We start from the raw sequence: 72,089 nt of genomic DNA on the forward strand, positions 1-72,089 counted from the left end.
AATACTTCAATTAGCCCAATCAGGTCTATTGATATTAACAAACTTATTTGGAAGCATTGGCTAATTATGCCCTTGTGGATTGTAATGCTGCCAAAGTGACTGGGATTACTTTGTATTTAATATTTGCATTGTGCACTCTTATGGCAATTGGAATCCAAAACAGACGCACAACTAGCTCACCCTAGGTTACCACCAGACAGGCTCACAGAGATGCTGGGTGTCACTGCAAGAGTGACAGGAAACAAGAGAACTCCAGAGCTTGTTGTAAACAAAATAATTTGCAGCTTTTTTAGTTAGAATGGCAGTGGGTGATGGACATAGGGGCCCGAAATGCATCAGTGTCAGCTATACTGTGTTTTTGATTGCACCGTTGTTCTAAATAAAGAAGCCTTCATGAATTTTTATACCAAAAGCTCTGGAGTTCTCTTGTTTTCTCTCAGCCTTAGGTTATCTTCACACTATGAAATATTTACGTTAAACTTTCACATGGAAATTCAGCACAGATTTTGCTTGCAGCAGCCTCCCATTGGTCTCAAATAGAGGCTGCAGCTCTGTGCACAGTGTGGAGGTTCCACTTATAGGCCTTCCTACTTGGACTTGATCAGCAATGTAGTATGGGACAGCGTTTAATGTCCGCACAGACAATAAAGTGTACCCGTCGTTAACAAAAACTTTTTATATAATGTAGATAATAGCTTTAAATGTATATTTATAATATATAATGCTTAAAAAATGTGTATATTTTGGTTCCTACAGCTATTGTCTGTGTGTCTCTGTGAGGAGACCAAATACAGTGGTGGACAAGCAGGGTTATGTGCACTAAGAACAAGCAGGACTCTGTACACTGAGGACAAGCAGGGCTCTGTGCAGTGAGGACAAGCAGGGCTCTGTACACTGAGGACAAGCAGGACTCTGTACACTGAGGACAAGCAGGGCTCTATACACTGAGGACAAGCAGGGCTCTGTACACTGAGGACAAGCAGGGCTCTGTACACTGAGGACAAGCAGGGCTCTGTTCACTGAGGACAAGCAGGGCTCTTTACACTGAGGACAAGCAGGGCTCTGTGCACTGAGGACAAGCAGGGCTCTGTCTACTGAAGACATGTTGGGCTCTGTGCACTGAGGACAAGCAGGGCTCTGTGCACTGAGGACAAGCAGGGCTCTGTACACTGAGGACAAGCAGGACTCTGTGCACTGAGGACAAGCAGGGCTCTGTGCAGTGAGGACAAGCAGGGCTCTGTGCACTGAGGACAAGCAGGGCTCTGTGCACTAAGGACAAGCACGGCTCTGTACACTGAGGACAAGCAGGGCTCTGTGCATTGAGAACAAGCATGGCTCTGTACAGTGAGGACAAGCAGGGCTCTGTGCAATGAGGCTCTATGACAAGCTCACACATCTGGATAATTGACAAGCCAGTAGCCTGCACAGAGCCCTGCTTGTCCCACCCTCACTTCCTGTATTTGGACTCCTTATAGAGACACACAGGCAACAGCTGCAGGGACAGCATTTTTTCACCCAAAAATGTACACATTTTAACCAATGTATATTACAAATAAACAAATATTGGTATTACCTATATTATATCAAATTTTTTTGTTAATGACAGGTACACTTTAAGCACAGATTCCAAAGGAGACTGCAGTACATGGAATCCACACTGAATTTTCTGATGGAAATTCCCTAGTAGTAAGAACCCCTTATAGCAGTTAGGCCCTTTGCACATGCCGGAATTTCTGCCCAGTTCAACAACAGAATTAAGAAAATTCCACTGCCACAGCCTCTAGTTGTCTTTAATTAATTTTGCTACATTGTGAACACTGCTGAATTTCTGCGGTCGAATTTCCGCAATTAGATTTCAAATTCCAGACACCGCTAAAAGAATGAACATTTTCATTCTTTTGGTAGTATTCCGCCCTCAATGTGGATGGCACATGTCTGTGGGGTCAAAGTGCCGATTCACCGAGTGCCGAATGCAGAATCTCCACCCTGAATTTCTTGGAGTGGAAATTCCATAGTGTGCAAGGAACCTTACGGTATGTGCAGGTTTGGTTGCATTAATTTAATGAAAACCCATAGCACTTTGGGGCACATGAGTATTACAGAAGAATGAAGGATGCAATAGGGTAGCAGCCTGCACTATTCCATATACTGGGTCCTGTAAAATAAAAAATATAAAAAAAATGATCTGCTGAATGGATGCCATAAAAGTTTGAGGGTGCGAGATACCACTGTTTGGCATCTGTCACAGGCACATTGAATCAACATATACATTTCAATTCAACATAAATATGGTTTGGGTAGGGGATGCTTCACAGTTTTTACCTTCCCAACAAACCTCTGTAGACCCATGAAATCAGAGATATACATCGGCCCTATAAAAGCCTTTAGATACATTATAACAACCCAGGACAGATTATATGGATCAAGTGGTGTCTTTTTCTGCCGACAATCTTCTATGTTTTGAGTATTGTAAACGTGCTGCCGGTTGTACACTAAGTACACATGCTCAAGGCCATATTATGGCTCAGTACAACCTCTGAGTTCTATGGAATCGTACTATGCCTTGAACTATGAGGCCTTTATATGTGTGGCACCCTTCTTTGTGATCCCTTCTTTCTCTTTTGACTATACGATGATAAAAAGCGGAATATCATGCAGCACAGGTCCAAACTATTTTTAAAAAGGGAGCTGAATCTGTATGGTGAAGAGGCTTTGTATGCTTTAAGTAAACAGAGCCTAACTATAACACTAAATGTAATGCGGAGGACAATTTATAACATGTCCCATAATCTGGATGATCTCACTACATTACCGGAGATTACAGGATCTACTATATTTGCTAAACATGTAAAATGAATTTTCGGGTGGCTAATTACTAAACACCTGCCGCTCCTTTAATGAGATCTTTCTTTCTTTTTAATCGTCTGTTCATTTCTTGCTCTTCACTTCTATATTTCTGATTGCTTTTGATTCCTTTGAGTGCTTTCTAAACAATCTTACAGCCTAATGTGACGGTCTCCTTAACAAACACGCTTCCATCTGCATTTCAAATATAAAAACAAACCTCGCAATCTGTTTGCAAATGTTGAGATTTCTGAAGGGATCTTTTTGATTGGTATTTTAGAAAATGTCTTGTTTACACACACGCCGCTGTTTTCCCAGCAATTTCTGCATCTATTTACTGAATATTTTAATGGACATGAATTCCAAATTGACCTGAAAATATAGTTTTGTAATCAGAACCGTGTCTATAGTAATATGGAAATGTAAGATATTAGGATTAGAATGATGGCTGATGGAGCTGTGCAGAATGTTTTAACTAATAGATGGTTTGTGGCTTACGCCTAGGAAAGGGAAGACACCTTAAAAAGTCACACTCTTAGGTGGAGATTTATCAAAACCTGTGCAGAGGCAAAATTAAAAAAGTGATCTGATTGGTTGCTATGGGCAACTGGGCAACTTTGCCTCTGCACAGGTTTTGATAAATCCCCCCCTTAGTGCTTAAGGTGTGCTTATCTGTGATTCACCCCTGACAGGAAGTTGTACAGTTCTTCCATTTTCCCTCCCAAGGCAACACATCATCCTCTTCTGTCTCTTATCTCTAGCCCCCAGGCCCCTGAGTAATGTCCTCACCTCTGACCAACCCCTAGCTTGTATATGACCATCATTGTCATACACACACACACACACACACATATATATATATATATATATATATATATATATATATATATATATCTTTATTGGGTAAGAATAAAGTAAGAATAAAGTGGGAGAGATTTATCAAAACCTGTGTAAATGAAAAGCTGACCAGTTGCCCAGAGCAATCAACTCGCTTTTTTCATTTTTTAAAAGGCCTCTGAAAAATAAAGTAAGCGATCTGATTGGTTACTATTGACAACTGGTCAACTTTTCCTCTGGACAAGTTTTAATAAATCTCCCCCAGTGGGCTTACAGCATGCTGCCTTGTGCATAACAATAATGCCACAGGCAGGGAATGAATGGCAGGTGCGGCAATGGCTTTGCGCTGCTTACTAACAGGAGTGTTATGGGGAGATGGGAGGACTGTGATGAAGAGCTTAGGTAAAACAGTGCATTATGGGAATTGTACTACTGAGCAACTTCTAAGCCAGAAAGTTTAACAAGGAGGAACAGGGCTAAGACCCCCAAAACAAATGGATATTGGTGGTTTAGAACTGGGGCTGGCAGGTAAGCCATGCTATATGCTTTTGCAGCATTTTCATTTTTATACCTGATGCTCGAGTACCCCTTTAAATGGGCACTGTCACCAACTTTATTTTTTGATATGTTGTAGTACTTATGTACTACAACATATCTCTAATATACTTTTATTTTATTTTTTTTCATTAAAAAGGTTTAATTTACATTTAAAAACCGGCCACTGAAAAAGGACTGATTTTGGATTGGCAATTAGTCCTTTTTCAGTTAGGCTTCACTCGCTCTCTGCCTGTCAATCAGATAGGCGGGAGCGAGCGCATTGGCTCCCCGGCCACTGGCTGGGAGGCCACTCCTCCCGCACATCGCCGCCGCCGCCTCGTTGCCACCGCTGTCCCTGCACGCCCGCTGCCGGACTCTGCAGTAACTGCAAGTGTAATGAGGGAACAGGGTATGCGGAGTGGGGGGGGGGGGGTTCGGGAGGAGGGAACGGGCTAGTGCCGTAGCGGGGGGGGGGGGGGGGAACGGGGTAGCAAAAAAAAAATATTTGGATGGTGGGAGCTACCCTTTAAAGACTTAAGGACAATGGATGTAAACCTATGTCCTAATGCGCTGGTACTTCGCATACCAGGACATACATTTATGCCCTGTACATGACCTGAGCACCGGAGCAGTGCTCGCATCATGCACGGCCGGTAACCCCTCAGATGCTGTGATCTATACCCCCTTAAGGACTCAGGGCGTACATGTACCTCCTGAATCTGCTCCCGTTCTATAACGTGGGGCCAGAGCAGGTCGGGCCCGGCCTCTAAAAACGGCCAGGACCCGTGGCTAATAGAGCACAGCACTGATCGCGGTGCCGCACGCTGTTAACTCTTTAACCGGCATTCAAAGTTGACCGCTGCATCTAAAGTGAAACTAAAGTGCTGCCGGTTAGATCAGGGGGCTGTTCGGGACTGCTGGGATGAAATCCTGGCATCCCGAACAGCTGTAGGACATGAGTAGGGTCCCCTTTCCTGCCTACTGGTGTCCGATTGCCGAATGACTGCTCAGTGCCTGAGATCCAGGCATGAGCAGTCAAACGGCAGAATCATTGATCAATGTAAAAGATCAGTGTGTGCAGTGTTATAGCCCCCTATGGGAGCTACAGTATAACATTGTAGCTTAATAAAAAGCTAATAAAGATCATTTAACCCCTTTCCTAATAAAAGTTTGAATCACCCCCCTCTTTTCCCATAAAAAAAAAACTGTGTAAAAAAACTGTGTAAAAAATAAACATATGTGGTATTGCTGCGTGTGGAAATGTCCGGATTATAAAAATATATAATTAATTAAACCGCACGGTCAATGACGTATGCGCAAAAAAAGTCCAAAATAGCGTAATTTTGGTCACTTTTTATACCATGAAAAAATTTATATTTACAGCACCATTCACACAGTCCAGTAAAGATACCCCAGTCTTCACTAATTCCGGAACTCTTGCGTGCAGATCCTCTGGTGCACTCTCGGCATCCCACAACTGCCAGAAATACGGAAAGTCTCTTCCCAGTACAATTTCCACTGTAAGTTCGGCACACCTCCATCATATGGTTCACTGTCCCAAAACATGTGTCAAAGTTAATTTGAACAATCTTACCGGATTTCGGTTGGGACTTCACAAATGGAATTACATCAGGCATAATTCAAGACACAGTCTGATAACAATCCAAGTCCACCTGCAGTGGGATTCCGCCCACCAATGACTCATGGGTCCTCTGCTCCTTCCTGGCGACCACCGGTTGTGGCCCACGACGGTTGCTCCCAGCAATGGCCTGCCGATGTTGACCCATTTCCAAAACGCGATCCGTTGCCCCTAGCAACTTTCCACCACAAGCTCAGTCCTGTGCTTGTACTCCTCTGCTGGGCTCATCCAACTTGCAACAGGCAGGGGGTTTCTCCTAGCAACGGCTCAACTGCAGCTCATCCGTTGGTTGCACTTGGCAATGTGCTGCCCGCACCCTTCACCAAATGTAAGGTTTCCACCTTAGGGATAGCTCTGGGATTGTCCTGGACACTGCCACAGGACACGTTTCCTCCATGATGCAAGTCTGGCACCTCGCCAGCTTTATTTATACAGGTTGCAGGAAAAAACAAACAAGACGCAGGAACCAAAATAAAATCCTAGACCGTCTGGTCACTGACTACACATAACAGTAGAGATGAGCGAACTTACAGTAAATTCAATTCGTCACGAACTTCTCGGCTCGGCAGTTGATGACTTTTCCTGCATAAATTAGTTCAGCTTTCAGGTGCTCCGGTGGGCTGGAAAAGGTGGATACAGTCCTAGGAGACTCTTTCCTAGGAATGTATCCACCTTTTCCAGCCCACCGGAGCACCTGAAGGCTGAACTAATTTGCGCAGGATAAGTCATCAACTGCCGAGCCGAGAAGTTCGTGACGAATCGAATTTACTGTAAGTTCGCTCATCTCTACATAACAGCATGGCCTGACTACTAACTGGTGAGCTACCTTCAGCCAGTAAAACATGTGCCTCCTGCAACCTGTTACTCACAATTCACACCAGTTCTTGGACCACTCACAGCTCCGGGTGTGTGTTTCCTCAACAGGGCCCGAGTCTCCCCCTTACAGCCAGCCTGCTGTTTCCTAGGCAGAGCCCAGATCACAATGAGTCTCTTCCTTATGAAGACCTCCCCTCTCTGATGACTCATTAAAGGGGTACTCTGGCGCTAAGACATCTTATCCCCTATGCAAAGGATAGGGGATAAGATGGCCTGATAGCGGGGGTCCCACGATGACTGCCTGTCACGCCCCCTCCCATAGGCTTGCATTGAGGGGGCGGAGTGTGACGTCACACAGGGGCAGAGCCGTGACGTCACAATACTCTGGCCCCGTGATTGACAGTGATCAGACCCGGAGCGAACATGCTCCGGGGGCTGATATTAACGGGGGTCCCCACCTTTGGATAGGGGATAAGATGTCTTAGCGCTGGAGTACTCCTTTAATTTGGCCCCAGGTGAAGGTTTCTCCAAAGTGAGCCAAGGAAATACACCCTTTCCTTGCCACTTTATCACAAAAAAGGTGTGCAAAAAACACCATGTGCCACCTACACCACCAAGTATTGATGCCATGCAAAGACCTCTAAAAGGTGGAAGGAAACAACGTATGGTTCATTGTAACCGGTGGGGGTAAAAACTTCCCCTGTAAGGCCCTACTCTCGCATTGTTAATTCCCTTCTTAGCAAGTGTTACTTGCCCTACAAAAGGCATACATAGGCAAGCCGCGAGCGCTCCGGGGAAGCAGCGGGACCCAGAGCGCTCGGCGTGACAGTACCCCCCCCTTGGGTCTCCCCCTATTTTTGGAAGCCCAGGAACCTATGGATGAGTTCTTTGTTGAGGATATTGTCCTCGGGCTCCCAAGACCTCTCTTCGTGGCCACAATTTTCCCAGTCAACAAGAATTTTTTTTTTTTTTACCTTTGACGACCTTGGAGGCGAGGATTTCTTTTACCGAGAAGACATCAGAGAACCTAGTGACAGGAGCAGGAACGGTGACCTTGGGGGAAAAGCGGTTAAGAATGAGAGGTTTGAGAAGGGATACATGAAAGGAATTAGGAATACAAAGAGAAGGAGGAAGATGGAGCTTGTAGGAGACAGGGTTGATTTGACTTTTGACTCTGAATGGCCCGAGGTAACGAGGACCCAGCTTGTAGCTAGGGACACAAAACCGAATATATTTGGCAGAGAGCCACACTTTGGCACCAGGGGCAAACACAGGAGGAGTTCTTCTCTTCTTATCCGCATGTTTCTTCATGCGAGAAGAGGCCAGTGAGAGAGACTTTTGAGTCTCCTTCCAGATAATGGAGAAGTCCCGGGTCAATTCATCTATGGCAGGAACTCCAGATGAAGTGGGGATGGGGAGGGGGGAAGTGGGTGACTGCCGTACACCACAAAGAACGGAGACTTGGCGGATGACTCAGAGTTTTTGAAATTGTACGAATTCAGCCCAGGGTAACAGGTCGACCCAATCATCTTGGCGGGAGGAGACAAAATGTCGCAGGTAGTCACCACGGATCTGATTCACTCTCTCCTCTTGTCCATTGGACTGTTGGTGGTAGGAGGACGAGAAATTTAATTTGATCTTTAATTGATTACAGAGAGCTCTCCAAAATTTAGACACAAATTAAATGCCTCCATCCAAGACGATATGCGTGGGAAGCCCGTGAAGACGAAAAATCTGCAGAAAAAATTGCTTCGCCAACTGTGGCGCAGAAGGAAGGCCTGGAAGTGGAATAAAGTGAGCCATTTTGGAAAAACGATCAACGACCTCCCAGATGACAGTGTTGCCATGGGATACAGGAAGATCAGTGATGAAGTCCATGGCTATGTGGGACCAAGGCTGTTCAGGCACCGGCAGCGGGTGGAGAAGACCTGAAGGCTTCTGACGAGGGGTCTTGTCACGTGCACATACTGTACAGGCTCGTACGAAATCGGTCACATCCTTTTCCAAGGAGGACCACCAATAGTGTCTGACAATCAACTGAAAAGTCTTTTTGATTCCAGCGTGACCAGCCAGAAGGGAGGAATGGCCCCATTTGAGGATCCGGAGGCGAAGACGGGGAGGAACATAAGTCTTTCCTGGAGGGGTAGGCACCAGAGAAGCAGGAGCAGAAGAGATCAGACACTCAGGGGGAATGATGTGCTGAGGAAGGGTCTCGGCTTCAGAGGCATCGGTGATACGAGATAGAGCATCAGCTCTGACATTCTTGTCTGCGGGACGAAAATGGATCTGAAAGTTAAAACGGGCAAAAAACAACGACCACCTAGCCTGGCGAGATAAGACAGATTTTTGTGATCTGTATAAATGGTGATGGGGTGAAGGGATCCTTCCAGAAGATGTCTCAACTCCTCAAGGGCCAAATTAATCGCCAATAGTTCACGGTCTCCAATGGAATAGTTTTTTTCTGGAGGAGAAAAAGTTTTGGAGAAAAATCCGCAAGTGACATTTTTTCCTTTAGCAGATTTTTGAAGGAGAACAGCTCCGGCTACAACTGAGAAGGCGTCTACCTCGAGGAAGAATGGCTTCTGAGGATCTGGTCTGGACAAGATTGGAGCAGAGGAGAAGGAAGCTTTGAGGTGGTTAAAGGCTTTCTCCGCCTGTGGCGGCCAGGATTTTGGATTAGCATTTTTCTTAGTCAGTGCTACAATAGGAGCAACGATGGTGGAGAAGTGGGGAATGAATTGACGATAATAATTTGCAAATCTGAGAAATCTTTGAATTGCTCGCAGACCAGTGGGACGAGGCCAATCCATTACCGCAGAAAGTTTATCAGGGTCCATTTGAAGACCTTTTCCGGACACAATGTATCACAGGAAGGGAAGACTGCTGCGTTCGAATAGATACTTCTCAATTTTAGCGTAAAGTTGATTTTGACGTAATCGTTGGAGCACTTGACGAATATGAAGGCGATTTTCCTCTAGGTTGGAGGAAAAAATGAGGATGTCATCCAGGTAGACTACCACACAGGAGTACAGCATGTCCCGAAAAATCTCATTAACAAAGTCCTGAAAGACTGCTGGGGCGTTGCATAGACCAAAGGGCATGACTAGGTATTCAAAGTGACCATCTCTGGTATTGAAGGCGGTTTTCAATTCTTCGCCTGCTCGAATACGGATGAGGTTATATGCGCCCCTTAAATCAAGTTTGGTGAAAATCTTGGCACCTTGCAGTCGGTCAAAGAGTTTGGAGATGAGAGGCAGAGGATAGCGATTTTTTACGGTAATTTTATTGAGGCCGCGGTAATCAATACAAGGGTGAAGAGATCTATCTTTTTTAGCGACAAAGAAAAATCCAGCTCCAGCTGGAGAAGAAGATTTCCGGATAAAACGTCTTTTGAGGTTTTCTTGTATGTACTCAGACATAGCTTGTGATTCCGGGGCAGAAAGTGGGTAAATCCTACCACGGGGCGGTGTGGTACCAGGGAGCAGGTCGATAGGGCAGTCATAGCGTCTATGCGGAGGTAAGACCTCTGCTTGTTTTTTTTTACAAAAGACGTCCGAAAAGTCCAGATAGGCCTTAGCAATGGAGTAGCCATGGAGACTTGGCAGGAAGAAACTGGGTGGAGACATCGCTTGTGGCAAGAAGATCCCCAGCTCTTAATGTCCCCGGTGACCCAGTCGAGGCTAGGCGAATGACATTGGAGCCAGGGCAAGCCCAGAAGAATTTCAGAAGTGCAGTTGGGTAGCACAAAAAATTCAATATGTTCATGATGGAGAACTCCAACACTCATGAGTAGCGGTTGGGTGCGATAATGCACAGTGCAAACCAGTCTCTCTCCATTGATGTAAGAAATGAAAAGAGGTTTGACAAAACGGGTAACTGGAATGTTGATTCTGTTGACTAGGGAGGCTTCAATGAAACTTCCTGCTGAACCTGAGTCCAAGAAGGCCACAGCGGAGAAGGAAGTAGCATTAGCGGGTATAGCAATCCGCACAGATAAAGTCAATCGTGGAGAGGTAGAATTCACTCCTAGCAACGACTCTCCTACATTGACTACGTGAGAGGGTGCGTTTCTCAGACGCGGAGGACGAATAGGACAGTCCTTAAGGAAATGTTCGGTGCTTGCACAGTATAGGCACAGGTTTTCATTCCTACAGCGAGTCCTCTCTTGTTGGGTCAGGCGAGACCGATCCACTTGCATAGCCTCCTCGGCAGGAGGCACAGGAACAGATTGCAAAGGACGTTGAAAGAGAGAAGCCTGGGAGGAAAACCGCCTGGTGTGAACAAGATCCTTTTCCTGACGAAGCTCCTGGCGCCTTTCCGAAAAACGCATGTCAATGTGGGTGGCCAAATGGATGAGTTCAGACAGGTTAGCAGGAATTTCTCGTGCGGCCAGGACATCTTTGATGTGACTGGATAAGCCTTTCTTGAAGGTCGCGCAGAGGCCCTCATTATTCCAGGATAGCTCTGAGGCGAGGGTGCGGAACTGGATGGCGTATTCGCCCACTGAAGAACTCCATTGGACAAGATTAAGCAAAGCAGTCTCGGCTGAGGAAGCCCGGGCTGGCTCCTCAAAGACACTACGTACTTCAGAGAAGAAGAACTGGATTGTAGCAGTGGCAGGATCGTTGCGGTCCCAAAGCGGTGTGGCCCATAACAAGGCCTTTCCAGACAGCAGTCTAACCACGAACGCCACCTTAGACCGTTCTGTAGGAAATTGGTCAGACATCATCTCCAGGTGTAGGGAACACTGGGACAGGAATCCACGGCACTGTTTAGAGTCCCCATCAAACTTGTCAGGTAGAGACAGGCAGAATCTGGGAGCAGCCACTCGCTGCGGAGGAGATGCAGGAGCTGGCAGAGGAGATGGTTGCTACTGTTGCGGCAGAAGCTGTTGCATCATAGCGGTCAACTGAGTCAACTGCTGTCCTTGTAGCTCGATCTGCTGTGATTGCTGGGCAACCATGGAGGTTAGGTCAGCGACACTGGACCTCAGCGGGATCCATGGCCGGATCTACTGTCAGGATCCGGACTGGTATGCGGAGAGGACACAGGTGGTGGATCCTCTGTGTCAGTGTGGTGATGGCGTGGGCCGTACCAGGGGAACGGAATCTAAGGGGTTACTGATTTTCACCAGAGCCCGCTGCAAAGCGGGATGGACTTGCAGCGGCAGGTAACCCCCAGGTCGTTCCACCTGATAGCGACTCAACCTCACTTACAGCTGAGACAGGTGCGGTACACCAGGACAAGGCAAGAGCAAGGTCGGATGTAGCAGAAGGTCAGGGCAGGCAGCAACTGTTCGTAGTCAGGGGCAATGGCAAGGGTCTGGATACACAGGCAAATGAACACACAGAAACGCTTTCTCAGGGCACAAGGCAACAAGATCCGGCAGGGACAGGAAGGGGAAGTGGGTTTATATAGCGTAGGGAGTGTAAGGAACCAATTGGGCCAGGCACCAATTAATGGTGCACTGGCCCTTGAAATCTGAGAGACCCGGCGCGCGCGCGCCCTAGAGAGCGGGGCCGCGCGCACCGGGACTGAGCAGGAGGACGGGGCAGGTGAGAGACACGGGGCGCGATCCGAGAGCAGGCACGTCCCGCACCTCGGATCGCGTCCCCTTCGGGAACATGGAAGCAGCGCTCGCGGTCAGCGGTGCCGACCAGAGCGCTGCATACAGAGGCACGCCGCGAGCGCTCCAGGGAAGCAGCTGGACCCGGAGCGCTCGGCGTGACACTGCTGCTGTGCAAAAATACGCTTTTTCAGCAGTACATTTGTCTGCCCTTATACGTGCATACCACATACCTACATCAAAGCAGTCTACTATTTTGTATCTGTAAATCTATAACAAGTCTAGATACTGGGAAAGTCCTGGAAAAAGTAATCATCGGCTGGTGTTTTACAAAAATACAATTTCCAAGTGTACTGTAGTGCATTTTTTTGCCCTCATACGTGCATACCACATACCTACATCTAAGTAGTGTACCCTTTTGTACCTGTTAATCTGTCAAGGGCCTACATGTTGTGAAAGTCCAAGCACTAGTACTCACCATCTGGTGTTTTACAAAAATACAGAGTTTTTAATGCGTATTGTAGTGCATTTTTCAGCCCTCCTAAGTGCATACCGCATGCGTACATCTAAGTAGTGTACTGTTTTGTACCTGTTAATCTGTCAAAGTCCTACATGCTGTGAAAGGACAGCCAAAAGTAATCACTGGCTGGTGTTTTACAAAAATTACACCGTTTTTAGGCTCATTGTAGCGCATTTTTCTGCCCTCATAAGTGGATACCACATACCTACATCAAAGCAGTCTACTATTTTGTATCTGTAAATCTGTAACAAGTCTTGATACTGGGAAAGTCCAGGCAAAAGAAATCACAGGCTGGTGTTTTACGAAAATATGTTTTCTAAGTGTACTGTAGCACATTTTTTTTGCCCTCATACGTGCATACCACATAACTTAATCTAAGTATTGTCCCATTTTGTATCTGTTAATCTGTCAAGGGCCTACATACTGTGAAAGTCAAAGCACTAGTACTCACCCGCTGATGTTTTACAAAAATACAGAGTTTCAAATGCGTATTGTAGCGCATTTTTCTGTCCTCATCAGTGCATACCGCATACGTACATCTAAGTAGTGTACCATTTTGTACCTGTTAATCTGTCAAGGGCCTACATACTGTGAAAGGACAGCCAAAAGTAATCAACTGCTGCTGTTCTAGACAAATATTGTTTTAAGAGTAGTGAAGCATAGGCAGAGGTCGCAGCAGACTAGGGGCGAGTGGCAGCAGGAGTTGCAGCGAGAGGCCTGAGCTCCCATTATCAGCTAGCGGTCGTGTCTCGACCAGCAACCCATCTGCCATCATCGATTGGTTAACACGGTCATCCACTTTATCACAAGTGACATCTGACACCCGCAGTCAACAGTCGGTGGGTTCCTCAGACAAAACCCTCAGTTAGCATGACCCATTGCCTGTGTCCTATGCTGTTCCGTCTCCTACAGATGTATCTTATGCTGTGGGTTCAGATCCAATATTCACTGAGGACGATCTAATAGAGGACAGTCAGCAGCTACTGCCCAGCCAAGAAGGGGAGGAGACATGCGCCACTTCCTCTGCTAGGCAGCCAAGTAGTGATGAGGGAGTGACGTGGGAGGCGGTGTTGCCAGGGTTCAGGGTCCTGAAGCAGACACTGTTAAGGAACCTGAGGAGGACATCAGTGACGTGCAGACACTTGTTGATGATGATGAAGCTGATCGCAATTGGGAGCTGGGTGCAGAAGGGACTTCATCATCTTTAGGGGAAGAGAGTTGAAGGTTGCTCTTGAGGCAGCAGTTGAGCAAGCAAGGTGGTAGCATGGTTGGCAGTCAGCGTGGTGGCAGAAGTGGAAATTCTGGAGCCAAACGTGCCCGGGGGAAACCACCTGCTTCGTGGCAGCCTACCTTTTCGGGAGTTGGTGGAACAGGGGTTCCTGGAGACGGCGGCAGTAGCAGTCAATTAGTTCGGACTTTAGGTGGGAAAATCAGCTACTCGGCAGTGTTGCAGTTTTTCATCAAGCATCCGGAGGAGGTTCACTTAGCCACATGCAAGATATATTGGCAGAAAGTGAAGCGTGGCCAGGGTCCCAATGTTGGCACCACGACCCTGCGTCAACACATGCTTCACCACCATAAAGCGGCCTGGGAGAACCGTGGCTCCGATGTAGTGGTCCAGCCTGCTGCATCACCCAGTGGCCAGCTGCTCCCTCTTTTGGCCAGCCAAGGCTCCACCACCTCAGCCGAAGGGAGCTGTGTGTCATACCCTCCTCCTGTCGCTCCAGATGCTCCTGCTTCTCCCACTTTTAGTCAGCCATTCCATGCCACCAACAATCCTTCTGCGAAGCCATGTCCAAGAGACAACAGTATGTGCCCACTCATCAGCGCTGAAGTTGGATGTGCTCCTGTCTAAGTTGCTGGTGCTGCAGTCCCTCCCTTTTCAAGTGGTGGACTCTGCACCTTTCAGAGAACTGATGGCTTGTGCTGAGCCGAGGTGGACAGTACCAATCCATCATTTCTTTGCGAAGAAGGCAGTACCAGCCCTGCACAATTTTGTGGAAGAGAAGGTGGGCCAGTCCTTGAGCCTGTCAGTGTGTACCACAGTGCACGGCAGTGCCGACGTCTGGAGCTGTAACTACAGGCAGGGACAAGACATGTCCTTATGGCTCACTGGGTGAATGTGGTTCCTGCACAGCCACAACCTCAACTTGGACAGGTCACGCCGCTTCCTCCTCCACGCTTACAGCCTGTTGGTCCTGTGACAGTGTGCGACTCCGCCTCCTCATCCTCCACCGTGTCCTCAGCCTCCACTGCCCGTGCAAGTCTCAGTGGCCCTTCAGCATACCATGTGTGCAGGGCACTGCGGTGTCACACTGTTCTTCTCATGGTTTACCTTGGCAAAAAGTGTTGGAAACAATGGCTGGTCAGGGCAATATAGACTTTGCGCCTACATCTCACGGCCACACGAGCCCTGTGGGGGCTTGTTAGATTTGGCCCTTTGCACCCACACGCCGGGGTCTGGGACACTAAAACTTGGGAGTTAAAAGTTCAATTTCAAAATCATTAATTTAAATTTCAAAATCTTAAATTTAAATAAAAAATCATACATTTCAATGGTCTCCTCATGCTTCAGCCAACTCCAGGCTGTGTCATTCGGGCAATATATGGTTTACTGATACCGCTACTGGGCCTGGGTCTGGGAATAAAAATGTTGTTATGGTAGGTAGCACTAGCTATCCAAAATCTTCATTTTAAATTTCAAAAATTCTTGTGTTTTTTCTTGGGGATTGTGAAGCCCTGGGGTCTCCTCATGCTTCAGCCAACTCCAGGCTGCATCACAATATATGGTTTACTGATACTGCTGCTGGGCCTGGGTCTGGGAATACAAATTTTGTTATGGTAGGTAGCACTAGCTATGCAAAATCTTCGGTTTAAATTTCTGAATTCATCTTTTGATCTTAGGGATTTTGAAGGCCTAGTGTTTACTCATGCTGCTTCCAACTCCTGGCTGTGCCATTCAGCCACTATATGGTCTCTTCATGCTGCCAACAATTCCACGCTGTGTCATTTAATTTAATTTTCACATCAAATTACATTAAATATGACATAAATGATCTCTTTATCCTCTTCAATTTTGACATCTTATGGTCTCCCTGCTGCCACATAGATGCTCTGCAGCCGTGATTCTAATGGCAATGCCTGTAATCTGCATGCCAAAGTGAATAACAGTATGATTTCACTAACCTAGCACACTCCCTATGCGTGTTACAGCAAGGCAAAGTGTTGTACACCCCCATTGGGGCTCTCTGTAGGCCAGAAATAGATGTCTTTAATACAGTTTTGCCGCAAATTTATTCAGTCCGAAACAAACTTTTTGAAAAAATGTGCCGAATCGCCCCAACCAAATTTTTGAAAAGCTTACTCATCTCTAGCCACCACCTGCTGGTTCAGGTCCTGCTCCAGGTCTACCTGCTGCTGATGAGTTGCTTCACTATGTGGATAAAGAAAGCTACTCATCAGCGACTGTAGACTCAGGCTGCTGATGGAGCTCGTACTGCTCCTGTCACCCCTCCAAAGCAGCCATGGCAGTGTAAGGTGAGTGCAGAGTGCCCGCTGAGTCAGACCTGCGAGAGGATGGACGATGGCGCAGATAGGCATCAGACAACTGACTACATAGGATGTCTCTGTAGTAGGTCAGTTTGTCCTCCCTCTCAGTGGGTGTAAAAAAGGCCCCCATTTTGTGCCAGTAGCGAGGGTACAATAAGGTGGAGAGCCAGAAGTCCACCGAATGGTGACAATTCGGCAGTCACTATGCAAGCAAATAAGCATGCATTGTGCCATTTGTGCAAGTGACTCAGAGGGACTCCCTGCCTCCATCTCCACTGCATACTGCCACGGTGTGTCTGGGTCCTCTGTCTTGCCTTTCTCATAACCCTCTAGCACCTCTAGCTGCTCCTGCTCCTCCTCTCCTGTCAGATGACTAGAAAAAAAACGCCCATCTCGTGAAACCTAAACTATGTTCCACTGGGCCCCTCCCCCTCCTCCAGTTCAGACCTCACAGGGCTCATGTGGAAGTGATATGTAGGCACCGCGTCACCAGTGCCCTGATCAGCCATCATTTCCAACACGTGTTGTAGTAAATGAAGCAGTGAATGACATTGTTCATCCCGTAATCCTAGAGACTGATTGATAAGGTGGCTCCACAAAGGGCCGGAGAAAATGGCAGGTGTCACGTATGAGCTGCCACTGGTTGACATTGAAGTTACACAAGGGAGTCCCCCTATCTGCTTGGATCATCAAGAAATCAGTGATGGCTTTTCTCTGTTCGTATAATCAGTCCAACATATGGAGGGTGGAATTACAATGTGTGGAAACGTCACAAATCAGACTACGTTGGGGATACTGTTCTGATGCTGTAGCTCAAGGAGGGTGTGCTTTGTGGTGTACGAGTGGCTGAAGTGCATGCAAAGTTTGCTTCTCATTGTTAGGATGTCTTGCCGATGGAGGAACACTTCAGCAACCGCTTGACAACCAGATTGAACACGTGTTCCATGCAGGGCACATAGCTCAGGCTTCTTTGTCGCAGCATAGACAATAGGTTCTTCCCGTTCTTCCATGGTTCCCATTTCCAGTTTTTGTGGAGTAAACCATGATTCGATTTTTTGATGAATGACTGTTAGCAGTTCCTCCCCTGTGTGACTCAGTTCGCCAAGGCAAACCACATGAAGAACAGTGTGACACCGCTGTGCCTTGCAAACATGGTATACTGGAGGGGCACTGAGACTTGTCCGTGCAGCGGAGGCTGAGGGTGAGGAGGGGGAGTCGCACACTGTCACAGGACCAACGGCCTGAGAGCATGGAGGCGGAAGCGGCGTGACCTGTCCAAGTTGCTTTTGAAAAGGAGGGACTGCAGCACCAGCAACTTGGACAGGAGCACATTCAGCTTCTGCGCCGTTGGATGAGTGGACGCATACTGTTGTTTCCTGGACATGGCTTCGCTGATGGATTTCTAGCGGAATGGTTGACTCGACGTAGGACAAGCAGGAGCATATGGAGCGACAGAAAATGGGTATGACACACAGCTCCCTTCGGCTGAGGTGGTGGAGCTTTGGCTGGCTGAAACAGGGAGCGGCTGGCCACTGGGTGATGCAGCAGGCTGGACCACCACATCGGGCCACTGTTCTTTCAGGCCGCTTTATGCATATGTTGATGCCGTGGTGCCAACATTGGGACCCTGGCCACGCTTTATCTTCTGCTGACACATTTTATATGTGGCCAGGTTAACATCCCCTGGATGATTGATGAAAAACTGCCGCACATAGACCATGTGACCTCCACTTCCGGCCGGAGTAACTCCACTTCCGGTTTCGCGAGCTCAGCGTACTGCTGCATTCCCCTGCGTGATTATACACCATAAACATGTGGCGGTCGCATTGAATAACCATCAGCAAGGTAGTAGACACCAATTGAATGAAGTACAGTATGAGTACCACATGAGTGATAATTAAACTGGGAGAATTTCCGCCTATGATTGGCTGTTATCCCTTATATATACTAATGCCAGAATATGATAGACACGCCCCCTGACGAAGCTGACTAAGCAAAAATGCATTAATTGAGAGACATTCGTTCTACAGGGTGCATGATCATTTATCCCATTGTGTTGTTTCTTTTTAGTACTCCACTGCTGTATTTGATTTGCTACTAGCATTACTTATATGACTGTATATTTAGTGTGGCAGTGTCGTCCAGCACTTTAATTACCTGAGGATTTTTTGCTATTTTGCAAATTTCCTGTATAGTCCTGGATTCCACTATATGTTATATATATGTGCTGTACATGCATTCCTATTCATCTGATATGACTACATGACTTATACCTGTGCTCTCATTCTCCACTCTTCTGCCTGAGTATTCTGCTGTGCCTCTATATTTGTATTTTTATATACAGTATTTATCGGCGTATAACACGCACTTTTTCGGCTAAACTTTTTAGCCTAAAGTCTGTGTGCGTGTTATACACCGATACACCCCCAGGAAAGGCAGGGGGGGAGAGGCCGTCGCTGTACACTTCTCTCCCCCTGCCTTTCCTGCGGTCTAGAGCGCTGCTGTCGGCCCTTTTCACCCCCTGGTTATCGGCGCCGCTGCCCGTTCTGTCCCCCTGACTATCGTGCCGGCGCCGATAGCCAGGGGGAGAGAAGCGGCGCCGACAGCCAGGGGGAGAGAAGGGGCAGCGGCACCCATTGCCAGCGCCGCTGCCCCGTTGCCTCCCCCCATCCCCGGTGGCATAATTACCTGAGTCGGGTCCGCGCTGCTCCGCTGCTCCAGGCCTCCGTCGGTGCTATGCTCTGAACGGCGCGGCGTATGACGTCAGAGTGCCGCGCTGTGCATAGCAACGACGCTGGGGACGGTGCCGCTTCTCTCCCCCTGGCTATCGGCGCCAGCACCGATAGTCAGGGGGACAGAACGGGCAGCGGCGCCGATAACCAGGGGGTGAAAAGGGCCGACAGCAGCGCTATAGACCCCAGGAAAGGCAGGGGGAGAGAAGCGGGCAGCGACGGCCTCTCTCCCCCTGCCTTTCCTGGGGGTATATCGGGGTATACACGCGCACACACGCACCCTCATTTTATCATGGATATTTGGGTAAAAAACTTTTTTTACCCAAATATCCTTGGTAAAATGAGGGTGCGTGTTATAGGCCGGTGCGTGGTATACCCCGATAAATACGGTATATTTTTGTAACTAAATTATTACTAATTTTATGTGTACTTGTCTATCATGGTCTCTATTCTTTGGTGTGGATAGTTGTGAGGACCATGTGTACTTGTCTATCATGGTCTCTATTCTTTGGTGTGGATAGTTGTGAGGACCATACTGCGTGAAAGATCACGGGGGTGCCCAGCGGCGGGACCCCCGCGATCAGACATCTTATCCCCTATCCTTTGGATAGGGGATAAGATGTCTTAGTGCCGGAGTACCCCTTTAATTAGGCCCCAGGTGAAGGTTTCTCCAAAGTGAGCCAAGGAAATGCACATTTTCCTTGCCACTTTATTATAGTCCCCAAAATTTTTTAGAAATCAAGCAAAAAGAAAGGTGTGCAAAAAACACCATGTGCCACCTAAACCATCAAGTATTGATGCCATGCAAAGACGTCTAAAAGGTGGAAGGAAACAACGTATGGTTCATTGTAACTGGTGGGAGTAAAAACTTCCCTTGTAAGGCCCTACTCTCGCATAATTTATTCCCTTCTTGGCAAGTGTTACTCGCCCTAAAAAGGGCGGCCCCACAAAGGAACCTCTCCCTATTTTTACCTGCAAACACTGCCATTTCCCAGGGTTTTTAGGTGGAAATAGGGAGAGGTTCCTGTGTTGAGCCACCCTTTTTAAGGGCAGCTCCACACAGGAAACTCTCCCTATTTCCACCTAAAAACCCTGGAAGTGGCAGTGTTTGTAGTTTGAAATAGGGAGAGTATCCTGTGTGGAGCCTACCTTTTTAGGGCAAGTAACCCTTGCCAAGAAGGGAATTAATAGTGCGAGAGTAGGGCATTACAGGGGAAGTTTTTACCTCCACCGGTTACAATGGACCATACGTTGTTCCCTTCCACCTTTTAGAGGTCTTTGCATGGCATCAATACTTGGTGGTGTAGGTGGCACATGGTGTTTTTTTGCACACCTTTCCTTTTGTTAGATTTCAAAAAATGTTTGGGTACATATATTTTATCCTAAGAAAAGTTACGTTTTAGCTAATGCATATCCTCAATACTTACTTGTGGTCTGATGCAGAGAAATGTCTGTAGCTGAGGAGCAGCACCTTATATATGTTTTGCACTATCCATATTTGTGAAGTGTTGGTGTGGCACCATGGTCAATCTGATGCATCAGACATTGGTGGGAGTAAATCCTGGCTGATCCACGCCTGATTCATCTTCACAAAGGTCAGTCTCTCCACATTTTTCGTGGACAGACGAGTTCTCCTTGGGGTGACCATGGTGCCCACCGCACTAAACACCCACTCTGATAGCAAACTACTCCCCGGGCAGGACAGCTTTTCCAGGGCAATCTGCTAGTTGCGGCCACAAATCAAGTTTGGCTGCCCAGAAGTCCAGCAGATCTTCAAAGTGTGTTGGCAAGTGTGTGTCATGTCAAGGTATGCCACCACCTGCTGGTTCAGGTCCTGCTCCAGGTCTACCTGCTGCTGATGAGTTTCTTCACTATGTGTGTAAATAAAGCAACTCATCAGTGACTGTAGACTCAGGCTGCTTCTGATGGAGCTCGTACTGCTCCTGCCACCCCTCCCCAGCAGCCATGGCAGTGGAAGGTAAGTGCAGAGTGCCCCCCAAGTCAGACCTGCGAGAGGATGGACGATGGCGTAGATAGGCATCGGACAACTGACTACGTAGGATGTCTCTGTAGTAGGTCAGTTTGTCCTCCCTCTAACAAAGGCCCCCATTTGGGTGTAACAAAGGCCCCCATTTTGTGCCAGTAGCGAGGGTACAAAAAGGTGGAGAGCCAGAAGTCCTCCCGCTGCCGAAGGGTGACAATTCGGCGGTCACTACGCCAGCAAATGAGCATGCATTGTGCTGTTTGTGCAAGTGACTCGGAGGGACTCCCTTCCTCCATCTCCACTGCATACTGCAATGGTGTGTCTGGGTCCTCTGTCTCGCCTTTCTCATAACCCTCTAGCTCCTCTAGCTGCTACTGCTCCTCCTCGTGAAACCTAAACTGTGCTCCACTGTGCCCCTCCCCCTCCTCCTCCAGTTCAGCCCTCACAGGGCTCATGTGGCCATGAGATGTAGGCACCACGTCTCCAGTGCCCTGACCAGCCATCGTTTCCAACACGTGTTGTAGTAAATGAAGCAGTGGAATGACATTGTTCATCTTGTAATCCTAGAGACTCACTAATAATGTGGCTTCCTCAAAGGGCCTGAGCAAATGGCAGGTGTCACGTATGAGCTGCCACTGGTTGACATTGAGGTTACACAAGAGTCCCCCTATCCGCTTGGATCATCAAGAAATCGGTGATTGCTTTTATCTGTTCATATAGTCGGTCCAACATATGGAGGGTGGAATTCCAACATGTGGAAACGTCACAAATCAGACTATGTTGGGGGATACTATTCCGATGCTGCAGCTCAAGGAGGGTGTGCTTTGCGGTGTATGAGTGGCTGAAGTGCATGCAAAGTTTCCTTCCCATTGTTAGGATGTCTTGCCGATGGGTGAACAATTCAGGAACCATTTGACAACCAGATTGAACACATGTGCCATGCAGGGCGCAAGGCTCAGGCTTCCTTGTCACAGCGCAAACAAGATGTTCTTCCCTTGGTAGGTCACCATGGTTCCCATTTCCTGTTTTCGTGGATTAAGCCACTATTCAATTTCTTGATGAATGACTGTTAGCAGTTCCTCCCCTGTGTGACTCAGTTCGCCAAGGCAAACCATGTGAAGAACAGTGTGACACCGCAGTGCCCTGCAAACATGGTATGCTGAAGGGGCACTGAGACTTGTTCGTTCAGTGGAGGCTGAGAACACGGTGGAGGGTGAGAAGGGGGAGTCGCACACTGTCACAGGATCAACGGCCTGAGAGCGTGGAAGCAGAAGCGGCGTGACCTGTCCAAGTTGCTCTTGTTGCTGTGCAGGAATCACATTCACCCAGTGGGCTGTAAATTACAGGGACTGCAGCACCAGCAACTTTGATAGGATCACATTCAGCTTCTGCGCTTCATAAGTTGACGCAGGGCCTTGGTGCCAACATTGGGACCCTGACCACGCTTCACCTTCCGCCGACACATCCTGCATGTGTCTATGTGAACCTCCTCCGGATGCTTGATGAAAAACTGCCACACCGCCGAGTAGCTGATTTTCCCACCAACAGTCCGCACTGATTGACTATTACTGCAGCTGACTCCAGGAACCCCAGGTTCCACTACCTCCCTGGAAGGTAGGCTGCCGCGAAGCAGGTGGTCTACCTTGGGCCCGTTTGGCTCCAGACTTTCCACTTCTGCCACCATGCTGACTGCCAACCATGCTACCACCTTGCAGGCTCAGCTGCTGCTTCAAGGGCAACCTGCAACCCTCTTCTCCTGATGATTATGAAGCCCCTTCTGCACCCAGCTCCCAAGTGCGATCGACTTCATCATCATAGAGTTGTTTTTGCACGTCACTGATGTCCTCCTCAGGTTCCTCAACGGTGTCTGCTTCAGGAGTCTAAACGCTCGCAACACCACCTCCCACGCTACTCTCCTCATCATTACTTCCCCGCCTAGCGGAGAAAACGGCGGATGTCTCCTCCACTTCTTGGCTGGGCAGTAGCTGCTGACTGTCCTTTAGTAGATCATCCTCCCTAAATAGTGGAGCTGAACCCACAGCATAACATACTTCTGTGGGGGAGGGAACAGCATAGGACACAGGCAATGGGAGGACATGGACTACTCCCGGGCCATGCCAACTGAGGGTTCCTCCCCAGTCAACCGACTGTTGACTGGGGAGGAACCCACCGACTGTAGAGTTTCACAGGAACAAAATAGTACACCACTTAGATGTACGTATCTGGTATGCACTTATGATGGTAGGACAATGCGTTCCAGTACGCTTAAATTAGTATTTGTCTACAACACCAGCAGGTGTGTACTTTTGGCTGGCCTTTCACAGTAACTAGGCCCTTAAGACTTTAACAGGAACAAAATGGTACACCACATAGATGTACATATGTGGTATGCACTTATGTGTGGAGGTCAATGCACTCTAGTACGCTTAAATTAGTATTTGTCCACAACACCAGCAGGTGTGTACTTTTGCTTGGCCTTTCACAGTATCTAAGCCCTTAAGATTTTAACAGGAACCAAATGGATGTATGCACAGGTCACACTTAATAGAGGACAATATGCTTTTAATGCTCTGCTCACCCTAACTGGCTGGCTACTATTAGCTTTTCAGTTGTTGTACACACCAGTGCTGAAGCACACAGTCGCTGTGTACTACACCCAAAATTGCACTTTCTCGCTCAATCTCACTGCGTTCCCTATCAGTGCTTCTAGGCTGGATTTGGGCTTGAGGTGAATCGCTGCTGTAAAAAAGCTTTTCTGTCCAACACACTGCTCTCTGTCCCTCTCTGCAATAGAACGCTGATGTGACTGGGAGGTGAATCGCTGCTGTAAAAATGCTTTTCTGTGCAACACACACTGCTCTCTGTCCCTCTCTCTGTAATAGAACGCTGACGTGACTGGTCGCAAGATGGCTGCCGATTATATTGAACTGTTACATCACAGGGGTGGCTGGCTGCTGATAGGCTGCATGCTGCATGTGATTCAGGGTCATACCGCCGAAACTTGTTCCTGCCTTCCCAGGATTCCTTGCCCCATGTCCTCATATGTGGGTCCGTAATTTTAGATGCCCGGCCCAAGTAGCCTGGACCGCACTAAATGGAGTTCAATGGGGCGATTTGCATGATCAAAACTTATGTGGCGATATTCACATTAGTTACAAATCAGATTTGTCCTGAAATTCGTAACAAATTCGGATTCGTCAGATTCGATTCTCTCATCCCTACCTGCAGTGATGGGGTAAAGATACACAGTACAGCAGACTCAGGGAGGAAGTGAATACATGGTAATAGTGGGCTAAGTGCTTGCCTCGGACACGCCTCTTCCTGAGCAGTGGATGTCAGAATGAGTGAGCAGCAAAACTAAGAGATTTGTGAGCCAAATACAGAAGCTAGACACATAAAAAAGACGCAGAGAATCTGCATGGCCTAGTGAGTGACATATCCAAACATTATTTTTCCCTAATATGACAGGTACGCTTTAAAATATCTTATCTCGACTATTTAGTTGATGTTGTTTCCTTAAACCTTACAGAGAAAGGAACTGTTTGAGCCTTTTACCATCTCCGGTCTGTTCCTCACAAGATGATTTACACACTACAGTTTTTTTTATATATATATTTCACTTCTACATTCACATAAATGAAATGACATATGGACCTTCTGGTAACACAATACGGGAAGTAATATGAGCAATTTGATTCAGTGGCTATGTCAGCAAATTCATGTCAGCAGTTTTCTAAACTATATGATGGAGGCACCTTAGAGGAGCAAGTGGCAATACTGCGCAGCCCTATTTCTCAATGCATTTGGTTGGAAATTCAGGCAGAAATAAAATGTGTCAGCAAGGTACAAAATAGATCAGCAGAGAATTTAACAGATGCAATTGGCTTTTTTGGAGGCTGCAACATTAACTTAGAACAGGTAATTTTAAACCCAGTGGAACTGAAGGAAAGATGCTGAGGGATTTACTTGACCTGTAAAACACAATTTCCAATAGGCAATAGTCGCCGGAGTAGGTGCTACAGCTCTCAGATCATTTGTAAAATGAAATCGAGGGTTGTTGTGTCCTTTTTCCTGTTTTAACAACTGGGAAGAGATTACATCGTGTTCATAAAATCAAAACCTTCCGCATAAATATTTTATTACTCTGTGGCTCCATTGGATATTATTATGTTTTTCTAAGAGTTTGGCTTGAAAATGGTCTTTCTTTGTAAAACAGATGGAACAATTAGCTCCATGAGATTCCGCCTCATCATCTAAACCCCACAGTTAAAAACATATTTTTATTTAGATGTTTTTGAATTATATATTGCACAGGTGCCGGTCCTGAATAAGGCTGTGATCCAAAATGATTAGTCCTTATGTAACATGCTTTTGAATAAAAAACATTTACGTTCACACTTTGGTTATTTTTTTTTTCTTCCGACATTTAAACCCCTTCCTGACCCCTGACATATCTGTTTCGTCATGATGATGTTAAATGGGCACTTTCAGAATCAAAAACTTTTTATATGTTTTACATTGTGGAAAACATTATACTAACATATACTAACCTTATTAATATAATTATAAAACAATAAACAGGACTCACCTGCTGCTCCTTTTCTGGTGTCCCAGTATCTTGCTTTGCTCCTCCACCACCATCTTCTTACTGATCTGACTGCAGTCAGCGCATCACAAAGCCGGTCAGCAAAACACCGGCTACAATGATGTCCCATCTTGGCCGGCGATAGTCTGAGCTGCAATGTGATGCATTGAGCCTAGGAGACCAATGCCATGGCTCAATGCATTACATTGCCGTGTGCACACTGCAGCAGAATGTCTGTGGAATATTCCAGTGTAAGGCTGGATTCACACCACGTTTTTTAAAGACAGTTCTCGTATCAGGTTTTTGATAAAAAACGGATTCCTCAAAACCTGACTAAACTGTATCAAAACGTGTGTACAAATTTTAAGGTTTGAAAAATAATGTCCGGTTGCATCCGTTTTTTAAAGAAAAAAAGTATACATTTTTAACTTTTCATTCCATTATGAATAAAGTTTCTCTTGTTTGATTGAAATTCCAAGAAAAAAACTGTGCAAAGTCAAAAACCGTATGATGAAAACCGGATGGAACCGTTCGCACATACAGTTCTGTACGGTTCCCATTGATGTTAAAAAAAGTATACGTTTCAATACGATTTTTCACCCGGACCAAAAACCGTGGTAGGCTATAGTTTTGGGTATGGAAAAAAAAAAGACAAAACCTTACAGGATGCAAAACGGACACAACCGGATGCATCTTTTGGCATACAGTTTTCAATGGAGAGTCAGTGCATACGGTTTTCAATACAGTTCGATACGGTTTTCAATTTGAAAATGTATACGGGAACTGTATTGCAAAAATGTGATGTGAACCCAGCCTCCTTCCACATGGACATTCTGCTGTGTCACCATACCCTCAGGATTCATAATCTGAGACAACCATTTTAAGACCACAGAAAAACAACAGGAAGACAACAGGTTTACTTTGATTTAAAAAAAAAAACAAATATGTGTATAGATTACTTACTGGTATGTCAATGTTTAAATGTCAATAATTATGTCAATATTTAATTGTTTAAGACAATTAACAATTAAACAAGCAGTCATGAAGTATGGGGCAGACTTATTTGCTGAGCCTGATGAGTCTGGTTCTTGTATTTAAATCCCACCAACTCACTTCATGGCTGCCATAGAAAACATTCTATTACAGCCTGCCATAGCCTCCTGTCAGAATGACATATTACAGTGTACTGTAAAAATAACATTATTTATGTCATGCTGAATGCGATAAATGAAAAAATAACCAATTACAGAACTGTAATTTTTGTCACCTCAGTGCTAAGACCCCCACTGATCATTAGTATGAGCAGGGATAAGCTAACATTAGCGTGTTTCACTCCCCAGCTTGCAGCAATTTTCATTCAGCTTCACTGGATGGCCCCATAGACTTAAAATGGGGTTGTCTTATGAAGCTGGACTAGAGATCACTAGGAGCCGGAGAGTGAAATACACTACCGTGAGCTACCATGAGAGACCCCATCTAAACAAAACTTTTGACACATTTCTGTGACAAATCAAAAAAAATATGTTTTTAAATGACAAGAAGATTAAAAAAAATTACATTCTACCTTAAATGGTATCAATAAAAATTGGGAATTTTCCTATCCATTGTGACGGAAAATTTGGATTTTAATAAAGACAAAACGCGAGTATTATGCTTAATTATACTTCTTTACTGACACAGCAGCAACCATATATTGTATATAGAAAAAAGAAAAAACATTTTTTACATATGTAATGCAAACAAACATGAATCCTAGGATGTAACCTAGTATGCTATATGGATCATCCAATCAGTCCACACCCCAGGTAATAAAGGTAATTGGCCCACAGGTATCTTCCTCTTCTTTGCTGTGAACTGAACAATATGAATAAGAATATAACTTGAACACGAAGAACCATCTGAATCGATGAACAGAAAATAAACTTTCGGAGAAGCGAGGTGGATGATTTAAGGTATTGCCGGTGTAGACCTTAAGCTTCTTTCAAATGAGGAGGAATTTGAAGATGAAAAATAGTGATGAATCATTGTTGAGCTGTTGGAAAAATAAAAACAACAAAGTTATAGGGATGGGTTTATCATGAACAGGGGGGATAATACTCGCGTTTTGTCTTTATTAAAATCCAAATTTTCCGTCACAATGGATAGGAAAATTCCCAATTTTAAGGCAAGACAAAACGCTCCTATTATGCTAGTTTAAAGCTAGATATAAATAGGTAAACATAACCATTATCAAGAAAATTACATAAAATATGAAGAATCATGAAAAATATTTCAATAAAACCATAGAAACATGAGATTCAGGTCTGAAATAAAAGGTTTTAAAAGTAGATTCAGAAGACCAGTTGGCAGCTTGTAATAAATATGAAAGGGATGCTCCTGATTGAAAAATCCTAAGAAAACACTTTAAAGCTATGGTAACCAGCCTTGTTGATAGTGTGGCTTGTTAGCTTACCAGGAAGTTTGGACACTGGACCAATCAGGCATGGCACTGATTTCACATGCTTTCTAAGGGGCACCAGATTTAATCAGGCATTGGTCCCCCAGCATTTGCTACCTACAGATCTGCTGTGTACTGATTCATTGTGCATTTGTCTGGTTTCTACCTTGCCCCCTGTTTCTCATTCTGACATCCTCTCCTGGTAATCTGACTGCTGGCTTGGCTACTGACTCTCTGGTTTGTGATGGATAATGAAAGGTAAGAGTTGCCCACTGCTAGATCCAATAAATCTCTCTTTGTGGGTGAGCAGGCTCCTGTGGGGAATGTTTGCAATCCAGTTGTTATGGACAGGCCGTCTGGTTCAGGGTAGCTCAATGACCCATGGCAACACATGGTAGGCCCCATAACTTCTGTTAAATTGCACACTCCCTGGTGCTATCAGTTCATGGAGGGACTCTGACCGTGTTCAATGCCCCTGGACCTTGCTTATACCTATGGTTACAAATTCTAAAGAAGTTAGAGATTTAATGACAGACTGGAGCAAAGTGGACCAAGGAAATCTCAAACTCAATGGTATCGTATTCACTATGAGTAAGGATACCACCACTGTTTGAGTAAATAAACGTAAAAGAAGCCATCGTCACCGATAATCAAAAAACACCCTACAAAAGCCTGTAGGTAAAGGTGCACATTAGAGATGAGCGAATCGAAGTTGACGAACCTGAATTCGTTACAAATTTCATGAAAAATTCGATTTGCAACAAATACGAATATCGCCGCGATTCTATCGCACAAATCGCTTCATTAAACTCCATTTTACAGCGTTCCAGGCTATTGGAGACTTAAGATGGCGGATCCACAGGTGAGTACATGGGGCAGGGGATTATGGGAGGGCGGGAAACAGCGGTGGGAATGAAGGTAGGCGGGCTGACCCTGAACCACATGTGAGATGCAGCCTATCAGTGTTCACTGACCCCTGTGATGTCACAGCCCCTATATAATCGGTGGCCATCTTGCCTCTTCATTTCATCTATGCACTCAAATGGAGAGGATGGGACTGCGTGTGTGTGAATAGCTCATACCACAGCGTTACACTGCAACTGCTAGTCACATCAGCATTAGGGAAAGGCAGGAGTGCAGAGTGCTTTGCTGTAACACTGAGAAGGATCATTGATTGCTAAACCTCCTATTCACGTTATTGAGCATTGCAGCAGAGAGGGGCAGATAGCTGTCAGCTGCCTCATACAGATCTCCAAGCTGCCTGAACTTTCTGAAGCATCTTATCTTCTCATTGTTCAGCCCAATTGAGTTTATTTTTATGTGCTCCACAAATCTTCTGCTGCTCAGAATTGTGTGACAGAGTGCAATTTAGGGTTTAATCCTTGGATTTTTTTTTTTGTGGTGCTGCACTGTTGGGTCCTGCTGCTGTTCAGAAATAAGTCATATTGGTGTGGACTTTAGTGCCTTTTTACCATTTTTCACCTGTTACTCTGTCTCTTTGCTAAATTAAGTGTTATACCACACGTTATACACCTGCCGGTGTATTAAAGAAATACATTTTTTTTCCTGCGTACAAATACGCTTAACAGTGGCCTTATCATTGCAAAGGGCCTATATACAAGCAAATACCGTACCATATACTACCTTTTTTTCTGTCTCTGTGCTAAATTAGGTGTTATACCACAAGTTATACATCTGCCGGTGTATTAAAGAAAAAAAAGGTTTTCCTGCGTACAAATACGCTTAACAGTGGCCTTATCATTGCAAAGAGCCTAAATACAAGCAAATATGATTAGTGTTGCTCACGAATATTCGCAATTCGAATATTATTCGCGAATATCGCATATTCGCGAATTCGCGAATTTCGCGAATATAGCGCTATATATTCGTAATTACGAATATTCGTTTTTTTTTTTTTTTTTTTTTTCTTCACAGTACACATCACAGTGATCATCCCTCTCTGCTTCCAGCTTGTGTGGTGTAAAGAAGGCTCTAATACTACTGTGTGAGACTGGCGCGCGAAAATTCGCATATGCGAAAATTAACATATGCGAAAATTAGCACATGCGAATTTTCACATATGCGAATTTTCGCGTATGTTAATTTTGTATATGCTAATATGCACATATGATAGTTTTCGCATACGCGAATGTTCGCATATGCGAAAATAAAACGGAAATATAACGAATATGCGAATATTCGCGAATATATGACGAATATTCGTCCATATATTCGCGAATATTCGCGAATTCGAATATGGCCTATGCCGCTCAACACTAAATATGATACCATATAGTCCCTTTTTTTCTGTCTCTGTGCTAAATTCAGTGTTATACCACACGTTATACACCTGCCGGTGTATGAAAGAAAAAAAAAAGTTTTTCCTGCGTACAAATATGCTTAACAGTGGCCTTATCATTGCAAAGGGCCTACATACAAGCAAATAGCGTACCATATACTACCTTTTTTTCTGTCTCTGTGCTAAATTCAGTGTTATACCACACGTTATACACCTGCCGGTGTATTAAAGAAAAAATGTTTTTCCTGCGTACAAATACGCTTAACAGTGGCCTTATCATTGCAAAGGGCCTAAATACAAGCAAATAGCGTACCATATACTACCTTTTTTTCTGTCTCTGTGCTAAATTAAGTGTTATACCACACGTTATACACCTGCCGGTGTATTAAAGAAAAAAAAAAGATTTTCCTGCATAGAAATACGCTTAACAGTGGCCTTATCATTGCAAAGGGCCTAAATGCAAGCATATAGCGTACCATATACTCCCTTTTTTTCTGTCTCTGTGCTAAATTCAGTGTTATATCACACGTTATACACCTGCCGTGTTTTTCCTGCGTACAAATACGCTTAATATTGGCCTTATCATTGCAAAGGGCATACATAGAACCAAGTAGTGTGCTATTTACTACCTGTTATTCTGTCTCTGTGCTAAATTCAGTGCTATTCCACACATTAGTATACACCTGCTGGTGTATTTAAAAAAAAAAAAAAAAGTGTTTTTTCTGCGTAGAAATACGCATACCAGTGCGCTCATCATTGCAAAGGGCATACATACAACAAAGGAGTGTACTATTTAGTAACTGTTATTCTGTCTAGGGCCTATATACTTTGAAAGGACAGCCGTAAGTAATCGCCCGCTGCTGTTCTATACCCTCATAAACGCACTAAGTATGTCAGGCAGGGAAGTGCCAGGACGTGCACAGAGAAGGGGCAGAGGCCTACATACATCAGGCAGAGTTGGCAGCAGACTTGGGGCGAGTGACAGCAGGAGTCACAGCAATGGGCCTGAGCTCCCGCTAACACCCAGCGGTCGTGTCGTTGACCCATCTCTACTCGTCAATTGGTTTGCACACTCATCCCCATCATCACAAGCGACATCTCACAACCTCAGTCAAGAGTCGGTGGGTTCCTCAGACACAACCCTCAGTTGGCATGGCCAGGGAGTAGTCCCCGTAATCCCATTGCCTTTGTCCTATGCTGTTCCCTCTCCCAAAGAAGTATCTCATGCTTTGGGTTCAGCTCCACTATTTACTGAGGACGACCCAATAGAGGACAGTCAGCAGCTAATGGGCAGCCAAGAATGTGAGGAGACATGCGTTGCTTGCTCCGCAAGGCGGGCAAGTAGTGATGCGGAGAGTGACGTGGGAGGCGGTGTTTCAATTGTTCAGGGTCCTGAGGCAGACACTGTTGAGGAACACGAGGAGGACATCAGTGACGTGCACACATCTTTTGATGATGATGAAGCCAATCGCAATTGGGAGCCGGGTGCAGAAGTTGGGGCTTCATCATCATCAGGAGAAGAGATTTGCTCTTTGTCTATGAGGCAGCAAGGCGGTAGCACGGTTGGCAATCAGTGTGGTGGTGGCAGTAGTGGAAATTCAGGAGCCAAACATGCCAGGAGGAGACCACATGCTTCGTGGCAAGCTACCATTCAGGGAGGTAGTGGAACAGGGGTTCCTGGAGACGGCGCCAATAGCAGTGAAATAGTGCGGACTGCGGGTGGGAAAATCAGCTACTCTGCGGTGTGGTTGTTCTTCATAAAGAATCCGGAGGACCTTAGCGTAGTCGGCAGAAATCTGTCGGCAGAAAGTGAGGCGTGGCCAGGGTCCCAACTACTGACTGGGACAATACATATATTTTACGGCCCACTGGGTAAATGTTGTTCCTGCACAGCCACAACAGCAACTTGGACAGGTCACACCACTTCCTCCTCCACGCTCTCGCTCCGAGGCAGTTGGTCCTTTTACAGTGTGCGCCTGCTCCTCCTCCTCCCCCGTGTCCTCGGCCTCCACTGCACGTCCAAATCTCGGTGACCCTTCATCGTACTACGTGTGTAGGGCACAGCGGTGTCAAGCCGTCCTTCACATGGTTTGCCTTGGCGAACGGAGTCACACAGGGGAGGAACTGCTGAAGTTCATTAGGGAAGAAATCCGAGTATGGCTTACTCCATGAAATCTGGAAATGGGAACCATGGTGACCGACAATGGGAAGAACATTGTGGCCGCGCTGTGACAAGGAAGTGTGAACCATTCGCCCTGCATGGCACATGTGTTGAATCTGGTTGTCAAGAAGTTCATCAAGTCTTCACCCCATTTGCAAGACGTCCTGACAATGGCAAGAAAACTGTGCATGCACTTCAGCCACTCGTACACCACCAAGCAAACTTTGCTTGAGCTGCAGCATCAGAACGGTATCCCACAACATAGTCTCATTTGTGACGTTGCCACACGTTGGAATTCCACCCTCCATATGTTGGACAGACTATACGAACAAAGAAAAGCCATCACAGATTTTTTGATAATACAAGCAGATAGGAGTACTCCCCTGTGTAACTTCAATGTGAACGAGTGGCAGCTCATACGTGACACCTGCCGTTTGCTGAGGCTCTTTGAGGAAGCCACATTTTTTGTTAGTCACTCGAATTACACCATGAACGACATAATTCCACTCCTTCATTTACTCCAAAAAATGACTGAAAACATGGCTGGTCACGGCAATGGAGACGTTGCGCCTACATCAGAAGGCTACATTAGTCCTGTGGGGGATGAACTGGAGGAGGATGATGAGGGGCAGAGCGGAGCACAGTTTACGGTGGATGAGATGGCCGGTGTTTCTGGTCATTGGACAGGAGAGGAGGAGCAGGAGCAGCCAGAGGAGCTGGAGGGTTATTACGAGGGAGGTGAGACAGAGGACCCAGACACACCGTGGCAGTATGCAGTGGAGATGGAGGCAGGTAGTCCCAGCGAGTCACTGTCACAAATGGCATGATGTATGCTGAGTTGCTTGCGTAGTGACCCCCGAATTGTCAAAATTCGTCAGCGCGATGACTTCTGGATCTCCACCTTATTAGACCCTCGCTACCGTCCCAGAATGGGGGCCTTTTTTAAACCCACTGAGAGGGAGGACAAACTGACCTACTTCAGGGAGCTTCTACGTAGTCGGTTGGCCGATGCCTATCGGCCACATGGTCGATCCACTCACAGGTCTGACTCGGGGGGGCCCTCTGCGCTCACCTTCCACTGCCACGGCTGCTGGGGAGGGGTGGCAGGAGCAGTACCGGCTCAATTAGCAGCAGCCTGAGTCTACAGTCGCTGATGAGTAGCTTCCTTCAGCCGCATAGTGAAGCTACTCATCAGCAGCAGGTGGACATGGAGCAGGACCTGAACCAGCAGGTGGTGGCTTACCTCGACATGACCCTGCCAACAACCGTTGAAGATCCGCTGGACTTCTGGGCAGCCAAACTCGATTTATGGCCGCAACTAGCAGAGTTTGCCCTGGAAAAGCTGTCCTGCCCAGCCAGTAGTGTGCCATCAGGGCGGGTGTTTAGTGCGGCCGGGGCCATAGTCACCCAAAGGCGAACTCGTCTGTCCACTAAAAATGTGGAGAGACTGACGTTTGTCAAGATGAATCAGGGATGGATCAGCCAGGATTTCCAGCCACCAATGACAGATTGGTCTGAGTGGAATGACCATGCTCCTACAACAACATTTTCCCTATTGTGGTTGGTTATGAAACCCTCTGGGGCAGACCTGGGCATTGTACGGCCCGCTTGCCACATACGGCCCTTTGATTGGCTCTGACCGGCCCACGCTGATTGGGGGACAACTATGCTGCCTAATCTGGGGGACAACTATGCTCCTAATCTGGGGGACATCTATGCTGCCTAATCTGGGGGACAACTATACTCCTTATCTGGGGGACAACTATGCTCCTAATCTGGGGGACAACTAAGCTCCTAATCTGGTGGACATCTATGCTGCCTAATCTGGGTGACATCTATGCTGCTTAATCTGGGGGACATCTATGCTACCTAATCTGGGTGACATCTATGCTATTAGAAATTTTCTCTATTGTGGTTGGTTATGAAACCCACTGGGGCAGACCTGGGCATTGTACGGCCCGCTTGCCACATACGGCCCTTTGATTGGCTCTGACCGGCCCACGCTGATTGGGGGACAACTATGCTGCCTAATATGGGGGACAACTATGCTCCTAATCTGGGGGACATCTATGCTGCCTAATCTGGGGGACAACTATGCTCCTTATCTGGGTGACAACTATGCTCCTAATCTGGGGGACCACTAAACTCCTAATCTGGTGGACATCTATGCTGCCTAATCTGGGGGACAAGTATGCTCTTAATCTGGGGGACATCTATGCTGCCTACTCTGGGGGACAAGTATGCTCCTAATGTGGGGGACATCTATGCTGCCTAATCTGGGTGACATCTATGCTGCTTAATCTGGGGGACATCTATGCTACCTAATCTGGGTGACATCTATGCTGCCTAATCTGGGGGACAAGTATGCTCCAATCTGGGGGACATCTATGCTGCCTACTCTGGGGGACAAGTATGCTCCTAATCTGGGGGACATCTATGCTACCTACTCTGTGGGACAAGTATGCTCCTAATCTGGAAGACATCTATGCTGCCTAATCCGGGGGACATCTATGCTGCCTACTCTGGGGGACAACTATGCTCCTAATCTGGGTGACATCTATGTTGCCTAATCTGGGGGACATCTATGCTGTCTAATATGGGTGACATCTATGCTGCCTAATCTGGGGGACAACAATGCTCCTTATCTGGGGGACAACTATGCTCCCAATCTGGGGGACAACTAAGATCCTAATCTGATGGACATCTATGCTGCCTAATCTGGGGGACAAGTATGCTCCTAATCTGGGGGACATCTATGCTGCCTACTCTGGGGGACAAGTATTCTCCTAATGTGGGGGGCATCTATGCTGCCTACTCTGGGGGACAAGTATGCTCCTAACGTGGGGGACATCTATGCTGCCTAATCTGGGTGACATCTATGCTGCCTAATCTGGGGGACATCTATGCTACCTAATCTGGGTGACATCTATGCTGCCTAATCTGGGGCACAAGTATGCTCCTAATCTGGGGGACATCTATGCTGCCTACTCGGGGGACAAGTATGCTCCTAATCTGGGGGACATCTATGCTGCCTACTCTGGGGGACAAGTATGCTCCTAATCACGGGGACATCTATGCTGCCTAATCCGGGGGACATCTATGCTGCCTATTCTGGGGGACAACTATGCTCCTTATCTGGGGGACATCTATGCTGCCTAATCTGGGGGACAACTATGCTCCTAATCTGGGTGACATCTATGTTGCCTAATCTGGGGGACATCTATGCTGCCTAATCTGGGGGACAACTATGCTCCTTATCTGGGGGACAACTATGCTCCTAATCTGGGTGACAACTAAACTCCTAATCTGGTGGACATCTATGCTGCCTAATCTGGGGGACAAATATGCTCCTAATCTTGGGGACATCTATGCTGCTTACTCTGGAGGACAAGTGTGCTCCTAATGTGGGGGACATCTATGCTGCCTAATCTGGGGGACATGTATGCTGCCTAATCTGGGTGACATCTATGCTGCCTAATCTGGGGGACAACTATGCTCCTAATATGGGGAAAACTGATGCTTCTGGCCTTGGGCCTATAATTTTTTGAAGTTTAGCAGTAGCTAAATACATGCTTAATGCAAATGTCAACATTAATCTTTAAATGTAAGGGGTTATGAAACCCTCTTGGGTACTGCGAATGACTGCTCCAGACTCATTCTGTGTCTTTCAGGAACTACTTGCCTCCCTGGTGCCTCTGTCCTTGGGCCTTATATTTTTGGATGTTTAGCAGTAGCTAAATACATGCTTAATGCAAATTTAAACAATGATCGTTAAATTCTCGGCGCTCTGCCAGGGCCTTCTCCTACCCCGCCTGGGCCGATCCGAGGACCTCACTAACCAACTCACTAACTAATCCAATCGCTTATAGCGACGGGCGGTGTGTACAAAGGGCAGGGACTTAATCAGCGCCAGTTTATGACCCTCACTTACTGGTAATTCCTCGTTTTAAAGTTAAATAATTGCAATCCCAGATCCCTATCATGAACTGGTTTCAGCGTGCAACACGCACCTGTCCTTGAAAGATAGAGACACGCTAATCCGTTCAGTGGAGCGCTAGTGCGGCCCAGGACATCTGAGGCCATAACACACCTGTTATTGCTCGATCTCGCAATTGATCGGGCAAGGTAAGGGGTTATTAAAGCCTCGTGGGTACTGCTGAGGCCTACTCCTGACTGCTCCTGGTGCAATGTATGGGGTAATTAAACACTCTTGGGTAGTGTTATTGTTAATTTTACTGATAATTTTATCAGTAATAAAATTGAATTTTGCAGAATGCTAACCGTTACACAACGGAACGCTTGTTGCGTGTGATTTTATAATGAAAAAAAAAAATAAAAAATAATAATAATATATATATATATATATATATATATATATGGAGAGGGATTAACTCTGCTTAATCATTTTTGGCGATTAGAATCCTTTTGTGATCTGATCTTCTTGTGATCTGATCTTCGTGTCCTCATGCTGCCAACACCTCCACGCTGTGCCATTCAGCCACTATATGGTGTCCTCATGCTGCCAACATCTCCACGCTGTGCCATTCAGCCACTATATGGTGTCCTCATGCTGCCAACACCTCCACGCTGTGCCATTCAGCCACTATATGGTGTCCTCATGCTGCCAACACCTCCACGCTGTGCCATTCAGCCACTATATGGTGTCCTCATGCTGCCAACACCTCCACGCTGTGCCATTCATCCACTATATGGTGTCCTCATGCTGCCAACACCTCCACGCTGTGCCATTCAGCCACTATATGGTGTCCTCATGCTGCCAACACCTCCACACTGTGCCATTCAGCCACTATATGGTGTCCTCATGCTGCCAACACCTCCACGCTGTGCCATTCATCCACTATATGTTGTCCTCATGCTGCCAACACCTCCACGCTGTGCCATTCAGCCACTATATGGTGTCCTCATGCTGCCAACACCTCCACACTGTGCCATTCAGCCACTATATGGTGTCCTCATGCTGCCAACACCTCCACGCTGTGCCATTCAGCCACTATATGGTGTCCTCATGCTGCCAACACCTCCATGCTGTGCCATTCAGCCACTATATGGTGTCCTCATGCTGCCAACACCTCCACGCTGTGCCATTCAGCCACTATATGGTGTCCTCATGCTGCCAACACCTCCACGCTGTGCCATTCAGCCACTATATGGTGTCCTCATGCTGCCAACACCTCCACACTGTGCCATTCAGCCACTATATGGTGTCCTCATGCTGCCAACACCTCCACGCTGTGCCATTCAGCCACTATATGGTGTCCTCATGCTGCCAACACCTCCACGCTGTGCCATTCAGCCACTATATGGTGTCCTCATTCTGCCAACACCTCCACGCTGTGCCATTCAGCCACTATATGGTGTCCTCATGCTGCCAACATCTCCACGCTGTGCCATTCAGCCACTATATGGTGTCCTCATGCTGCCAACACCTCCACGCTGTGCCATTCAGCCACTATATGGTTTCCTCATGCTGCCAACACCTCCAGGCTGTGCCATTCAGCCACTATATGGTGTCCTCATGCTGCCAACACCTCCACGCTGTGCCATTCAGCCACTAAATGGTGTCCTCATACTGCCAACACCTCCACACAATGTCATTCAGTCACTATATGGTCTCCTGACACTGATGCCACCACCAGGCTCTGTCATTGTGCTGCTGTGCGGCAGTGATTCTAAGAGCGATGCCGGTAATCTTCATGTTATTCTGAATAACAGTATTATTTCACTACCCCAGCACACTCCATATGCGTTTTAGGACACAGCAAAGTGTTCTATACCCCTATAGAGGCTGTATCTAGGCTAGAAATAGCCTTTTTTTATATCAATTCGCCGCGAACAAATTTGGATCAAAACTAACTTTTCGGGAAAATCCGGCGAATCGGCCGAATCGAATTTTTGAAAAGTTTGCTCATCTCTAGTGCACATAATATATGCAACACCAAATAGAAAAATAATGTAGTGAACCAAATAGTAAAGTAAACCATACAGGGTGCCAGACCATACCTACCCAACCCCAACGATTGTATCTCTATTTAGGTATGGTCTGGCACCCTGTATGGTTTACTTTACTTTATTTATTATGCACAGGTCTCTGTTATATTTTACCACTATGCACTTTATGTAGGTTAATCCCTGCCTGGCATGTTGAGTATAGTATCCTGCGTCCATTACATATGGGTCTAGTTTCCATATCTACCTTTTGTATGTGTTCTGGTGCCTTTTCATTGTGTCCATTGTTGTATTCCTTGTTTATAATATCTGAGTACTGTTACGCCGAGCGCTCCGGGTCCCCGCTCCTCCCCGGAGCGCTCGCTACACTCCTCTCACTGCAGCGCTCCGGTCGGTTCCACGGACCCGGGGCGCTGCGATACCGCCTCTGGCCGGGATGCGATTCGCGATGCGGGTAGCGCCCGCTCGCGATGCGCACCCCGGCTCCCGTACCTGACTCGCTCTCCGTCAGTTCTGTCCCGGCGCGCGCGGCCCCGCTCCCTAGGGCGCGCGCGCGCCGGGTCTTTGCGATTTAAAGGGCCACTGCGCCGCTGATTGGCGCAGTGGTTCCAATTAGTGTTTACACCTGTGCACTTCCCTATATCACCTCACTTCCCCTTCACTCCCTCGCCGGATCTTGTTGCCTTAGTGCCAGTGAAAGCGTTTCCTTGTGTGTTCCTAGCCTGTGTTCCAGACCTCCTGCCGTTGCCCCTGACTACGATCCTTGCTGCCTGCCCCGACCTTCTGCTACGTCCGACCTTGCTTCTGTCTACTCCCTTGTACCGCGCCTATCTTCAGCAGCCAGAGAGGTTGAGCCGTTGCTAGGGGATACGACCTGGTCACTACCGCCGCAGCAAGACCATCCCGCTTTGCGGCGGGCTCTGGTGAAAACCAGTAGTGACTTAGAACCGATCCTCTAGCACGGTCCACGCCAATCCCTCTCTGGCACAGAGGATCCACTTCCTGCCAGCCGGCATCGTGACAGTAGATCCGGCCATGGATCCCGCTGAAGTTCCTCTGCCAGTTGTCGCTGACCTCACCACGGTGGTCGCCCAGCAGTCACAACAGATTGCGCAACAAGGCCAACAGCTGTCTCAACTGACTGTTATGCTACAACAGTTACTACCACAGCTCCAGCAACCATCTCCTCCGCCAGCTCCTGTACCTCCCCCGCAGCGAGTGGCCGCTTCTGGACTACGACTATCCTTGCCGGATAAATTTGATGGGGACTCTAAGTTTTGCCGTGGCTTCCTTTCCCAATGTTCATTACACTTGGAGATGATGTCGGACCAGTTCCCCACTGAAAGGTCTAAGGTGGCTTTCGTAGTCAGCCTGCTGTCTGGAAAAGCCCTGGCTTGGGCCACACCGCTCTGGGACCGCAATGACCCCGTCACTGCCTCTGTACACTCCTTCTTCTCGGAAATTCGAAGTGTCTTTGAGGAACCTGCCCGAGCCTCTTCTGCTGAGACTGCCCTGTTGAACCTGGTCCAGGGTAATTCTTCCGTTGGCGAGTATGCCGTACAATTCCGTACTCTTGCTTCTGAATTATCCTGGAACAATGAGGCCCTCTGCGCGACCTTTAAAAAAGGCCTATCCAGCAACATTAAAGATGTTCTGGCCGCACGAGAAATGCCTGCTAATCTTCATGAACTTATTCACCTAGCCACTCGCATTGACATGCGTTTTTCCGAAAGGCGTCAGGAGCTCCGCCAAGATATGGACTCTGTTCGCACGAGGCGTTTCTTCTCCTCGGCTCCTCTCTCCTCTGGTTCCCTGCAATCTGTTCCTGTGCCTCCCGCCGTGGAGGCTATGCAGGTCGACCGGTCTCGCCTGACATCTCAAGAGAGGACACGACGCCGCATGGAGAACCTCTGCCTGTACTGTGCTAGTACCGAACACTTCCTGAGGGATTGTCCTATCCGCCCTCCCCGCCTGGAAAGACGTACCCTGACTCCGCACAAAGGTGAGACAATCCTTGATGTCCACTCTGCTTCTCCACGTCTTACTGTGCCTGTGCAGATGTCTGCCTCTGCCTTCTCCTTCTCTTCTGTGGCCTTCTTGGACTCTGGATCTGCAGGAAATTTTATTTTGGCCTCTCTCGTCAACAGGTTCAACATCCCAGTGACCAGTCTCACCAGACCCCTTTACATCAATTGTATAAACAATGAAAGATTGGACTGTTCCATACGTTTCCGCACGGAGCCCCTTCTAATGAGCATCGGATCTCATCACGAGAGGATTGAACTTTTGGTCCTCCCCAATTGCACCTCGGAAATTCTCCTTGGACTTCCCTGGCTTCAACTTCATTCCCCAACCCTGGATTGGTCCACTGGGGAGATCAAGAGTTGGGGGCCCTCTTGTTCCAAGGACTGTCTAAAACCGGTTCCCAGTAACCCTTGCCGTAACTCTCTGCTTCCTCCAGTAACCGGTCTCCCTAAGGCCTATATGGACTTCGCGGATGTTTTCTGCAAAAAACAAGCGGAGACTCTACCTCCTCACAGGCCTTATGATTGTCCTATCGACCTCCTCCCGGGCACTACTCCACCCCGGGGCAGAATTTATCCTCTCTCTGCCCCAGAGACTCTTGCCATGTCTGAATACGTCCAGGAGAATCTAAAAAAGGGCTTTATCCGTAAATCCTCCTCTCCTGCCGGAGCCGGATTTTTCTTTGTGTCCAAAAAAGATGGCTCTCTACGTCCTTGCATTGACTACCGCGGACTTAATAAAATCACGGTTAAGAACCGCTACCCCTTACCCCTCATCTCTGAACTCTTTGATCGCCTCCAAGGTGCCCACATCTTTACTAAATTGGACTTAAGAGGCGCCTATAACCTCATCCGCATCAGAGAGGGGGATGAGTGGAAAACAGCATTTAACACCAGAGATGGACACTTTGAGTATCTGGTCATGCCCTTTGGCCTGTGCAACGCCCCTGCTGTCTTCCAAGACTTTGTTAATGAAATTTTTCGTGATCTGTTATACTCCTGTGTTGTTGTATATCTTGATGATATCCTAATTTTTTCGGCCAATCTAGAAGAACACCGCCAGCATGTCCGTATGGTTCTTCAGAGACTTCGTGACAATCAACTCTATGCTAAAATTGAGAAATGTCTGTTTGAATGCCAATCTCTTCCTTTTCTAGGATACTTGGTCTCTGGCCAGGGACTACAAATGGATCCAGATAAACTCTCTGCCGTCTTAGATTGGCCACGCCCCTCCGGACTCCGTGCCATCCAACGTTTTTTGGGGTTCGCCAATTATTACAGGCAATTTATTCCACATTTTTCTACCATTGTGGCTCCTATTGTGGCTTTAACCAAAAAAAATGCCGATCCCAAGTCTTGGCCTCCTCAAGCGGAAGACGCCTTTAAACGACTCAAGTCTGCCTTCTCTTCGGCTCCCGTGCTCTCCAGACCTGACCCATCTAAACCCTTCCTATTGGAGGTTGATGCCTCCTCAGTGGGAGCTGGAGCTGTCCTTCTACAAAAAAACTCTTCCGGGCATGCTGTTACTTGTGGGTTTTTTTCTAGGACCTTCTCTCCGGCGGAGAGGAACTACTCCATCGGGGATCGAGAGCTTCTAGCCATTAAATTAGCACTTGAGGAATGGAGGCATCTGCTGGAGGGATCAAGATTTCCAGTTATTATTTACACCGATCACAAGAACCTCTCATACCTCGAGTCTGCCCAACGGCTGAATCCTCGTCAGGCCAGGTGGTCTCTGTTCTTTGCCCGTTTTAATTTTGAAATTCACTTTCGGCCTTCTGATAAGAACATTAGGGCCGATGCTCTCTCTCGTTCCTCAGATGCTTCTGAAATTGAACTCTCCCCTCAACACATCATTTCTCCTGACTGCCTGATTTCCACTTCTCCAGCCTCCATCAGGCAAACTCCTCCAGGAAAGACCTTTGTTTCTCCACGCCAACGCCTCGGAATCCTCAAATGGGGTCACTCCTCCCATCTCGCAGGTCATGCGGGCATCAAGAAATCTGTGCAACTCATCTCTCGCTTCTATTGGTGGCCGACTCTAGAGACTGATGTGGTGGACTTTGTGCGAGCCTGCACTATCTGTGCCCGGGATAAGACTCCTCGCCAGAAGCCCGCTGGTTTTCTTCTTCCTCTGCCTGTTCCCGAACAACCTTGGTCTCTGATTGGTATGGATTTTATTACTGACTTACCCCCATCCCATGGCAACACTGTTATTTGGGTGGTCGTTGATCGATTCTCCAAAATGGCACATTTCATCCCTCTTCCTGGTCTTCCTTCAGCGCCTCAGTTGGCTAAACAATTTTTTGTACACATTTTTCGTCTTCACGGGTTGCCTACGCAGATCGTCTCGGATAGAGGCGTCCAATTTGTGTCTAAATTCTGGAGGGCTCTCTGTAAACAACTCAAGATTAAATTAAATTTTTCTTCTGCATACCATCCTCAATCCAATGGACAAGTAGAAAGAATTAACCAGATCTTGGGTGACTATTTACGACATTTTGTTTCCTCCCGCCAGGATGACTGGGCAGATCTTCTACCTTGGGCCGAATTCTCGTATAATTTCAGAATCTCTGAATCTTCCTCCAAATCCCCGTTTTTCGTGGTGTACGGCCGTCACCCTCTTCCCCCCCTCCCTACCCCCTTGCCCTCTGGTCTGCCCGCTGTGGATGAAATTTCTCGTGATCTTTCCATCATATGGAGAGAGACCCAAAATTCTCTCTTACAGGCTTCTTCACGCATGAAGAGATTCGCGGATAAGAAAAGAAGAGCTCCTCCCATTTTTTCCCCTGGAGACAAGGTATGGCTCTCCGCCAAATATGTCCGCTTCCGTGTCCCTAGCTATAAGTTGGGACCACGCTATCTTGGTCCTTTCAAGATTTTGCGCCAGATTAATCCTGTCTCTTACAAACTTCTTCTTCCTCCTTCTCTTCGTATTCCTAATGCCTTTCATGTTTCTCTTCTTAAACCACTTATCATTAACCGTTTCTCTCCCAAACCTGTTCCCCCCACTCCTGTCTCCGGCTCCTCGGACATCTTCTCCGTCAAAGAAATTTTAGCATCTAAAAAGGTCAGAGGGAAAACCTTCTTTTTAGTGGATTGGGAGGGTTGTGGTCCTGAAGAGAGGTCCTGGGAACCTGAGGACAATATCCTGGACAAAAGTCTGGTCCTCAGGTTCTCAGGCTCCAAGAAGAGGGGGAGACCCAAGGGGGGGGGTACTGTTACGCCGAGCGCTCCGGGTCCCCGCTCCTCCCCGGAGCGCTCGCTACACTCCTCTCACTGCAGCGCTCCGGTCGGTTCCACGGACCCGGGGCGCTGCGATACCGCCTCTGGCCGGGATGCGATTCGCGATGCGGGTAGCGCCCGCTCGCGATGCGCACCCCGGCTCCCGTACCTGACTCGCTCTCCGTCAGTTCTGTCCCGGCGCGCGCGGCCCCGCTCCCTAGGGCGCGCGCGCGCCGGGTCTTTGCGATTTAAAGGGCCACTGCGCCGCTGATTGGCGCAGTGGTTCCAATTAGTGTTTACACCTGTGCACTTCCCTATATCACCTCACTTCCCCTTCACTCCCTCGCCGGATCTTGTTGCCTTAGTGCCAGTGAAAGCGTTTCCTTGTGTGTTCCTAGCCTGTGTTCCAGACCTCCTGCCGTTGCCCCTGACTACGATCCTTGCTGCCTGCCCCGACCTTCTGCTACGTCCGACCTTGCTTCTGTCTACTCCCTTGTACCGCGCCTATCTTCAGCAGCCAGAGAGGTTGAGCCGTTGCTAGGGGATACGACCTGGTCACTACCGCCGCAGCAAGACCATCCCGCTTTGCGGCGGGCTCTGGTGAAAACCAGTAGTGACTTAGAACCGATCCTCTAGCACGGTCCACGCCAATCCCTCTCTGGCACAGAGGATCCACTTCCTGCCAGCCGGCATCGTGACAAGTACATTCAATAAAGATATATATTTTTTGTACATTATGTGTTTGGTGAACTATTTTTCTATGTTTGGTGTGTAAATGAAGCCATGTAAAACTATTATTCAAGTGCCTTAAATATTGGAAGTTGATTAAGAAAGATATTTCTCTACATTACTTGATGTTACAGTTTAGAGGCACATGGAGTCTCTCTGGCTTGGTGTCAAGAACCAGTAAGCACTCCATTAGCTGCCATGTTGTGGTCACTTTTAGCGCCATATTGTTCTGCCCTAAAAAGTTATGTTTTTTTCCAGTGCTATCATATGGAGTCTAACTTTGGATGATCAGTATAAAATCAGAGGAATATAGATGTACAGAATAGCCTCCAGCTACCTTGAGACTCTGACAAGATAAAAAATTTAAATAATTAAAAATTAAAATTTCAGTCTGGTCTTCTGGTACATTTAAATTTAAGGTGTGAAAGAAAATTAAAGTGAGCAATAGTAAGTAAGGCAAAGGCACACATTTTTAAATCTGAAAATGATCTAAAAAAACAATGACACATTGACATAAACAAAATGACCAAATTAGTTTTTTGAAATGAAGTATGACCAGAAAATACTAAAAGCTCTTGAGGTAATAAATAAAAGTTTACAATGAGCTCTGTGATGTATCTGCATACAGGGATGATAATGTAAGCATGTCACACGTTACTATCACTAATGATCACGGTGTAGAATCCATACCTAATCAAATAACATTAGACATCTTTTCCTGTGCTCTGTGAGCATTAATGCTATGTTAGCTGCTTAGTTGAATCATTACAAAAATAATAAAAAGCCTTTGACCGTGAACTATTTTTCTACTGTTAAAGGTCAAATCTCGTGAAATTTTTTTCTCAAGCAAAAATTCTTGTTTTCATCATTTATTCATATTCCATGTGTCAATCTTGGAGCTACTGCAAATCTGTGCTACTGTGTTAGAAGATTGGACACAACCAGTCTCCTCCCCCCTCTGGCAGTTGACAATATTGTCCCTTTTAATTCCAATGTCCCAATGTTAAAAGATTTTTCTCATGCTACCGCAGATATTCTGCTCCATCCCTGACAAGCAGGGCAGAAATATCTATCCGTTTCCTGCTCTTCAGTTGTCATTACTAGTGTTGCTCGTGAATATTCGCAATGCAAATTTTATTTGCGTATATCGCATATTTGCGAATATTCACGAATATAGCACTATATATTTGCAATTACTAGTATTCTTTTTTTTATTTATTATAAAAAAAATTTTCACAGTACACATCACAGTGATCATTCCTCTCTGCTTCCAGCTTGTGTGGTGTAAAGAAGACTAATACTACTGTGTGAGTCTGGTGTGCGAATTTTTGCATATGCAAATTTTCGCTTATGCTAATTTTTCCATATGTTAATTTTTGCATATGCTAATTTTCGGATGTGCTAATTTTCGCATACATGAATGTTCGCATATGCGAAAATAAAACGCGAATATTACGAATATGCGAATTTAGCGAATATATAATGAATATTCGTCCATATATTTGCGAAATATCGCGAATTCGAATATGGAGTATGCCACTCAACACTAGTCATTAAGGGTCTATACACGTGGCAGAATTTCCGCTTGCGGAATTCCGCCTCAAATTAAAGCCCATAGACTTCTATTGGATTCCGCACTCCCATTCACAATTCTGAATTTCCGCTTGCGCAAGCGAAAATTCAGAAGTGTGAATGGAAGTGCGGAATACCATCTATGCAGAATTCTATGGGCTTTATATTGAGGTGGAATTCTGCAAGCAGAAATTCGCCCCTGTGAATAGACCCTATAAGGCTGTAGGGAGAAAGACTGTGAATATGTGTCCAACAGCACTCAGCTCAGTACGTAGACATGCACATTACTATACACAGAACACCAGCTATATTATTTAAGTAAATGTTGAAACTCTTTATTATATACATAAATATAATATTTTAAGTGAACCTGCCTGCAGAGTTTTGCCCATTAAACAAGTAACATGCTGATGTAGTACTTTTGAATACTTTTAAGGGAACGTTCACTCATAAAGGATCTGCTGCACATTTTCTGCTGCTGATTTTGCTACCCATGGACTTCAATGGGTGGCAAAATAAGCTGTAGCAAATATGCAACAAAATATGCATCAGATACTGTACGTGTGAATGTATCCTAAAGTGGCGTCCTTCTTAATAAAGTTAATTCATTTAAAGTTCAAAGAGAAGTTATAAAATAGCATCCAACACTCAACAAAAACTAGTCAATTTATTTCTTCTTAGTAGCATGCCAAATTGTTGTTTGATGTCTTATCGGCATGTGAAGCCAGCACCTATCTCTGCCAAGCAGGATGTCAACCATGAATTGGGTAGTGAGAACGCAGTGACTGGTCACTAGTGTTGCTCACGAATATTCGCATTTCGAATTTTAATCGTGAATATAGCATATTCGTGAATTTGCGAATATTGCGATTATTGCACTATATATTCGTAATTACGAATATTCGCTTATTTTTTGTGAAAATTTGTGCACATATGCGCAAACTTATGCGCATATGCGCATATTTGCAAATATTGAGCCCTCCCTTTATTAATGGTATAGAGAACTGTGACTAGTGCATCAACATCAACTGATTTTTTTGCCCATTAAAACCAATAGGCTAATTGTGGTCTATGGGGATCTCACTGCATGTAAGATAAGCAGGACCGTCTCAGCAGCACAGTGGGATGGGAGACCGTCACTGGTTTGAGTCCCAGAGTGGACAGAGTGTTACAGTGTTGTGGTTAAACTTTACTTTCCTGGAAAAGCTGTTGAGTTGCCCATAGCAACCAATCAAATTGCTTCCTTCAATTTTCTGAGGCTTTTTCAAAAATGAAAGAAGCGATCTGATTGGTTGCTATGGGCAACTCAGAAACTTTTCCTCTGGACAGGTTTTGATAAATCTTCCTCTATGGGGGAGATTCATCAAGACCAGTGTAGAGGAAGAGTTGTGCAGTTGCCCATAGCAACCAATCAGATTGCTTCTTTCATTTTTCACAATGCCTCTGCAAAATGAAAGAAGCAATCTGATTGGTTGCTATGGGCAACTGCACAACTCTTCCTCTACACTGGTTTTGATGAATCTCCCCCATAGAGGGAGATCTATCAAAACATGTCCAGAGGAAAAGTTTCTGAGTTGCCCATAGCAACCAATCAGATTACTTCCTTCATTTTTCAGAGGCTTTTTAAAAAATGAAAGAAGCGATCTGATTGGTTGCTATGGGCAACTCAGCAGCTTTTCCCCATAGACCACAATGGGCCTACTGGTTTCAATGGGCAAACAATCCCAGTTAATGCACTAGTCAAGGTTCTCTATACCATTAAAGGGGTACTCCGGTGAAAAACCTTTTTCTTTTAAATCAACTGGCTCCGGAAAGTTAAACAGATTTATAAATTACTTCTATTAAAAAATCTTAATCCTTCCTGTACTTATTAGCTGCTGAATACTACAGAGGAAATTCTTTTCTTTTTGGAATGCTCTCTGATGACATCACGAGCACAGTGCTCTCTGCTGGCGTTATAATAATAATAATAATAAGTCTTTATTTATTTATTGTTGTCCTTAGTGGTATTTGAACCCTCTCCAGCTCCACTACATCTTTCTTGTACACTGGTGCCCAGTACTGTACACAGTATTCTATGTGAGGTCTGACTAGTGATTTGTACAGCGGTAGAATTATTTCCTTGTCGTCGGCATCTATGCCCCTATTGATGCACCCCATGATTTTATTAGCCTTGGCAGCAGCTGCCCGACACTGGTCACTACAGCTAAATTTACTGTTAACTAAGACTCCTAAGTCCTTTTCCATGTCAGTCTTCCCAAGTGTTCTCCCATTTAATACATAATCTCAGCCCAGATTTTTCTTCCCCATGTGCATTACCTTACATTTATCAGTGTTGAACCTCATCTGCCACTTCCCAGCCCAAACCTCCAACCTATCCAGATCCATTTGTAACAGTGCACTGTCCTCTATAGTGTTTACCGCTTTACAGAGTTTAGTGTCATCTGCAAAGATTGCTTCTTTACTATTCAACCCCTCTGCAAGGTCATTAATGAATATATTAAATAGGACAGGACCAAAGATGGACCCCTGTGATACCCCACTAGTAACAGTCACCCAATCAGAATAAGTACCATTAATAACCACCCTCTGTTTCCTATCATTGAGCCAGTTACTTACCCACTTGCACACATTCTCCCCCAGCCCAAACCTTCTCATTTTATGCACCAACCTTTTATGTGGAACCATATCAAATGCTTTGGAAAAATCCAGATATACAACATCCAGCGATTGCCCCTGGTCCAGTCTGGTGCTCACCTCCTCATAAAAGCTGATCAGGTTAGTTTGACAGGATCAATCCCTCATAAATCCATGCTGATACAGGGTCATACATTAATTTTTATCAAGATATTCCAAAATAGCATCTCCCTCAAACAATTTACATACAACCGAGGTTAAACTAACAGGTCTATAATTCCCGGGGTCACCTTTTCACCCCTTCGTAAATATTGGCACCACATTTGCCATGCACCAGTCCTGGGGAACAGTCCCTGTCACTATAGAGTCCCTGAATATTAAAAATAGGGGTCTGTCTATTACATTACTTAATTCCTTTAGAACATGGGGGTAAATGCCATCTGGACCTGGTGATTTGTCTATTTTGATTTTTTGTAGGTGGCACTGTACTTCTTCCTGGGTTAGACAGGTGACCTGTACTGGGGAGTTTACCTTATCACACTGTATTTCACCTGGCATTTCATTTTCCTCGGTGAATACAATGGAGAAGAATTTGTTTAGTATATTTGCTTTTTCCGGATCCCCGTTTATAATTTCTTCCTCATCATTTTTTAAAGGGCCAACACTTTCATTTTTGACCTTTTTGCTATTTATATAATTGAAGAACATTTTGGGGTTAGTTATATTCTCTTTGGCAATGAGTCTTTCTGTCTCTATTTTTGCGGCTTTTATCTGTTTTTTTTTTTACATATTTCACATTTTTATCTATAGCTTTTTAATGCTTCTTCACTGCTGTCCTGTTTTAGTAATTGAAATGCTTTATTTTTGTCATTTATTGCCCCCTTAACATTTTTATTCATCCATATTGGTTTTCTTTTATTTCTGACCCTTTTATTCCCATAAAGTATATACATCTTACAGTGAAAATGTAAGATATTTTTAAAAGTCTCCGATTTAGTGTCAGTATTGTTCTTTTTCAGGACATTATCCCATTTTATATTGTTATGGGCTTCTCTGAGTTGATCGAACTTTGCCTTCCGAAAGTTCATTGTTTTTGTGGCCCCTCGAGTGATTCCCTTATTGAAGAACAAGTTATAATGTATTAAATTATGATCACTATTTCCTAGGTGTCCATCTACTTGCACATTAATTACTCTGTCAGGTACGTTGGTAAATATTAAGTCTAGTAGGGCGCCCCCTCTGGTCGGGCCTTGCACCATTTGGGACAGATAATTGTCTTTAGCTATAGTCAGAAACCTGTTTCCTTTAACCCCTTAAGGACCCAGCCATTTTAAACCTTAGGACCCGGCCATGTTTTGCACATCTGACCACTGTCACTTTAATAACTTTGGAATGCTTTTACTTATCATTCTGATTCCGAGATTGTTTTTTCGTGACATATTCTACTTTAACATAGTGGTAAAATTTTGTCGATACTTGCATCCTTTCTTGGTGAAAAATCCCAAAATTTGATGAAAAATTTGAAAATTTTGCATTTTTCTAACTTTGAAGCTCTCTGCTTGTAAGGAAAATGGATATTCCAAATTATTATTATTTTTTTGTATTCACATATACAATATGTCCACTTTATGTTTGCATCATAAAATTGACGTGTTTTTACTTTTGCAAGACACCAAATGGCTTCAAAATTCAGCAGCAATTTTCCAATTTTTCATAAAATTTCCAAAATCACAATTTTTCAGGGACCAGTTCAGGTTTGAAGTGGATTTGAAGGGTCTTCATCTTAGAAATACCCCACAAATGACCCCATTATAAAAACTGCACCCCCCAAAGTATTCAAAATGACAGTCAGTAAGTGTTATAACCCTTTAGGTGTTTCACAGGAATAGCAGCAAAGTGAAGGAGAAAATTCACAATCTTCATTTTTTACACTCGCATGTTCTTGTAGACCCAATTTTTGAATTTTTACAAGGGGTAAAAGGAGAAAATTTATACTTATATTTGTAGCCCAATTTCTCTCGAGTAAGCACATACCTCATATGTCTATGTAAAGTGTTCAGCGGGCGCAGTAGAGGGCTCAGAAGCGAAGAAGCGACAAGGGGATTTTGGAGAGTACGTTTTTCTGAAATGGTTTTTTGGGGGCATGTTGCATTTAGGAAGCCCCTATGGTGCCAGAACAGCCAAAAAAACACATGGCATACCATTTTGGAAACTAGACCCCTTGAGGAACATAACAAGGAATAAAGTGAGCCTTAATACCCTACAGGTGTTTCACAACTTTTGCATTTGTAAGAAAAAATAAATTTCACTAAAATGTGTGTTTCCCCCCAAATTTCACATTTTTGCAAGGGTTAATAGCAGAAAATACCCCCCAAAATTTGTAACCCCATCTCTTCTGAGTATGGAGGTACCCCATTATTTGACCTGAAGAGCACTACGGGCGAACTACTATGCTCAGAAGAGAAGGAGTCATATTTGGCTTTTTGAGAGCAAATTTTGCTCGGGGGCATATCGCATTTAGGAAGCCCCTATGGTGCCAGAACAGCAAAAATACCCACATGGCATACCATTTTGGAAACTAGACCCCTTGAGGAAAATAACAAGGAATAAAGTGAGCCTTAATACCCTACAGGTGTTTCACGACTTTTGCATATGTAAAAAAAAAAAAAAAATTCACTAAAATGTGTGTTTCCCCCCAAATTTCACATTTTTGCAATGGTTAATAGCAGAAAATACCCCCCAAAATTTGTAACCCCATCTCTTCTGAGGATGGAGGTACACCATTAATTGACCTGAAGTGCAGTACGGGAGAACTACAATGCTCAGAAAAGGAGGAGTCATATTTGGCTTTTTGAGAGCAAATTTTGCTTGGGGGGCATGTCGCATTTAGGAAGCCCCTATGGTGCCAGGAAAGCAAAATAACCCCAACATGGCATACCATTTTGGAAACTAGACCCCTTGAGGAACGTAACAAGGGGTACAGTGAGCATTTATCCCCCACTAGTGTCTGTCAGATCTTTGGAACAGTGGGCTGTACAAATTTTTTTATTTGCACAGCCCACTGTTCCAAAGATCTGTCAGACATCAGTGGGGTGTAAATTCTCACTGCACCCCTCATTACATTCCGTGAGGGGTGTAGTTTCCGAAATGGGGTCACATGTGGGGTTTTGTTTTTTTTGCGTTTGTCAAAACTGCTGTAACAATCAGCCACCCCTGTGCAAATCACCTCAAATGTACATGGCGCACTCTCCCTTCTGGGCCTTGTTGTGCACCCACAGAGCACTTTGCGCCCACATATGGGGTATCTCCGTAGTCGGGAGAAATTGCATTACAAATTTTGGGGGGCTTTTTTCCCTTTTACCTCTTGTCAAAATGAAAAGTATAGGGCAACACCAGCATGTTAGTGTAAAAAAATTATTTTTTTACACTAACATGCTGGTGTAGACCCCAGCTTTACCTTTTCACAAGGGGTTAAAGGAGAAAAATTTGTTAGGCAATTTCACCCGAGTACGGCGATATCCCATATGTGACCCTTAACTGTTGCCTTGAAATACGACAGGGCTCCAAAGTGAGAGCGCCATGCACATTTGAGGCCTGAATTAGGGATTTGCATAGGGTTGGACATAGGGGTATTCTACGCCAGTGATTCCAAAACAGGGTGCCTCCAGCTGTTGCAAAACTCCCAGCATGCTTGGACAGTCAATGGCTGTCCGGCAATACTGGGAGTTGTTGTTTTGCAACAGCTGGAGGCTCCATTTTGGAAACAGTGGCGTACCAGACGTTTTTCATTGGGGAGGGGGGCTGTGTAGGGGTATGTGTATATGTAGTGTTTTTTACTTTTTATTTTATTTTGTGTTAGTGTAGTGTAGTGTAGTGTTATTAGGGTACAGTCACACGGGCGGGGGATTATAGTGAGTTTCCCGCTGCGAGTTTGAGCTGCCACGCAAAATTTGCTGCATCGCAAACTTGCAGCCTGATACTCACTGTAAGCCCCCTGCCCATGTGAATGTACCCTGTACATTCACAGGGGGGGGGACCTCCAGCTGTTGCAAAACTACAACTCCCAGCATGCACAGTCTATCAGTGCATGCTGGTAGTTATAGTTTTGCAACAGCTGGAGGCACATGGGTTGGGAAACACTGAGTTAGGAAACAGACAATGTTTCCCAACCAGTGTGCCTCCAGTTGTTGCAAAGCCACAACTCCCAAACATTCTCAGGCATGCTGGAAGTAGTAGTTCGGCAACATCTTTAGAGCCAGATGTTGCCGAACTACAACTCCCAGCATGCTTGGAGTTGTAGTTTTGCAACATCTGTAAGACTACAGTTGGCAGACCACTAATACAGTGGTTCCCAATCTGTGCCCTTCCAGATGTTGCAAAACTACAACTCCCAGTATGCCAAAACTGTCCAGGCATGCTGGGAGTTGTAGTTCTGCAACATCTGAAGGGCCAGATGTTACAGAACTACAACTCCCAGCATGCCTGGACAGTAAGGGCATGCTGAGGATGTGTAGTTTTGCAACATCTGGAAGGGCACAGTGGTCCCAAAACTGTGGACCTCCAGATGTTGCAAAACTGCAACTCCCAGCATGCCCAGACGCCTAGGGCTGTCTGTGCATGCTGGGAGTTGTAGTATACAGGGTCCCATTACAGCAATGCATGTCGCTTTACGGCGACGTGCATTGCTGTAAAGGGCCCAACTGCGGCAGAAGAGGAATTCACCTGTCGCCGCCGCCGCCGTCTTCATCACCGGGATCCGGGTCTTCAGGGACGAGGTAAGTACCGGGGCCGGGCCCCAGCACTCACCCGTCCCCCACCGCGTCCTCCGGTCTTTCTCCCGTCCTCTCCGGACTTCCAGGGGCCGGGCAGGGCAGGAGGAAGTAACCCCCCCCCCCCTGCGACTGGTCGGTTAGCTAACCGAAGAATCGCTGGGGATAGGAGGAGGTGGCAGGCTTGCCACCTCGCTCCTATACATTAGCATGGTCCTGGCTGTCTGTGACAGCCGGGATCATGCAAAATTACCGGGCGGTCGGGTATCAGCCCGGTATCGCTGCAGATCGCAGGGGCGATTTCCCTTGGGCCCATGGCCCCCCTCGGCGGTTGCCCTGAATGCCTGCTGAAGCATTTCAGCAGGCATCCGGTTCCGATCTCTGCCCGGCGCGCGTCAGGGACCGGAAAACGCCAGGACGTCCTGGTTCCTTAAAGCCCAGGGTGCGGGGACGTTCCTGTACATCCTGGGTCCTTAAGGGGTTAAAGTCGAAGTCGGCCCAGTTCTCCATGAACCCAAACCCCTCCTTCCTACACCAGCTTCTGAGCCACTTATTTACCTCCCTAATCTCCCGCTGCCTCTCTGGTGTGGCTCGTGGTACAGGTGATATTTCAGAAAATACTACCTTGGAGGTCCTTGCCTTAAGCTTGCAGCCCAAGTCCCTGAAATCATTTTTAAGGACACTCCATCTACCTCTTACTTTGTCATTGGTGCCAATATGCACCATGACTGCTGGGTCTTCTCCAGCCTGTCAACCCGATCCGCGATGTGCCGAACTCGAGCGCCAGGAAGACAACACACTGTTCGGCGATCCCGGTCTTTGTGACAGATCGCCCTGTCTGTCCCCCTAATAATTGAGTCCCCCACTACCAGTATCTGTCTGGCCTGCCCTGCTCTCCTCCCTCCCTTCTTACTGGAGCAGACAACCCCCTGGCGGTCAGAGGCAGAGTCCTGCTGCAGTACCGCTAGCTCGGAAATGGCATCCCCCTCATCTACCAACCGGGCAAACTTGTTGGGGTGTGCCAGTTCAGGACTAGCCTCCCTGACACTTTTCCCTCTACCCCGTTTTCTAACTGTAACCCAGCTAACTGCCTGACTGTCCTGCACCTCCGTCCCACTATCCTCCCCCACCTCTACCCCAGAGAGTACCTGCTCAGTGAGCAGGAGACTCCTCTCTGGGTTGTCAATGCATCTGAGTGTTGCCAGTTGCTCCTCTAGATCCAGGATCTGGGCTTCCAAATGAGCAACTCGCACACATCTCACACAACAATATGCACCCTCAAACTGTTGTTCAAGGATTGCATACATTGTACAAGATGCACACTGGACTGCTTTTTCCAACATGGAGGTCATACTAGATTTGGGGATAGCAAAAATTAACAGAAAAGAAAAAAAAAATCTAATATTTCAATTTAAACTTCCTGAATTTAAAGTCCCTTAATTTTAAGTTCCCTCACTTTTATACTCACTCACTTGTATGCTTCACACTCTTGTATACAGACAAACAATCGCTAGCTCAACATAGTGTACTTGCTTCATATTTATCACAACCACAACCACCTCTCTTCCACTTCCTGGAAGTGAATTCACTTTAGTGAAACTTTTTTTTTTTTTCATTTACACATCCGAATTTAACGAAAAGTCGTCAAAGACCTGTGGGGTGTTAAGGCTCACTGGACCCCTTGGTGCGTGCCTTGAGGGGTGTAGTTTCCAAAATGGTATGCCATCTGGGGGTTTTCTGCTGTTCTGGCACCATAGGGGCTTCCAAAATGTGACATGCCCCCCAAAAACCATTTCAGCAAAAATTCACTCTCCAAAATCCCATTGTTGCTCCTTCCCTTCTGAGCCCTCTACTGCACCCGCCGAACACTTGACATACACATATGAGGTATTTCCTTACTCTAGAGAAATTGGGTTACAAATTTTGGGGGGCTTTTTCTCCTATTACCCCTTGTAAAAATTCAAAAACTGGGTCTACAAGAACATGCGAGTGTAAAAAATGGAGATTTTGAATTTCCTCCTTCACTTTGCTGCTAATCCTGTGAAACACCTAAAGGGTTAACACACTTACCCAAATGCCATTTTGGATACTTTGAGGGGTGCAGTTTTTATAATGGGGTCATTTGTGGGGTATTTCTAATATGAAGGCCCTTCAAATCCACTTCAAAACTGAACTGGTCTTTGAAAAATTCCAATTTAGAATTTTTTTTTTATCCTACTAGTAAGCGGTGATCTTTTCAACCGCATACAGGTACTATCTTTGCAATAAGTTTGCCAACCTTTGACGCCATTCTCTGTATCGCTCCCTGAAGTGTACCATCCTTGCACTTTAATATATATTACTACCACCTACCTCGGATACTACCACCTACCTCGGATTCTATCATCTGCAGACGCTTTCTCATATTTATGACTGCAAATTACAGGTGGTTGCACAGAAGTGACTTTCAATTTTTATTCATATCCCAATTTTTTATGTTTTATTTCTCTATTGTATTGACACCTGGTGCCAGGGCCCTGCCCAGATGTCAGTTTTAATACCATCATATTGTAAATAAATTGTATTCTCTGTTATTCTTGATTCAGGTTCTGCTCATTCCCATTTATATGCTACCATCCATAAATTTTTATTGATTCCCTTTTTTTATTATTAACTCTTTTTTTATCAACTCCTTTTTATTATTAACTAATTTGCAGTTTCATAATTTGTACTACCCTATTTTTTCATATAATATATTTATTTACATCTCATAAATTCTCTCCATCTATCTTTGCTACTTTTCACTCACTAGCCTTCAGGACTGGCCCTATATAATTATTTATATATCGCTCCCAATATATGGTTTACTGATGCTGCTGGCCCTGGGTCTGGGAATAAAAATGTTGTTATGGTAGCACTAGCTACCCAAAATCTTCAGTTTAAATTTCAGAATTCATCTTTTAATCTTAGGGATTTTGAAGCCCTAGTGTCTACTCATGCTGCTGCCAACTCCTGGCTGTGCCATTCAGACACTATATGGTCTCCTCATGCTTCAGCCACCTCCAGGCTGCGCCATTCAGCCAATATATGGTTTACTGATGCTGCTAGGCCTGGACTTAACATTTTTTATGGTAGCACTAGCTACCATAAATCTTCATTTTAAATTTCAATATTCTTAGGGATTGTGAAGCCCTAGTGTCTACTCATGCTGCTGCCAGCTCCAGGCTGTGTCATTCAGCTACTATATGGTCTCTTCATGCTGCCAACACCTCCACACTGTGTCATTCAATCACCATATTGTCTCCTCATGGTGCCAACACCTCCACGCTGTGTCATTCAGCCACTATATGGTCTCCTCATGCTTCAGCCACATCCAAGCTTTGTCATTCAGACACTATATGGTCTCCTCATGCAGCCAACACCTCCACGCTGTGTCACTCATCCACTATATGGTCTCCTCATGCTGCCAACACCTCCACGCTTCATCATTCAGCCACTATATTGTCTCCTCATGCTGCCAACACCTCCAGACTGTGTCATTCAACCACTATACAGTATGGTTTCCTCATGCTTCAGCCACCTCCCGCTGTTTTATTCAGCCACTATATGGTCTTATACTGATGTCACCTCCAGGCTCTGTCATTGTGCCGCTCTGGGGCAGTGATTCTAATAGCGATACTTGTAATCTGCATGTCTTACTGAATAACAGTATTATTTCACTACCCCAGTACACTCCATATGCTTGTTAGAACACAGCAAAGTGTTCTACACCCCTATTGAGGCTCCCTGTAGGCCAGAAATAGCCATTTTTAATATACATTAGCCGCAAATAAATTTGGATCCAACCAGTCGAATCCATAATGAAGCAAGAGTGGATCAGGGCTTGGGGTTATAACACATGGCTTAGGGCCGAATCAGGTCCTCTAATTGCTGTGGTGAGATACATGCAATGCTGGTAGATCAGCGAAGCCTCTCCCTCCTCAGAAAGCCTCCGCCATGGTCAACCAGTCATGCCCCTACGAAAACAAATACTGTTTGAAGACTTTCTAAATGCATTGTATATGATCACCTACATACTTGCCATTACTTAGTAGCACCCATCTTTCCCACACACTACAATATGTTCACTTTGTTTGGTTTATCTATGGGGATGTTTGGATTTGAACCCCCTGATCTTTTGTATAACATTTAAGATACTTTATGGATTTCTCTGTAACTATGTAATAATTGTAGGCTATTTACTATGTTTAGGTGAAAGACTGAACTATTTCTGGTATACTGCAAGTCTATAAGGGGTTATCCAGGATTACAAAAAACATAACTACTTGCTTCCAAAAACAGCACCAGCTGCAATACCACTGACAAAACTAGGACAAGAGTAGTGCTGTTTCTGGATGGAAGCAGCTATGTGTTTCTAATCTTAGAAAATCACTTGAATATGTTAATAATATAATACATCTCCTGTCCCCTTACCTCTTTGTAGCTTCAGTAGGCATCTCTGGCATTCTGAAAACTATAGGGAGTCTTCACATTAAATAAATATCAGTCTAACCTGCAGATTTCAGTAGGATCGACCAACTAATTAAAGGGGAACTCTGGTACATGAGCACTTATCCCTTGTCCACAGAATCATATGGATAAGTGTCTGATCATGGGGGAAGAAGAGGGGGGTGGTTTGTCTGACCGCTGGGATCCTCCGTGATCTTCTGCCCGACACCTCCTTTCTCTCCATGCACGGAGTGACCTCCACTCCGTGTATGGATTACTGTCGACCATGGCAAAAGTGGTGGCCAACACACCCCTCCATGTATGGGAGAGCTAGAGATACACAAATGCTGGGACCCCCTGCGATAAAACATGTACAATTATGTGCTAAATAATAAAACATTAGGAAAAAACTTCTATCGAAAAGGACTTGGTGGTGGACAGTAAGCTCAAATTAAGTGATCAGTGGCAGGCAGCTGCTGCCAATGCTCATAAAGTCATGGGATATATCAGGAGAGGCATAGAGGCTTGTGACAGGGACATTGTCTCTGTATAAATCATTAGTCAGACCACATATGGAATATTAGCCCTTATTTACTAAGAGTGTCGGTTTATTTCTGAGGTTTTCTTCATTTACTCCGTGTATTTTTCTCCCTGATTTACTAATGTGTCGCATGGGAAAAAAAATTGTGTCCCACGGGTTGGAAATTGTGTTGCATGGTAAATTGTGTGTGTGCCCCCCGCACAGCGCTATCATATGCCCCCAGCAGTGCATGTTATATATGTCCCCCGCACAGTGCAATGATAAGCTCCCGGTAGAGCTATCATTGACAAGCATTTTATTAGCAGAGCATCTCTCCGGGAAGCTGCTGACCGATGCTCTGCTAATGCTCTGCTTGTAAGTGATAGCGCTTCAGAGGCATATGTGTATAGAAGCGAAGTGGGGACCATATATATCTCGTTATCTGGTCCCCACTTCACTTCTATACACAGTCCTCCTCAGTCGAACCACCACAGCTGCCCCATCGCCTCCCCCATCCCCGGTGTTATAATTACCTGTTCCCAAGGTCCGCGATCCTTCTGGCTCCGGTGCTGTTGCTGTGTGCTGCGATGCGCAATGACGAGTGACGTCCCCAACACGACATCACCGTCAGTGCGCACAGTGACAGCACAAAGTGACAGCGCACAGCAACAGCTCCGAAGCCAGAGGATCGCGGACCTCGGGAACAGGTAATTATAACACCGGGGATGGGGGAGGCGTTGGGGCAGCTGTGGTGGTTCGACTGAGTAGGACTGTGTATAGAAGCGAAGTGGGGACCAGATAACGCTATACATCTGGTCCCCACTTCGCTTCTATACACATATGCCTCTGAAGCGCTATAACTTACAAGCAGAGCATTAGCAGAGCATCGGTCAGCGGCTTCCCGGAGAGATGTTCTGCTAATAGAATGCTTGTCAATGATAGCGCTACCAGGAGCTTATGATTGCGATGTGCGGGGGATATATATAACATGCGCTGTGCGGGGGGCATATGATAGCGCTGTGCAGGGGGCATATATAACATGTGCTGCTGGGGGCATATGATAGCGCTGTGCGGGGGACATATATAACATGCGCTGCTGGGAGCATATGATTGCGCTGTGTGGGGGGCATATATAACATGCGCTGCTGGGGGCATATGATAGCGTTGTGCGGGAGGCATATATAACATGCTCTGCTTGGGGCATATGATTGCGCTGTGCAGGGGACATACGTATATATATATATATATATATATATATATATATATATATACATGTGCTGCGGTGGGTATATGACATGCGGCGCGGCGGGGGACAAGATATATAGCTGTGGAGAGCCAGACATATACATTCCCCCCAGCAATTCTATATATCTTTCCCCACCGCAGCTCTTCTATTTGAGAACCCTGCAGGGATCCCTGAATGGCTCCTCAGTAACGGCCATTCAGGGATCCCGGCGGGAAATTTGAAAATTAAAGTAAAACACATCATATATCGCTGGGGAGCGGACCATGCCGCCCGCTCCCCTGCTTAATAACTTTTGATCGGATCGGGTCTCAGAAGTGAGACCCGATGCAATCAACCCCTTAGCCCCAGTACTACTACCCCCAAGATGGAACAGACCCTTTTCCATGATGGGGGTAGGATTTAGTCAGTTTTGAGTAATTTCCCGACAGCTCAGAGCTGTCGGGTTTTGGTGAAGAAAAATTCACAGGTTTTCTTGTGAGTTTTTCATCATACTCTGAGTGTTTTTTCTTTTTTGTCGGGAACAAGCCCCTTTTTGCGATAACCACGCCCATTTTGACGGGTTTTATAAAAACTTGGAGTGATGATATATTTTGTCGGGTTGTGCGGCCAAATTTGGTCGCACATCCCGAGAAAAAGAGTGGGATTGACATTAGAAAATGAGGGCCATTGTTACGCCGAGCGCTCCGGGTCCCCGCTCCTCCCCGGAGCGCTCACAGCGTTCTCTTATTCGCAGCGCCCCGGTAAGACTTGATTTAAAGGGCCGGTGCGCCACTGATTGGCGCATGAGGTTTAATCAGTTCCTTCACCTGTGCACTTCCCTACTTATACCTCACTTCCCCTGCACTCCCTTGCCGAATCTTGTTGCCATTGTGCCAGTGAAAGCATTTCCTTGTGTGTTCCTAGCCTGTGTTCCAGACCTCCTGCCGTTGCAACTGACTACGATCCTTGCTGCCTGCCCTGACCTTCTGCTACATCCGACCTTGCTCTTGTCTACTCCCTTATACCGCGCTTATCTCAGCAGTCAAAGAGGTTGAGCCGTTGCCGGTGGATACGACCTGGTTGCTACCGCCACTGCAAGACCATCCCGCTTTGCGGCGGGCTCTGGTGAATACCAGTAGCAACTTAGAACCGGTCCTCCGACGCGGTCCACGCCAATCCCTCTCTGGCACAGAGGATCCACCTCCAGCCAGCCGAATCGTGACAGTAGATCCGGCCATGGATCCCGCTGAGGTCCCGCTGCCAGTTGTCGCTGACCTCACCACGGTGGTTGCCTAGCAGTCGCAACAGATAGCGCAACAAGGCCACCAGCTGTCTCAACTGACCGTGATGCTACAGCAGCTACTACCACAGCTTCAACAATCATCTCCTCCGCCAGCTCCTGCACCTCCTCCGCAGCGAGTGGCCGCATCAAGCCTCCGATTATCTTTGCCGGACAAATTTGATGGGGACTCTAAATTTTGCCGTGGTTTTCTTTCACAATGTTCCCTGCATTTGGAGATGATGTCGGACCAGTTTCCAACTGAAAGGTCAAAGGTGGCTTTCGTAGTCAGCCTTCTGTCTGGGAAAGCCCTGTCATGGGCCACACCGCTCTGGGACCGCAATGATCCTGTCACTGCCTCTGTACACTCTTTCTTCACGGAGATTTGAAGTGTCTTCGAGGAACCTGCCCGAGCCTCTTCTGCCGAGACTGCCCTGATGAACCTGGTCCAGGGTAATTCTTCTGTTGGCGAGTACGCCATCCAATTCCGTACTCTCGCCTCCGAATTGTCCTGGAATAACGAGGCCCTCTGCGCGACCTTTAAAAAAGGCCTATCCAGTAACATCAAAGATGTGCTGGCCGCACGAGAAATCCCTGCTAACCTGCATGAACTTATTCATCTTGCCACCCGCATTGACATGTGTTTTTCCGAAAGGCGTCAGGAGCTCTGCCAGGATATGGACTTTGTTCGCACGAGGCGGTTTCTCTCCCTGGCTCCTCTCTCCTCTGGTCCACTGCAATCCGTTCCTGTGTCTTCCGCCGTGGAGGCTATGCAAGTTGACCGGTCTCGCTTGACATCTCAAGAGAGGACACGACGCCGCATGGAGAACCTTTGCCTGTACTGTACCAGTACCGAACATTTCTTGAAGGATTGTCCTATCCGACCTCCACGTCAGGAAAGACGCACGCTGACTCCACACAAAGGTGAGACAGCTCTTGATGTGAACTCTGCTTCTCCACGTCTTACTGTGCCTGTGCAGATTTCTTCTTCTACCTTCTCCTTCTCAGCTATGGCCTTCTTGGATTTCGGATCTGCAGGAAATTTTATTTTGGCCTCTTTCATCAACAGGTTCAACATCCCGGTGACCAGTCTCGCCAGACCCCTCTACATCGCCTCTGTTAATAATGAAAGATTGGACTGTACTGTGCGTTACCGCACGGAACCCCTCTTAATGTGCATCGGACCCCATCACGAAAAAATAGAATTTCTAGTCCTCTCTGACTGCACTTCGGAAATTCTTTTTGGATTACCGTGGCTTCAACACCATTCCCCAACCCTCGATTGGACCACCGGGGAAATCAAGAACTGGGGTACTTCTTGCCACAAGGACTGTCTTAAGCCTGCTCCCTGTACTCTCAGTCAAGACCCTGTGGTTCCTCCGTTATCTGGTCTCCCCAAGGCCTATCTGGATTATGCTGATGTTTTTTGCAAAAAACAAGCAGAGACTTTGCCTCTTCACAGGCCTTATGAATGTCCTATTGACCTCCTCCTGGGTACTACTCCACCCCGGGGCAGAATCTATCCTCTGTCTGCTCCGGAAACACAAGCCATGTCGGAGTACATCCAAGAGAATTTAAAAAAGGGGTTTATCCGCAAGTCTTCCTCCCCTGCCGGAGCTGGATTTTTTTTTGTTTCCAAAAAAGACGGCTCCCTACGCCCTTGCATTGATTACCACAGACTTAATAAAATCACTGTAAAAAACTGCTATCCCCTACCTCTTATCTCGGAACTCTTTGACCGCCTACGAGGTGCCCACATCTTTACCAAGCTGGACTTAAGAGGTGCATATAATCTCATCCGCATCAGGGAGGGGGACGAGTGGAAGACCGCATTTAACACCAGAGATGGACACTTTGAATATCTGGTTATGCCCTTTGGGCTTTGCAACGCCCCTGCCGTCTTCCAAGACTTTGTAAATGAAATTTTTCGTGATCTTCTATATACCTGTGTTGTGGTTTACCTAGACAATATTCTGATTTTTTCTGCTAACCTAGAAGAACACCGCCAGCATGTCCGCATGGTTCTTCAGAGACTTCGGGACAATCAATTATATGCCAAAATGGAAAAATGTCTCTTTGAATGTCAATCTCTTCCCTTCCTAGGATACTTAGTCTCTGGCCAGGGACTACAAATAGACCCAGATAAACTATCAGCCATATTGGATTGGCCACGCCCCTCCGAACTCCGTGCTGTCCAACGTTTTTTGGGGTTTGCCAATTATTACAGACAATTTATTCCGCACTTTTCCACTATTGTGGCTCCTATCGTGGCCCTAACCAAGAAAAACGCCAACCCTAAGTCCTGGTCTCCTCAAGCGGAAGACGCATTCAATCATCTCAAGACTGCTTTTTCTTCTGCTCCCGTACTCTCCAGACCTGATCAATCTAAGCCCTTCGCTCAAGGTAGACGCCTGCTCGGTGGGAGCTGGAGCAGTACTCCTACAAAAAATTCTTCCGGGCATGCTGTTACTTGTGGTTTTTTTTCTAGGACCTTCTCTCCGGCGGAGAAAAACTACTCCATTGGTGATCGAGAACTACTGGCCATAAAATTGTCGCTTGAGGAATGGAGGCACCTGCTGGAGGGATCCAAATATCCAGTTATTATATACACTGATCACAAGAATCTCTCTTATCTTCAGCTGAACCCTCGCCAGGCTAGGTGGTCGTTGTTCTTTGCCCGTTTTAACTTTGAAATTCATTTTCGCTCTGCTGACAAGAACATTAGGGCTGATGCCCTCTCTCGTTCATCGGATGCCTCTGAAGTGGAAGCTTCCCCGCAACACATTATTCCTCTGGACTGTCTGATCTCCACTTCTCCAGCTTCCATCAGACAAACTCATCCAGGGAAGACCTTCGTCTCTCCACGCCAGCGCCTCAGGATTCTCAAGTGGGGACACTCCTCACACCTCGCAGGCCATGCTGGCATCAAAAAATCCATCCAGCTCATCTCTCAATTTTATTGGTGGCCTACCCTGGAAGCTGATGTTGTTGATTTCGTGCGGACTTGTACAGTCTGTGCCCGGGACAAGACCCCTCGCCAGAAGCCTGCTGGTCTCCTCCATCCTCTGCCTGTTCCTGAACGACCATGGTCTCAGATTGGTATGGATTTTATTACTGACTTACCTTTATCCCATGGCAACACAGTTATTTGGGTGGTCGTTGATCGATTCTCCAAGATGGCACATTTTATCCCTCTTCCAGGTCTTCCTTCTGCGCCTCAGTTGGCGAAACAATTTTTTTATACACATTTTTCGCCTTCACGGGCTGCCCACGCATATCGTCTCGGATAGAGGCGTTCAATTTGTGCCTAAATTCTGGAGGGCCCTCTGTAATCAGCTCAAAATCAAATTAAACTTCTCATCTTCTTATCATCCCCAATCCAATGGGCAAGTAGAAAGAATCAATCAGGTTCTGGGTGACTATTTTGTTTCCTCCCGCCAGGATGACTGGGCAGATCTTCTACCATGGGATGAATTCTCGTAAAATTTCAGAGTCTCTGAATCTTCCGCTAAATCCCCATTCTTCGTGGTGTACGACCGTCACCCTCTTCCCCCCTTCCCACTCCCATGCCCTCTGGTTTGCCCGCTGTTGATGAGGTGACTCGGGACCTCTCCACCATCTGGAAAGAGACTCAAAATTCTCTCTTACAGGCTTCATCCCGGATGAAAAAACATGCCGATAGGAAAAGAAGAATTCCCCCCATTTTTGCTCCCGGAGACAAAGTATGGCTCTCCGCCAAGTATGTCCGCTTTCGTGTCCCCAGTTATAAACTGGGACCATGTTATCTTGGTCCTTTCAAAATCAAGTGCCAGATCAACCCTGTCTCTTACAAACTCCTCCTTCCTCCTTCTCTCCGTATTCCCAATGCTTTCCATGTCTCTCTCCTTAAACCACTCATCCTTAACTGCTTCTCTCCCAAAGTTGTTTCTCCCACTCCAGTTTCCGGGTCCTCTGACGTTTTTTCGGTGAAAGAAATTCTGGCATCCAAGACGGTCAGAGGTAAAAAAATTTTTGGGGTTGATTGGGAGAATTGCAGCCCAGAGGAGAGATCATGGGAACCTGAGGACAACATCCTGGACAAGAATCTTATCCTCAAATTCTCAGGTTCCAAAAAGAGGGGGAGACCCAAGGGGGGGGGTACTGTTACGCCGAGCGCTCCGGGTCCCCGCTCCTCCCCGGAGCGCTCACAGCGTTCTCTTATTCGCAGCGCCCCGGTCAGACCTGCTGCATCCCGACTCGCTTACCAGACCCGTTCCCCATCTGGGCTGTCCCGGCGCACGCGGCCCTGCTCCTCAGGGCGCGCGCGTGCCGGGTCTTTGCGATTTAAAGGGCTGGTGTGCCACTGATTGGCACATGAGGTTTAATCAGTACCTTCACCTGTGCACTTCCCTACTTATACCTCACTTCCCCTGCACTCCCTTGCCGAATCTTGTTGCCATTGTGCCAGTGAAAGCGTTTCCTTGTGTGTTCCTAGCCTGTGTTCCAGACCTCCTGCCGTTGCCCCTGACTACGATCCTTGCTGCCTGCCCTGACCTTCTGCTACGTCCGACCTTGCTCTTGTCTACTCCCTTGTACCGCGCTTATCTCAGCAGTCAGAGAGGTTGAGCCGTTGCCGGTGGATATGACCTGGTTGCTACCGCCGCTGCAAGACCATCCCGCTTTGCGGCGGGCTCTGATGAATACCAGTAGCAACTTAGAACCGGTCCACCGACACGGTCCACACCAATCCCTCTCTGGCACAGAGGATCCACCTCCAGCCAGCCGAATCGTGACAGCCATTGTGTCCATTGCTGGGCACCTGCATATAAGTAGTCATGAGCGGCAGGTGCAATATTTCAATTTGTGATATTTTGCAAATATATGGACGAATATTCGTCCTCTGTTCGCGAAATCCGTATATTCGCTATGTTGGTTCTCTTTTTTTTATCCATGCGAAAATTTGGAATGAAATTCGCATAGTGCGCATGCACAATTATATCTTTCACCTAAAAGAAGGGAAGGATCAGTGTCCAGACTGGAAGTGCCGATATTCGCATAAATTCACATGAATTTGCATAAAACATTTGCATAAAAAAACTAATATTCATTAGTACGAATATATATCACTATATTCTAAATGGCACTCCATAGTGAAATACCACCAGCGGATAAACCCAATACAGGGGAAATTGTGCTTACTGCAGGTGGTTGTGTGAACACGCACACACAACAATGGAATGAGTGAATGAGATAAAAGGTTCCATCCGAGGCCCTCCTACTGAACAAGGATGAATAAGTCAGAGACTTCTAATGGGAGCTGTAGGTTAAAAGAACGGCGCTGGCAGGAACAACCACAGGTAAGATGTACGGTTTAATCTAAAACAATGCAATGCCTTTTACCGTGGTGAAACGCGCTGCATTGTTTTAGATTAAAGGACATGTCCGGTGCTCACTTTTCTTATTGTATCTGTTCCGGGCTGCAAAAAAAAAAGAAAATAAGCTTTCTCTTGCCTGCCTACGCTCCCACGGTGCTCCGGTACAGGTGTTCGGTCCCCAGGTTGTATTCTTCTTACTTCCTGTTAGCCCGTCACGTCACACGGAGCTTCAGCCTATCACTGGCCGAGGCGGGACATCGCTGTGGCCGGTGATATACTGAAGCTCCGTGTGCCGTGCCGGGCTACCAGGAAGTAAGAAGAATACAGCCCGGGGACTGAACACCTGTACCGGAGCTCCGGGGGAGCGTAGGCAGGTAAGAAAAAGTTTGTTTTCTTTTATTTTGCAGCCCGGAACTGATACAATAAGAAAAGTGAGCACCGAACATCTCCTTTAAACATTACATCTAACCTGTGGTTGTTCCTGGCAGCGCCGTTCTTTTAACCTGCAGCTCCCGTTAAAAGTCTCCTATTTGTATATAAGAAGGACATGGCTGAACTGGAGAGGGTGCAGAGGAGGGCGAAAAAGATAATAATGGTATGGGAGGATTACAGGACCAAGACAGGTTATCAAGCTTGGGGTTATTTAGTTTGGAGTAAAGACGTCTTAGAGGCGATCTGATCACAATGTACAAATATATGAATGGACAGTACGGAGATTTTTCTAGTGATCTTTTTATACCTAGGCCAGTAAGTATGACAAGGGGCATCCTCTACGTCTAGAGGAAAGAAGGTTTCACCATAGTCACAGACGGGGGATTCTTTACTGTAAGAGCAGTGAAACTATAGAACTCTCTGCTATGTGATGTTGTGATGTCTGACTCAATAAACAAGTTCAAGGAGAGCCTGGATGTTTTTCTAGAAAAATATAATATTACAGGTTATGGATTCAAAATTTACAGGGATAGAACGTTGATCCAGGGATTTATTCTGATCACAATATTGGAGTCGGGAAGAAGTTTTTCTTCTGTTATGCGGAAATCGGCATCAGCCTCATGTTTTTTTTTTTCCTTCCTCTGGATCAACACAGTAGGGCTTTAGGTTGAACTTGATGGACTCTTGTCTTTTTTCAACTTTATAAACTATGTAACTATGTAGACACGTATTCCCTATCCACAGAATTCTGTGAACAAGGGATAAGTACTCATGTACTGGAGTCCCCCTTTAGGGTCTATTCACATGTACAGTATTCTGCGCAGATTTGATGCGCAGGATTTGAAGCTGCATTCAATCATTCAGTTTACATTGAAATCTGCAGCAGAAAATCCTGCACATCAAATCTGCACATCAAATCTGCGCAGAATACTGTATGTGTGAATAGACCTAAATGTTCAGCAGATTTGTTGAATTTTAGAAAATGCACAGATAAAATAGCTGAATTTAAAGGGGTGAAAAGCAATTTTTTTCTAATCAACTGGTGCCAGAAAGTTATACAGATTTGTAAATTACTTCTATTTAAATGGTGTAACCCATCCAGTACTTATCAGCTGCTGTATACTACAAAGGAAGTTGTATCATTCTTTTCTGTCTCACCACAGTGCTCTCTGCTGTCACCTCTGTCCGTGTCAGGAACTGTCCAGAGCAGGAGAGGTTTTCTATGGTGATTTGTTCCAGCTCTGTACATTTCCTGACATGGACATGTCAGCAGAGAGCACTGTGGTCAGACTGAAAAGAAAAGGAAGGTGGGATCTAAGATCCGTAAAATCGCGGTGCTAAGAAGCGCTCCTTTCCAGTGTAGAAGTGTAGAATTATCCACAAACATGGGTATTCCACAAGGCAGAAGGTGTTTATTCATGCAGGTAAATACAAGGGATAACGCGTTTCGAGGGGCGGAGACCCCCTCTTCGTCAGTATTGGATCTGACAAAGAGGGGGTCTCCGCCCCTCGAAACGCGTTATCCCTTGTATTTACCTGCATGAATAAACACCTTCTGCCTTGTGGAATACCCGTGTTTGTGGATAATTCTACACTTCTACACTGGAAAGGAGCGCTTCTTAGCACCGCGATTTTACAGATCTTAGATCCCACCTTCCTTCTCTACTAACCAGACATCCAGGACCAGCTCCCGAGACGACCAGGTGCCAGCAGCCCTTCCATCACTACGTGCTTCCCAGGGATCTGGGATCAAAGCCTACCACGGTGTTGTGTCTGTAACACAAGCACCCCCAGGTGAGCATACCAAACTCTGTTCACCTTTATATATTTTCATCACAGAATCATGGCACATTAGTGCGCTTTTTTTCTGTTTCCTTCTTTTTTATATATGAGTCTCAGACTGAAAAGAACTACACAACGTCCTCTGTAGTATACAGCAGCTGATAAGGGCTGGAAGTATTAAGATTTTTAAATGGAAGACATTTACAAATCTGTTTAACTTTTTAGCACCAGTTGATAAAAAAAAATAAAAAAAATTCCACCCCTTTAATGGAACAGGTATTGGGAGAAACATTTAATAGGATCGTTATGCCAACTTTAGTAGGAATGATTTGTTTTTAAATATTAACTGTACGGTGAATGTCTGGCACAGGCAGCAGTGCTGTATGGTGAAGGATGACAGTGAAGAGCGGTTCTGTTGACTGTATGTAATTATTTAGGTAATTAGAAGTTATATCATTCTAACCAGCGAATGTTTATTGTACCTAGTCGCTGCTTTCACCAGCATTTTGGACTTAAAAAAAAGAAAAACCTTTCTTGGATAATTGAAGATTTATGTAAATGTGATGCTCTTTTTAATTAAATCTGTGCTACATCTGTTCCTCTTGTCAGGCTATTTATTCCCAATTAAGAGGAAAAAATGTTGGCTGATATTTCAGATCTGAGTATTTCACATACAAACGACAACATTGTGTGTCTGTGGATGTGTGTGTTTTGCCCCTTCCCAGATGTCCTGTTTTACTGCATAAATGTCAGACTGAATGGATTTGGATCTATAAAAAATGAAAAACTAGAAAAGGAGCCATTTACTTGAGAAACAACATGGACATCACTCACACAGCCATCACTCATACAGCCATCACTTATACAGCCATCACTCATACAGCCATCACTCACACAGCCATCACTCATACAGCCATCACTCATACAGCCATCACTTATACAGCCATCACTCACACAGTCATCACTCATACAGCCATCATTCATACAGCCATCACTCACACAGCCATCACTCATACAGCCATCACTCATACAGCCATCACTTATACAGCCATTACTCATACAGCCATCACTCATACAGCCATCACTCAAACAGCCATCACTCACACAGCCATCACTCACACAGCCATCACTCACACAGCCACCACTCACACAGCCATCACTAACCCATCCATCACTCACACAGCCATCACTCATACAGCCATCACTCACACAGCCATTACTCATACAGCCATCACTCACACAACCATTACTCATACAGCCATCACTCATACAGCCATGCCAAAAAGACAGCAACCTACACTTCTTATGTGACCTCAGCTTTTCCCATCCTTTAGATTTTATTTAGCTCTTTGTACTTATTTTATTGCAAAGAAATTGTCTACATGAGACTTTATTACAAAATTAGCTTACTGTACGGGCTCTACAGTGTGCTGTGTGAGGTCTATATTCTCTCTATTGTTATACACAGATATATGATTTTTACTAGCAAACTGCTTTGTATTTGCTCTATTCTATAGTTGCCCTTCAAGGTTTATATGCCCCTGTCTACTATTTTAGAGGGTACTACCGTGGAAATTTTTTTTTTTTTCAATCAACTGGTGCCAGAAAGTTAAACAGATTTGTAAATTTCTTCTATTAAAAAACCTTAATCCTTCCAGTACTTTTTAGGGGCTGTATACTACAGAGGAAGTGTTTATATTTTTGGATTTCTCTTATGTCACGACCACAGTGCTCTCTGCTGACCTCTGCTGTCCATTTTAGGAACTGTCCAGAGCAGCATATGTTTGCTATGGGGATTTTCTCCTGCTCTAGACAGTTCCTAAAATGAACAGCAGTGGTCAGCAGAGAGCACCGTGGTCGTGACATAAGAGAAATCCAAAAAGAAAAATATCTCCTCTGTAGTATATAGCCCCTAAAAAGTACTGGAAGGATTACGATTTTTGAATAGAAGTAATTTACAAATATGTTTAACTTTCTGGCACCAGTTGATAAAAAAAAAAAAAAAAAAAAAAACACTTTTCCATGGTAGTACCCCTAAGGCTAGGTTTCCACTTGGTTTTTTTCCTGACAGTTTTTGAATTACTGCCTTTGCAGTTTTTGAGCCAAAGCCAGAAGTGTATTCAAAAGGAATAGGACATATAAAGGAAGGACTTATACTCCTCCCTTATGGATCCACTTCTGACTTTGACTTAAAAACTGAAGTGGCAGTTTTCCAAAAACTGCCAGGATAAAAACCAAGTGGAAACTTGGCCTTAAAATGGCGCAACACACCTTTAGGGATTAATCCCTCAAGAATAACCCTAAACTAAAGACCCCCCTAATATTATTAATACTTAGCTTTTATAATTACTAATAAAATAGAAGAAATGAAAAAATTGTGCTCTGTGCTCAAATTAGGTTTTAAAACTACTTTCACTGTGTCATAATATTGTTTTGTTTATCTTAATACTGTGTTCCCAAATGGGACTACTTGAATGTCACAATAATGTTCTTTACAGTAAGTAGCTGTGATCAGAGATTGACACTAGTGCTGCTATAAAACTTTCCCACCATCCTAATAGGGAGGATGGTGTTAATGTTTTAGAGCGTCACTAGGGTCAAACCCTGATCACAGCTACCACTCAATCCCCAACACACTTACTTATTCACTCATACTACGCAGGACAACAAGGGGGCCATTATTTGAAGCACTGAGGCCAAATGTGGAAAATGTGCAGGAAATTTGCAGAACCTAAGATGTTTGTTGATCTGCAGTGCCTGTGTACAGCCAGGGTCACCACCATATGGGCACTGTATTGGGGATATTGGTCTGTATACACTGATGTTTATTCAGTATCAGTATGGCGGTATTATCCAGTCACTATGTGGTTTATTGGAAGTGGTCATGGTGTGGCAGAATTCTTTGTCCTTTGTATAATGATGTAGTTGGTGATATTGGTCTGTTTGTAGTAGTTTTCATTTCTTAACAGTGTGGTAGTATTATCCAGTCACTAAGTGTTGGTAATGGTAGTGGTCATGGTGTGGGTGTTTTTGATCAAATGACATAGGTCAACCCTATGTGGGACATAATCACAGTGAGAAAACTTTTCATCATTTTAAGTGATCAGAAACTGATTCCATATCAGTAGTGTGCAGAACAGGATCTGGCAACCAAACATTATTGGTCCTGAGACAGATCAGAGCCTTCATCCTAATGGATGGTTTATATGGTCAACAGACATATAAATAATCGGTAATAGAAAGTGTGGTTCAGTAGTCACATTGTCACGATTCGGCTTACAGGTTGTGGATCCACTGTGTCAGCGAGGGATTGGCGTGGACCGTGCCGGTGGACCGGTTCTAAGTGGCTACTGGTGTTCACCAGAGCCCGCCGCAAAGCGGGATGGTCTTGCTGCGGCGGTAGCAACCAGGTCGTATCCACTAGCAACGGCTCTACCTCGCTGACTGCTGAGAAGGCGTGGGACAGAAGGACTAGGCAGAGGCAAGGTCAGACGTAGCAGAAGGTCGGGGCAGGCGGCAAGGTTCGTAGTCAATATGGATAGCAGGAGATCAGGTAACACAGCCTTGGACAACACTAAACGCTTTCACTGGCACAAGGCAA

The sequence above is a fragment of the Hyla sarda genome, chromosome 5, assembly GCF_029499605.1.
Source record: "Hyla sarda isolate aHylSar1 chromosome 5, aHylSar1.hap1, whole genome shotgun sequence".
NCBI lineage: Eukaryota > Metazoa > Chordata > Amphibia > Anura > Hylidae > Hyla > Hyla sarda.